Source organism: Octopus sinensis, linkage group LG6 (assembly GCF_006345805.1).
Source record: "Octopus sinensis linkage group LG6, ASM634580v1, whole genome shotgun sequence".
NCBI lineage: Eukaryota > Metazoa > Mollusca > Cephalopoda > Octopoda > Octopodidae > Octopus > Octopus sinensis.
Window position 1 is genome coordinate 21827428 of NC_043002.1, and position 67798 is coordinate 21895225.

General features: G+C 39.7%; 3 protein-coding genes and 1 long non-coding RNA gene across 9 annotated transcripts in view; 3 read left to right on the forward strand and 1 right to left on the reverse strand.

The window, feature by feature from the left end:
- The window catches only part of LOC115212791 (serine/threonine-protein kinase MRCK gamma), a 428828-nt gene extending 414650 nt beyond the window's left edge, over positions 1 to 14178 (forward strand). For 4 of the 6 annotated variants that reach the window (XM_029781487.2, XM_029781485.2, XM_036503704.1 and 1 more), the window contains one exon: positions 11022 to 11045. Coding sequence is in view for 1 of the 6 variants with exons in the window: in XM_036503706.1 (XP_036359599.1) it covers positions 11022 to 11037 (16 nt within the window). In the remaining 5 variants the exon portion in view is untranslated. Of the gene's footprint in view, positions 1 to 11021 lie in introns of all 6 variants that reach the window. The other 2 variants (XM_036503706.1, XM_036503705.1) reach the window with 2 other exon arrangements.
- On the forward strand, positions 12283 to 14197 carry LOC118763841 (integumentary mucin A.1-like). The gene is made up of 2 exons (XM_036503707.1): positions 12283 to 12931; positions 12970 to 14197. The coding sequence occupies exons 1-2, from the start codon at positions 12317 to 12319 to the stop codon at positions 13285 to 13287; spliced, it is 933 nt and encodes a 310-aa protein (XP_036359600.1). The 5' UTR covers positions 12283 to 12316; the 3' UTR covers positions 13288 to 14197.
- Positions 14198 to 22597: 8400 nt separating this feature from the next.
- LOC118763842 lies at positions 22598 to 45161 on the forward strand. The gene is made up of 3 exons (XR_004999589.1): positions 22598 to 22722; positions 30342 to 30347; positions 45133 to 45161. It is a non-coding gene; the product is annotated as an uncharacterized LOC118763842 (long non-coding RNA).
- LOC115213370 (zinc finger protein 525-like) lies at positions 39896 to 41232 on the reverse strand. Its single transcript, XM_029782314.2, has one exon. The coding sequence runs from the start codon at positions 40936 to 40938 to the stop codon at positions 40201 to 40203; it is 738 nt and encodes a 245-aa protein (XP_029638174.1). The 5' UTR covers positions 40939 to 41232; the 3' UTR covers positions 39896 to 40200.
- Positions 45162 to 67798: the final 22637 nt, after the last annotated feature.

A 67798-nucleotide genomic window follows, 5' to 3' on the forward strand; every position in this document is an offset into this window, starting at 1 on the left:
TCCCTTTATTTATATGTGTGACCATTTTTCTCTTTGTGCATTTGATGAGAGGCTAAGTGTTTGTCAACTGTGTTCTATTAATAAATTGCTATGTTGTTCCCTCTCTCTCTCTCTCTCTCTCTCTCTCTCTCACTTCTCTTGCTCTGTCTTTCTGTCTCTCTCACTTTTTCTCTCCCCTCTTGTTCTTTCACTCTGTCTCTCTCACTTTCCCTCTCCTCTCTTGCTTTCTCTGTCACTCACTTTCTCTCTTCTCCCTTGCTTTCTCTATCTCTCTCCTTCCTTGTTCTCTCTCTCTCTGTCTCTTTCACTTTCTCTCTCCTCCCTTGCTCTCTGTCTCACTTTCTTCTCCCTTGCTCTTTGTGTCTCTCACTTTCTCTCTCCCTCCCTCTCTCCCTCTATCTCCTTCTTCTCTCCCTCTCCCTCCCCTCTCCCCCTCCCTCTCCCTCGCCCTTCTATCTCCCCTTTCTCTTCTCTCCCTCTCCTTCCTTTTCTCCCCTCTTCCTTCTCTCTTCTCCCTTGCTTTCTCTATCTCTCTCATGTTCTCTCTCTTTCCTTGTTCTCTCTCTCTCTCTGTCTCTTTCACTTTCTCTCTCTCCTCCCTTGCTCTCTGTCTCACTTTCTTCTCCCTTGCTTTCTCTATCTCTCTCCTTCCTTGCTCTCTCTGTCTCACTTTCTTCTCCCTTGCTCTTTGTGTCTCTCACTTTCTCTCTCCCTCCTCTCTCCTCTCTGTCCCTTCTCTCCCTCTCTGCCTCTTCTCTCCCTCTCCTTCCTTTTCTCCCCCTCTTCCTTCTCTCTTCTCCCTTGCTTTCTCTATCTCTCTCCTTCCTTGTTCTCTCTCTCTCTCTCTGTCTCTTTCACTTTCTCTCTCCTTCCTTGTTCTCTCTCTCTCTCTCTCTCTCCTCTCTCTCTCTCTCTCACTTCTCTTGCTCTGTCTTTCTGTCTCTCTCACTTTTTCTCTCCCCTCTTGTTCTTTCACTCTGTCTCTCTCACTTTCCCTCTCCTCTCTTGCTTTCTCTGTCACTCACTTTCTCTCTCCTTCCTTGTTCTCTCTCTCTCTCTCTCTGTCTCTTTCACTTTCTCTCTCCCTCTGTCTCCTTCTTCTCTCCTCTCCCTCTCCTCTCCCTCGCCCTCCTATCTCCCCTTTCTCTTCTCTCCCTCTCCTTCCTTTTCTCCCCCTCTTCCTTCTCTCTTCTCTCTTCCTTTCCCTTTTATCTCCTTCTCCTTCCTTTTCTCTCCTTCTCTCTTCTCTTCCCTCTTCTCTCCCTCCTCTCTCCCTCCTCTTTTCCTTTCCCGCTTCTCTCCCTCCTCTCTCCCTCTCTGTCCCTTCTCTCCCTCTCTGTCCCTTCTCTCCCTCTCTGTCCCTTCTCTCCCTCTCTGCCTCTTCTCTCCCTCTGTTTATGTGTGTGAGCATATTTCTCTTTATGTACATGAGGAGAGGAAAAGTGCTTACATCACCTGTGTCCAATAAATAAATTGTAATCTCTCTCTCTTCATATGTGTAAGCATCTAGTTATGCTTGTATGTATAACATCCTTCTGTATGTATATATTCTGTACATATGCATATGCACGCATGTGTTTGCCTGCAGTCTCCAAAAGGTCTGTTACCAAACTAAGCTGTATGCCCAGACAGCCATTCTGAACCAAGAGCATCCAAAAAGCTGCGCCCAGTTGTCTCATTCTGCAGTAAAGCAAGACTAAAAAAAAAAAGAAAAAATTTGTCCCCTACACACCCACTAAAATAAATGTTCTCATGGTAAATATTGTTATTTTTATCATTTCTGTTTATTTTCGTCTGCATCAAATTCAGCTCATTTGCATCTTTTATATATGTGTGTGTGTGGTTAGGGTGGGTGGTCTTGTTTGGATATTTTGTTTTCCTTTTTGTCTCATTAGATGATGGTTGTTAGTTTTCTTTTGTTGGTGGTGTGGTGTTTTATTTGTAAACTTTTTCTAATTATATGTATGTATGCATGGATGTGTGTGTGTGTGTGTGTGTGTGTGTAATGAGCAGGTTGCCTGTGTGTTTCAATTAACTTTCAATGTAATCAAGACATTGTTGGAGGATGAGAGTAATAAAATATTTGTAACGGGATATCATGGTGTGTGTGTGTGTGTGTGGATGTGTAATTTCATTGTATATTTGCATTATTTATATCTGTAACTTTATATATTGATGTATGTCATATGCATAATTGATTACTTGAGATTTTTAATTTAAATACAAGCACTTCAGTATGGATGATCTCAGGTGTATTGTCATAAAAAGCACGTTTCAACTTTCCACATGTTTCATAAATAAATATATATATATATATACATGTATGTATGTATGTATGTATGTATATACGTATGTATGTATGTATGTATGTATATATGTATGTATATATGTATGTATGCATATATATATATGTATGTATATGTAAGTATATATGTATGTATGTATATGTAAGTATATATGTATGTATATATATGTATATATATGTATGTATATATGTGTGTGTGTGTGTTTTTGCTTCTTTGCGTTAGTGTGTGACTGTGTGTGCATGCTTGTGTGTATGTGATAATTTTTTTCCTCTCCCGTATTGTTACTTGTATTGTTTTGTCTGGCTCAGTTTCATTTTGTTCAGTTCAATTTATTGACATTGTATGAATTAAACTATAGCAGACTTGCTGTCTGCCAACCCACCTCATGTTTCAGCAATGTTAACAAATTACGCTGCAATAATTATGGCATAATATACCTTAGTAATTATAGTATAATTTATAGAAATAACTATTACATATGTTACAATATAAATGAGTTTTTTAAAGAAGACTTTCGAACAATGCAAGTGAGAAGTTAAGCAAAATTTGTGAGATGATGCCATTTAAGGCAAATGCATGATGTTGTATCACCTTGCATAGGTTGATTAATTATAGCAGATTATACAACTATAATTATAATATACAGCAATAACTGGAACATCTGCAGCAATAACAATCATAACATTATGCCAATAACTGTAACATATTGTACAAAACTATTTAGAATATATCCAACAATAATCATAATGTTATATATGATCATATGTTATAATTATTGTATATCATTATACTGTGTTATAATTATAACTATAACATTATATAGCAGTAATTACAATATAATACCGTAATGATTATAATATTGAAAAGTAATAAGATAACATCTAAAATATATTTTATGATAATAATTATAGTATATGCAATAATAATTAAAATATGTACAATAGTTAATAGCACAGCACAATTATCTTTAGAAATTTTGTTCATATAACACCAATTTATCAGCTAGTGCTGATATCTTATGCCAATATTCATGGTTGTATGCATACTTACACACAAGTTCATACATGTGTATACATAAATGCATAAATTCATAAATAGATATGTAATGATACAGTCTATTATAGATAATACAAAATTCAAATTCAAAGTTTTATGTTCAGATTATGCTAAACGATCATCAGATGAAAAGTAATACCTGTTCTTAAAATGTTCAATATACATAAGGTCTCTTATTAAGCAAAGTTTCCAGTGTTGCATTCTGGATTGAAAATTTATAGGGGATATAACTCATTACATTTAAGTATTGCTTGGGTAGTTAGAAAATGTGGGACTTGGATAATATATCTAAAGAAAAGTGGAAATTTAAAAGAGAATGAATGTGGGAAGTTGAAGAGTAAAAATTAAGAAGTATATTGTTATAAAGTATAGTAATATCAGAAGTGCCTATTGAACATGAGGAAAGGAAACAAAGAGAATGTGAATCTGCCTAGTAAATAGTTAAGTATTGATCCATTCAATTACATGGTTGTGTAATCTTCCAGTATTTCAGCAGGTAATTGTTGAAGTAATGACATTTGGTGAAAATTTCTGATCTCTCATTCAATACTCTGCAGATTTACTAAGGTTTTTGAGTATAACACTCTTGTTAGTTATACTTAAAATTTTTGCTTACTTAAAGTATCAGAGTCCTCATGTTCGTTTGAAGTTTGTGTATGATCATTTGGCAATGTAAAGATATGCGATACTGTTGATTTGTATCCTACTGCAATCAATAAGAAATTTGCTGCAATAGTTATATGACCATTCAGAGAATATGGATTGGCTGTATCCCAGCCTACCAAAGGAGATACATTTAGAAAGAAAAACCATATTACCAAATTCAATAATTTTGCCCTAAAAATAACTAAAAGAACTATTATCACAAACTTGTGTATCATAAACTTCTTAGATGATACGTTCAACAACATATAAATACAACCCTAATAGCAAACCTAATGAACTAATGTATTAAAGAATGAATCGGTATATTTATATGGATTTGTGCTTTGCATCCACTGAATCTTAAAACCTAATTAATAATATCAATAGAAGAATCTCTAACCTACCTTTAAAAGGGACTTTAGTAATGCAGTCCTCTACCACAAGAAAGCTTCAGAAGTGGTGGATTCAAAAATAAGATACCTAACCCCACCTCTAAATATCTGTGTTTGATCTCTTTACTGATAATGATCAAGCATTCCCAATTAATCATTGTCTGTGAATGGAAAGAGTTGGAAGAAATTCCACCAAGTATATTGTCTGGTGTGGCAATAACTTTGCCAGTTTATAGCTTAATAATAATAGTAACAATAACATTTGTTTCAAAATTTAGCACAAGGCCAGCAAGTTTGGTTGGGATGGGGTTAATCACCACTATTGACCCTAGTACTTGAGTGGCTCTTTATTTTAACAGCCTGAAAGGATCGACAGTAAAGTTGAACTCTGTAGGATTCTTTATTGCAATATATATATATATATATATATATACAGTGTTCAAAAAGTCTTTCTGCAGTGAATTTTTTTTATCCTGCACATCACCATGGCGCTATTTCAAGAGGTTCTCTGTCAACACATTATTTCAAAGGGACTTTGGCCACCAAGATCACCTGATTTAACATCCCCAGACTTTTTTTTCTGGGGAGCAAGTAAATGACCAGTGTACAAGAATTGCTCAGAAACCATTAAATACTTACTGTGGAGAGACTTTTTGAACACCCTTATATATATATATATATATATATATGTATATGACCTTTTCTACTATAGGTACAAGGTCTGAAATTTTAGGGAAACGGAGCTAGTCAGTCACATCAACCCCAGTGCCTGCAACAGAATTTGGACTCAGAACATAAAGATGAATGCAATACCATTAAATATTTTATCCTCCTTCATATACCTTCGGGTAAAATGCATCATCCAAATGTGGTCAATGCCAGTGCCCCCTGACTGGCTCCTATGCTGGTGGCACATAAAAAACACTATTTGAACATGGCCGATGCCAGGGCCGCCTGACTGGCTCCTGTGCTGGTGGCACATAAAAAGCATCATCCGAATGTGGCCGATGCCAGTGCCCCCTGACTGGCTCCCATGCTGGTGGCATGTAAAATGCACTATCCGAATGTGATCAATGCCAGGCCTACCTGGCGTAAAAAGCACCCATTACACTCTCGGAGTGGTTGGCATTAGGAAGGGCATCCAGCTGTAGAAACATTGTCAGATGATATTGGAGCCTGGTGCAGCTGCTGGCTTCCCAAACTTCAGTCAAACCGTCCAACCCATGCCAGCATGGAAAGCGTTTTTTAATTTATTGCATGGGCAGTTTCAAAGAATCTCACTCGACAAATACTTAATTTGAAGGACATTGTGTATCCTGGAGAGATAGAGCCAAAAATATTATATGAAAGCACAAAATATATCTTTAGGTTACAGAATGGAGACTTCAGGTTGGTCAGGAAACCTCAAAGCCTCTGGACCAAGTCTACTAAGAGCAAATTTCTGCTACTAGTTGCTGTCCTTGACCTTAATTCACATATTGAGTGCTGTGCTGGTTACTAAGATTTCTAAATGCAGAGTAACATTTAATCCTTTTTGGACATTTTTCTAATGTAATACACAGGCTATGACTTGTACCTCGGTGGTGGTGGGGGGGGGGGTGCCATCTTCCCAGAGCTGGAATGAGAGGGCATGTCACTGATGAATCATTAATGACAACAAAAGGACTTTGACACATCTAGCTGATTGATTGACTGAACAATTAATCAGTTAAGTTAGTTAATTGGCTAAATAGTTAACTATTAAACAAATAATAAAGAAGTGAAACAGAAGCAGTACATGTATTATTTGCATAATGACCCTCCCAAGGTACAATGGAGTATGTTTTAACACACAAGTTCAAATCAAAACTCTTGCACAAACCAAATAAACATCTTATGGCTTTCAAGTAATTCTTACACAATTATTAAGAATTTAAAGATATTTAGTAAAATAATTAATTTTGTCATTAAATTAGGTGTTTGGAAACATAACTTCACAAAAGGTTCTTACAGGAAATTACAATAGTTTCAGTTTAGCTTTGAGCAACTCAAATTGAATGATTTTGTGTAAATAGCACCCTGGTTGGTACATAAACATGAGGATTGTGATGTTAGCTGATTAGGAAGTAAGAGGAAATAGTCAGTTGGGATGCTGGGGTATAATTTTTTTTTTGTTCTGTTGCTTTTTTTTTTAATGGTTCCAGCTAGGAATGGGAAGTGGGTCACAGACTCAGGCAACGGGAGATTAGCATCTAAATAAATCCATAATTCTTTGTAGAATGTTACATAAAGAAATATATGAATTAATAAACATATAAATGCATAATACACAATGATAACAACATATATATATATATATATAATAGGCAAATGTATATAAATACAGAAAAAATACATAAGTGAATCAATGAACAAATAAAGAGAAAAATCGACCATTTAACAGGCTGGATGTGTGGCCAACTGTTGGCATGGCTCGTTGGAGCTCTGCCAGCTTCCTGTCATACCACTGGATGCTTTGGATGGTATCAGAACTGATGGTGGAGTTTGGGCCTTCAGTAAAATTAAAAACAAAAATCAAAAAAAAAATCAAAGAAAAATAGCAAAAGCTCTAGTAATGGAATGAATCAATGAGATCAGAGATATAACTGAGTTACCTCTACCACCCTTACTCTGTATGTACTTTGATCAATATCTGTGAGTATGTGTTGTTGTATCTGGGTATGTTTGTGTTTTTGTGTATTTAATCATAGATATGAACATGCTTCTACATCACTTGGTCTTTTGATGGGTTTTTTTCCAATCAATTGATCCCATAGTTGACAAGTGGTGCTAATATATCAACAGAAATAAGGTGTGTGTGTGTGTGTGTTGGCACATGGCTTAGTGGTTAGGATGTTGCATTCATGATTGTAAGATTGTGATTTCTATTCCTGAACGGGGCGATATGTTGTATTCTTGAGTAAAACACTTCAGTTCATGTTGCTCCAGTCCACTCAGCTGGCAAAAGTAAGTAACTCTGCGATGGATCGGCCTCTTGTCCAGCAGGGAGAATGAATATATATACCAGAGAAACCAGGAAACTAGCTCTATGCTCCTGTGTGTGTGAATGCATATGGATTAGTGGTTAGGGTATTTGGCTCACAATTATAAGGTCATGAGTTCAATACCTGGCAGTGCATCGTGTCCTTGAGCAAGACACTTTATTTTACATTGCTCCAGTCCACTCACTCAGCTGGCAAAAATTAATTGTACCTGTATTTGAAAGGGCCAGCTTTGGCCACATTCTGTGTTATGTTGAATCTCCCTGAGAAATATGTTAAAGGTACATTTGTCTGTGGAGTGCTCAGCCACTTGCACATTAATTTCACAATCAGGCTGTTCCATCGATCAGATCAAATGGAAGACTTGTCATTGTAACTGACAGAGTATGTGTGTGTGTGTGTGTGTGTGGTTCTGTTTCTAATCATTATCATTATGGTTGTGATATCTGTGAATGTTCTTAGTGTCGGTGTGTTGTTCCGCTTTTGGCATTTTTCTTTTCTTATGGGTCCTCTGTTGATTTCTATGGTGAATATTCAGTTATTCAATCAACTGGACATCTGTCTTGTTAAATTAACATGTACACATCTGAGTATTCTACAGACACTTGGAATACTCAGCCAAGTAGTTCCCAAGCCAAATCTGCATAGCACAGCACAATCTGTAAAGTATTAAATTAGTAGTACAGTCCATTTGACAGGCTTCCAAATGGTTTCCATCAACCCAGTTTCACTCACAAAGGGTTGACCCAAATTACGGTAAAAATACTTGCCCAAGATACCATACAGTGGTATTGAACCCTCAACGAGCTGGCAGAATCGTTAGCACGCCGGGTGAAATGCTTAGCGGTATCTCGTCTGCTGTTACGTTCTGAGTTCAAATTCCTCCGAGGTCGACTTTGCCTTTCAACCTTTCGGGGTCGATAAATTAAGTACCAGTTGCATACTGGAGTTGATATAATCGACTTAATACCTTTGTCTGTCCTTGTTTGTCCCCTCTATGTTTAGCCCCTTGTGGGTAATAAAGAAATAGGTATTGAACCCTTGACCACAATGGTTGTGGCACAAACTTCATAACCACTCAGCTGGCTTGCATCCTCTCTGTCTTCTTTGAGTGATGTCAAGTTCAAGAAGTGCTTTTAATAATTCCTGATAGTTTTGTCAAGTGTTTGCATGTCTGTCTTTGTGCATCCTTTCTAGTTCCTAAGTCAGAGGAAGATTGGGGGCAGGGAAGGAGCTGTATCCCATTAGGTCTGCAGCCCATCCCATGTTGATAGGATTATTACAACTGAAGGTCCAATATGAATATCTGTAGAGAATATTTGTATGAGCTGGCAGTATTTGGAGCCGAGGTGTCTGGTCTGAGTGCTTGCAGCAAAATGAACTGTGTTAATGCTTTCATAAATATATTCCAAATGAAATATTGTGGCCAAGTGTTTTAATTAATTTTAAAATAATCAAGAATTTTTATAGATTTTGTTAAAAATCATTAATATTTTCATTATTTAGTTTACTACGAGGTACCATGCTGGCAGAATTGTTGCCATGCCAGACAAAATGCTCGGCAACATTTTGTCTGGTTCTTTACATCCTGAGTTCAAATGTCACTGAGGTCGACTTTGCCTGTTGTCCTTTCTGGGTCCATTTCACTTGGTACCAGTTGAGTATTGGAGGTGATGTAATCGACTAACTTCTTTCCCCTAAAATTGCTGGCCTTGTACCAGAATTTGGAACCAACAGTAGAGTGCTGTAGTTTTAATCATGATACACAAGTAGAATAGCAAATAATGAAAACAGTGCTTCTTACAAGGGAAAATTTAGTAACCCTTATACTAGGTTGAGGCAAAAGTTTGTGTGCTGTTTTAAAATAATTGACTGAATGAACAAAAACACCCTAAAAATATATGGAAAGGCATTATTTTAATATAATAATAATAATAATGAAATTATTGTATACAGTGCTCAGGTGCACCACAACACAGCGCACAAGTTTTTTCCTCAACCTAATATATAGGTGCAGGAGTGGTTGTGTGGTAAGTAGCTTTGTGTGTTTGTGTTTGTCCCCCCAACATCGCTTGACAACCGATGCTGTTGTGTTTATGTCCCCGTAACTTAGCAGTTCAGCAAAAGAGACTGATAGAATAAGTACTAGGCTTACAAAGAATAAGTCCTGGGGTCGATTTGCTTGACTAAAAGGCAGTGCTCCAGTATGGCTGCAGTCAAGTGACTGAAACAAATAAAGGAAAAAGAAAAGAATATGTCAGGCACAGAGGCCATTCACTTCTGATGTTGGGCCCTTGTGCCTGAAATATATAAAGTACGCCAGCATGGAAGGCAGACATTAAATAATGATTAAATTAAACTTTCCCTTTTCACATTGTAAGCTCCTCTCCATCATTATTTAGTTATTTTACTAGGTTTTGACCTGGCAGAATTGTTAGCACACCAGGCAAAATACTTAGGAGCATTTCATCTATTTTTACATTCAGAGTTCGAATTCTGCTGAGATCAGTTTTGCCTTTCATCCTTTTGAGGTTGTTGAAATAAGTCCCAATTAAGACCGAGGTCAATGTAAATTGACTACCTCCGTCCCACCAAATTTCTGACTCTGTGATAGTAGAAAAGCTTCCTGTTATTATAAGGCAGCAAGCTGGCAGAATTGTAAATGCTTAGCAGCATTTTATTCATCATTACGTTCTGAGTTCAGACCATGCTAAGGTCAGCTTTGCCCTTCATCCTTTTGGAATCATTAAAATAAGTCCCAGTTGAACCCTGAGGTCAATGTAATCTTCCCCTAAAATTTCAGGCCTTGTACCTATAGGAGAAACGATATTTTGTTATTTTACTTGAAACAGTTATTTTATCAAATGAATATCAGCAAAAATACTTTCCAGTATATGTTCCAACTCTTTACATCTTAAGTTCAAATTGTGCTAGGATCAACTCTGCCTTCCATATTTTTCAAGGTTTGATAAAATAAAGCACAACTCAATTACTGGTAGGGGTTGATGTAATTGATCGGCCCCTCCCATCAAAACTGCCAGCCTTGTTCCTTAATTAGAAACAATTATTTAATTTGTATTTGGAATATAACTAATGATTCTTAATATGATGACCATCATCATTTAACGTCCGCCTTCTATGCTGGCATGGGTTGGACAGTTTGACAGGAGCCAGCTAGGTAGAAGACTACACCAGGCTACAGTGTCTGTTATGGCATGGTTTTTACAGATGAATGCCCTTCCAAATGCCAACCACTTCATAGTAACTTTAGCATAAATATAAACATTTTAAAATTAAAAGGTTTTGTTGTCATAGAAGCAAGGGCTGTCTCAGCGGGGGTTAGTATTATAATGATTAATGTTATTCAAGGATCAGGTACATGATGATCTTTGGGTGGTGTACTTGTGTGGGGTTTTATGTGTGTGTGTGTGTGTGTGTGTGTGTGTGTGTGTGTGTGTGTGTGTGTGTGTGTGTGTGTGTGTGTGTGTGTGCGTGTGTGTGTTTATGTGTGGGATGTTAATGTGATGTTGCTGTTGTTGTACAGTAAATTTATATGTGGTTATTTGTTTGTTTTTTTTTACTTTTATTTTTATTTTTTCTAGATTGAGTCATCTGTAGAAGGTTGATGAAAAAAAAGGAAGGAAAAAAAGAGCATGAGAAAAAGAAAGGAAGAAAAGAGAACAATCTGTTAAGGAACCAATAACAACAACAACAACAGCAACATCAATGAAAATTAAGGCAATGATGGAGGAGGAGATAGGGGGTTGGAGGAGGAGGCTCAGAAAGAAGGGAAAGATGGAAGGAAGGCAAGCTAGTGAAGAAGAAGGACAACAACAATAACACAACCAGCAATTATTTGAAAGGGGGACAAAAAGCACACAAAAACAAAAGAAGACCAATCACCGTAAACACTGCATAACTACCACTACCACCACTGCTGCTGCTACTACTACTACTACTGCTTCTTCTGCAACCTCTACCTGCACAATTGCTTCTACACCACCACCACTGCCTCTACCATTTCACTGCACCTTCTGCCACCACCACTGCTTCTATCCCCTACTATAACTACATGCACCACCACCACCACCACTACTACTACTTCTACTACTACCACCACCATCACCACTGACAGTGGCAGCAGATGTAAGGAGTAAAAAACACAGGCAAAAGTTCTTTTTAACCCCTCCTTCCTCTCTTCTATCTCTTACTGTCACTCATGTACACTTATCTACGGACCCTTTTTTTAGGAGGGCACTTTCCGTTTGCACTGCGACCCCACCACAGCTTTGTTCCTCACCTGCCCTCACAGCCACCACCATCACCAGCACCACCAACCATCACCACGTCAGATGCTCTGCCTTACCTAATTCTTCCCCTCCGTCCACTCCTCCTCTTCATCATCGCCATTCCTTCCTTCCTCTTCATCGTGTCCTCGGTCTTGTGTCCACCCTTCATCCCATTCGATCCGATCCACTCCGATCCATGCTCCCCCCTACCCCACCACTCCCCAGCCTACTTCACTGTCGTTCACTGATGTCATCCGGTTTTCTAGCAGATATCCTTCCACCACCATCATGCCACCCTGAACCCCTAGAGTAGAAGGCGGGTAGGTAGTGCATATGACCACCCCTTTCACTTCTGACCCAACCAGTACTACTACCACCACCACCGCAAGCACCACCCCTAGCCTCACCATTAGCACCATCACCACCACCATCACCACCATCATTAATGACCACTGTTGCCTGTGCTGCCTGCATATAAACAACAACAACGACAACACCCAGGATTGTCAGATCCTCCCTCCTATAGCACCATCCCTAAAGACATCTCATACCAGCATCAACAACACCAGCATCAACAACAATAACATGCAATGCTGCCTTGACCATCAATGCCACCAAAACAACAACAACATCAAACAATGCTAATGTCACTTGTAACTGCAAGAACACCACCAACATCACAGGCAGCATCAACAACACCATCACCACCTGCAATAATAATACCACCACTAAAAGTACTACTACCAACACCATCACCAACATCAACAATACCTAACACTACCACCGACGACAATGCCATACCACCACTAACAGTACTGCTACCAACACCACCACCAACATCAACAACACCTAACACTACCACCGAAGACAATGCCATACCACCACTACCAGTACTACTACCAACGCCATCACCAACATCAACAACACCTAACACTACCACCGACGACAATGCCATACCACCACTACCAGTACTACTACCAACATCAACAACACCTAACACTACCACCGACGAAAATGCCATACCACCACTACCAGTACTACTACCAACACCACCACCAACATCAACAATACCTGACACTACCACCGACAACAATGCCATACCACCACTACCAGTACTACTACCAACACCATCACCAACATCAACAATACCTAACACTACCACCGACGACAATGCCATACCACTACTACCAGTACTACTACCAACACCATCAACAACACCTAACACTACCACCGATGACAATGCCATACCATCACTACTAGTACTACTACCAACACCACCGATGACCTCAACAGCAACACCGACAGTACCACTGTTCTTTTCCAAAGGATGCTGTTCCTGGGTACCTTCAAGAAAACTGGGTGGAGAGGAGATGTAGCTGCCTTAACATCAGAATCCTTCCTCTTCCTTCTGCTCCTCCTCCTCCTCTTCCTCCTACCAATTATTTTTCCTTCTTTCTGGAAGACATGGAACAGACTAACGATACAAATTGACGATGAGGATGATGATAACAAAAATAATAATAACGATGTTAATAATAATAATAATAATAATGATAATGATAATGATAAAAAATATTAATAATAATTCTTTTTAACAACAACCGTGATAATGATGATGATGATGATGAAGAAGAAGAAGAAAGAAAAAGATCAATCAAAAAAAAAATACCGACTACCACCACTACCGCTACCACCACTGCAACACACACTATCACCACACATGGATTAACTAAATACATTATATACAAGATCCTCTCTACCTCCACCTTCTCCTCTTCCTCTTCCTACCACTACTACTACTACTACTACTACAATCCCACCGACCCACCCACTGACCTCAACAGCTGCCTCCACATCCAAAGCAATGCAAATTTGGCAGAATGATAAACAAATTAATGAATGAAGGAACAAATAATAATAATAATAATAATAATAATAATTGACAAGACGTAAAAATTCGGATCGGTGATGGTTGTAGTGGGGAATGGAGAGCAAAAGCTTATTCTTCTCTCTCTCTCTCTGTCTTTGTCTTTCTCTCTTCCTCTCTCACACATCTTTATCTCTTTTCCTTTCTTATGATTCCCTTCTCTCTCTCTTCTCTCTCTCTCTCTCTCTCTCTTACGTTTTCTTTGCCTTTCTTTCAATCTGACTGTCTCTGTCTCTCTCTTTTTCTCTCTCTCTCTCTCTCTCCTACCTTTTCTCTCATCCCCTTTCCTAATTATTCTCTCCATTCCCTGCTACCACCAGCACCACCCTCCTCCTCTGCCCACGTATGCCCCCTCCCCCCTCCTGCCAATCTGACCATCCAATCAATAAATTAAAAAGATCTCCCACCCCAACCACCACCACTACCAAAAAAGGCAAGTTCTCTGTTAAAACCTAAGACATCAAACAGAATCAAACACAACAATTACAAAAAAATAAACTTAATTAACAATTAACTAAGTAATAAAAACAACAACAAAAGCAACATATATGTGTAATCAAAAGAACTTTTTTTCTTTGCTTTGTCTTTTTTTATTTTCACATTTTTTGTCTAAAACTTTGTTGTTTATTCCTTGTTGTTGTTTGTTGTTGTTGCTGGCCCTGATCAAACAAATTCCATCCATGACCGTCCAGCCTTTTTGCTTTTATTTTCAGGAATATTGTACATCAGATTGTATTATGCAGTCACCAACATGGCTATGTGGTTAAGAAGTTTGCTTTGGAATCATATAGTCTGGGATTCGGTCCCTCTGGATGGACACTGTTGTCTGGTACCTTCTTCCATAGCAGCAGGTTGACCAGTAACTCTCTTCCTCCCCGTCTCTCATTTCTTTTTCTAGATCTCCAAGACTAGTTGAAGGAAGGGATAAAGTTACCCTCAAACCAGAGACCTAGCATAAATCACACTCAGATCACACTCTTCTGCTTTATTAAAGGACACATTGGATATTTTGGGTTTCATTGGAGAAACCTTTGATCATAGACTACCCACTGATGAAACTAATCAATGATGAAACATTCACTGATGAAGTCACACTCCTGTTTCATCTATCAGTGGTTTCATTACTGAGTGTCTTCATCAGTGAGTGATTTCATCAGTAAATGGATTCATCAGCTGGTGTTTTCATCAGTGTATGGTTTTGCCCATGGGTGGCTTCGTCAACAGGTGGTTTCAACAACAGGAGATTTTATTATTGTGGGTTCATCTATCAATGGTGTAAAATTTAAAGGCAGACGAAATTCCAACCTGATGCAGGGTAATTCTTTCCATTCCTAGCATAGGGGCTATCCTGCTTGCTGGCTCTTACACGAGTGTATTTTTATTTTTATCAAATATTCTGCACCAGACACCTACCCAACACCACACCATTGGTTGGTCCTTGATTACTCATTCACTTTACATTATGGAGACTTTAGTGGTGATGGGTTGTAATTCAGAAATGGTGTCAGCTTAGATTTCCATCTTTGGTTATGAGTCTGTCCTTATTTTGGTGGCATATTGTTATTCTAGGTTTTATAAGAAATTAAAACTTCTGGTCCTCATCATTTCAAGAAAAATGAAGAATTTACTGAGAGGAATTTAGTGAAGCATACTTTCCTGTGATTTAGAATTTAAAATATGATGTACATAGCTTTGTGGTTAAGGTGTTGAATTCATGAAAGTAAGACTGTGGTTTCGATTCCTGGACTGGGTGATATGTATTCTTGAGCAAAAAGCACTACATTTCACATTGCTCCAGTCCACTGAGCTGGTAAAAGCAATCCTGCAACAGACTGGTGACCTGTCCATGGAGAAATATATATGCCAGAGAAACCGGAAACTGGTCCTATGCTCTTTACAGAGTAATGTGGGCGTGCACATAAGAGGTGTGATATTGAAAATGGTTTCGTAGCTAGATGAAGCTGATTGAGTATCAATTTAAGAAGATCCCCTTAATGGGTTTGGTTGTTTCTAAATTGGCTTTTCAGGTTATAGTGATTAGCTTTAGAGAGTTCTCTTGAACAAGTAGACCTTTACCGAAGACCTGGATGATGTTAACCAATGAGGGGTAGTTGCTTCACCCCTAAGAAATAACAGTTACATCTCCCTCGGATTACACCTTACTATATTTTAAAATAAAATATATTGGATAATCTGGGGTGCATTATGTTTGAACAAAAAGATATGATGGGTTTGACTGGATTGCTTCAACTGAAAATGTTTTGGTGCTGTAACCTATTCACCCAACATGCCAGTTATTCTGTATGTTTAAGTCACCCTATCAGCATTTAACTGGTATTCCTTGTGGTTATCTGTCCATTTTTTTTGTTGTTCTTGAATTAGAAAATATTTTGTTTATACTTCCTTTTTCAGTTCATGGACCTCTTAATGTTAAAGAATTCATAGGTTTCATCCTAGACTATCATTTGACCTAGGTCATATCACAACAATAAGTAATAGTAATTTCAGGCCTTGTGCCTATAGCAGAAAGGATTCCACCGAGGTCGACTTTGCCTTTCATCTTTCAAGGGTCGATAAATTAAGTACCATTTGCACACTGAGGTTGATGTAATCAACTAGCACTCACCCCCAAAATTCCTGACCAGTTTCATGTCACAACAGTTTCATCTTTCAAGGGTTGATAAATTAAGTACCATTTGCACACTGAGGTTGATGTAATCAACTAGCACTCACCCCCAAAATTCCTGACCAGTTTCATGTCACAACAGCAACCTGTGTTATGTTACAGTAATAACTATTGTATCTGTATCATGTCACAGCACTTTTATCAGTACATGGATTCATTACTGGGTACTGTTATGTCATTATAGTGACACACTAGGGCCATGTTATAGTGTTAACAAACTTGCCTGTGCTGTGTCCATCTAGTAGATTTTACTCACGTGAAGGCATATGGCCTAGTGGTTAACCTCTTGCACTCGCAATTGCTAGATGGTGGATTTGATTCTCAGACTGAGTAGCATGTTGTGTTCTCGAGCAAGACCCTTCATTTCATTTTGTTTCAATCCCTCTCTCGATCATGGGCCTGCTCATCTAGGTGGTGTCTCTCGAAGGGTAAAAATGATGCAAGGTGCACTGTGACCAGCGCTATGTAACAGCATCTGATAGCCTGGCTGGCCACATGATTTTTCACTCACAAGGCTTTGGTCAACCTGAAGCTGAGGTAGAAACCACACGTCCAGTGTTGTGCTGCTGTGGGATCAAACATAGAACAACGTGATTGAAAAGTGATTTGCTTAACCTCACTGTCCAGCCAGTATCTAAATGTTTGACCAATGTTATATCATATTGACCCTCTCCCTTCTGAGGAGTGAGCATTACTAGGATTTGAACTTAGTGAGTAAAAGTATAACTATTTACAGCAAAGCATTTTAGTCTGTCTCTACTATGTGTCCTACACAATGTTCTTTAATAATAATAATAATAAAAATAATAATAATTATAATGATAATGATGGTTTCAAATTTTGGCACACGGCCAGGAATTTTGGGGGTGGGTGCTAGTTGATTGCATCAACCCCAGTGTGCAACTGGTACTTAATTTATCGACCCTTGAAAGATGAAAGGCAAAGTCGACCTCGGCGGAATTTGAACCCAGAATGTGCAGACAGACGAAATGCTGCTAAGCATTTTGCCTGGCATCCTCACGTTTCTGTCAGCTCGCTGCCTTTAATAATAATAATCCTTTCTGCTATAGGCACAAGGCCTGAAATTTTGGGGAAGGGGGACAGTCGATCACATCGACCCCAGTACACAACTAGTACTAATTTATCGACCGCGACAGGGTGAAAGGCAAAGTCGACCTCGGCGGAATTTGAACTCAGAACGTAGTGGCGGACGAAATACTGCTAAGCATTTCTTCCGGCGTGCTAATGATTCTTTTCTACTCTAGGCACAAGGCCCGAAATTTTGGGGGAGGGAACCAGTCGATTAGATCGACCTCAGTACGCAACTGGTATTTAATTTATTGACCCCGAAAGGGGAAGTTGACCTACGCGGAATTTGAACTCAGAACATAAAGACAGACAAAATACCTATTTCTTTATTACCCACAAGGGGCTAAACACAGAGAGGACAGACAAACAGATTAAGTCGATTATATCGAACCCAGTGCGTAACTGGTACTTATTTGAATGACCCCGAAAGGATGAAAGGCAAAGTTGTCCTGGCGGAATTTGAACTCAGAACGTAACGGCAGACGAAATACCTATTTCTTTACTGCCCACAAGGGGCTATACACAGAGGGGACAAACGGATTTAAGTCGATTATATCGACCCCAGCGCGTAACTGGTACTTATTTAATCAACCCCGAAAGGATGAAAGGCAAAGTTGACCTCGGCGGAATTTGAACTCAGAACGTAGCGACAGACGAAATACCGCAAAACATTTCGCCCGGCGTGCTAACGATTCTGCCAGCTCGTCGCCTTATATTTAATAATAATAATGATGATGATGATGATCAGAAGAAGAAAATCTTTTCCAACGCTGACACAAGTATGGAGACTGCAGTCAATTGCCAATTATATGAACTGCAGTACTTGTCTGATGCTTATTTTATCGATCTTTTAACCTTAGCTGAAATGTCATCTGGTTCAGCCCTCCACTTTCAACATGAACTCTCACATTGTCATTCACTTTCAAAATTTGATTTCAAAATATTTCCCCAGCAGCAATAAACTATAGTCTTAACTCTCAAAAGAGGTGAACAGTGGAAGGTCTTCAGTCACCAGAGTACTAATTGTATTTGCTTTTCTAGTAACGACAACATTATTGCAAGTAGTGGCTGTACTAAACTACAGGCTACACTTTGCAACAATGTACCAGGTTTTCATGTAAACAACTCCACACTTAGTAACCAGGGCATCGATATGCCATCTATAACCACAGATGGGGCTGACAGTTATTAAAATAACTATTGGTGCAACTGTAAAATTAGTTTGTTGTATCCTTTTGATGATAAATGTAGTGCTGATGGTAGTCTCAAACAAGCTACACTCTCTCCACCAAGATTTAAAGTATGCTTAAAATTCCATAGATATGTGTAAGGCTTCTTGGATTAATATCTAATGTACTTTTAAATATGTGTGTAGCAGGGATGCCACAACTTGAGCTGCCTATAACAAGTAAAAGTAAGGCGGCGAGCTGGCAGAACCATTAGCACGCCGGGCGAAATGCGTAGCCGTATTTTGTCTGCCGTTACGTTCTGAGTTCAAATTACGCCGAGGTCGACTTTGCCTTTCATCTTTTCGAAGTCGATAAAATCATGTACCAGTTACGCACTGGAGTCGATGTAATCGACTTAATTCGTTTGTCTGTCCTTGTTTGTCCTCTCTATGTTTAGCGCCTTGTGGGTAATAAAGAAACATATAACAAGTAAAAGCGTGAAACGTTAATTTAAAATTTTTTATGGTTTATCTTAGCCTACATCAATAAATATATTAAGTGAAAATCTACAATGTGAAGAAAATTCTATTTTCAAACAATCTAATCAGAAAACCCAAGTTAATCAGTAAATGTCGCTGCAAAAATATTTTTTATCACGTCAACCGTAAAAGAACGGGGAAACCAAATTAAGATCCCAGATGTAAATCGTTTCCCCACTGGAAGTTAAACAGCCAACAATATGGATGTAGTCAAACAGACGTTGACTTCACAACGCACCAATACTGTTTTATCTTGAAACTGTGCTAGAGTTCTGATCACCAGCCTTCTCTGGGGTTTGTTTCTGAGATGATGTTATGAGAACAAACCATAAAGTGACTCGAAAATATATACGCACACACATATACAGATACGTATACCTGCTGGACGAAGGCCTACTGTATGCACGCTCTTCCGTAGATAATTCAGATATGTAGCATGCAATGTATGTTATGTAGATCTGCCCAGTCATACAAGTCAATGAGTCTCATCAGTTAGCAGTCGTAGGGGATACGCAATACATCTGTAGAAAAGGGTATAACCACATGCAATCTGTTAAAACTTTCCGGACGTTCTGCACATAAAATCAGATGGTGTTCAAGCCAGTGGAAGCAACCCAATATTACCAATCTGTATATATATGTGAAAACGTATATATATATATATATATATATAGGTGTATATCTATTATGTGTGTTGATATATATATATAATTTTTACTTACTTTAGTAATTGGATTGTGGGCAAGGGCCATGCTGGAGCAACAGCTTGAAGCGTTTAGTTGAACAAACCGATCCCAGTTTTTAAGTCTGGTCTCTTTTGCAGAATCGCTAAATCACAGAGACATAAGCAAACCAACACCGGTTGTCAAGCGATGGTGGTGGATGAACACACACACATATACAAACGACGGACTTCTTTTAGTGTTCATCTACTAAATCCACACGCAAGTGTTTGGTTGGCTCAGAACTTGTTCAAGGTGCCATGCAGTGGGACTGAACCTGAAGCCATGTGGTTGGCAAGCAAACTTCTTACCACACAGCCACGCCTATATATCCGTTTCTATTCTAGGCACAAGGCCCAAAATTTTGGGGGAGGGGGGCAGTCGATTAGAACGACCATAGTACGCAACTGCTACTTAATTCATCTACCCTAAAAGGATGAAAGGCAAATCGACCTCGGCGGAATTTGAACTCAGAACGTAAAGACAGACGAAATACCTATTTCTTTACTACCCCCAAGGAGCTAAACAATTAAGTCGGTTATATCGACCCCAGTGTGTAACTGGTACTTAATTTATCAACTCAGAAAGGATGAAAGGCAAAGTCGACCTCGGCGGAATTTGAACTCAGAACGTAACGGCAGACGAAATACAGCTACGCATTTCGCCCGACGCGCTAACGTTTCTGCCAGCTTGCCGCCATAGCCACGCCTGGATATCGATTGATTGATTTCATGCTGATCGTTTACATCATCACTACTCAGAGTTTCACATTATGTGCGATCCCTCAGATGATAATATGTCGCGCTTATTCTACATAGCAATGAGTGAAACGCCGACCTTGGATCAAGAATAAATGTACTCTACTACATGTACTGAGTACACACAAGACGCGCGCTCACACTCATGTATACGTGTGGCTGTGTTTGCAAGTAAGCAGAAAATAGCTTTCCTTTCAAACCTCTATTAACGACTTCTAGTTTAGTCTTCTTTTATTAAGGACTTTTCATATTTTCTCATAAGCCGTTTACGTTTAGCTGAGAACAATAACATTCCTAAATCCGTTATTAGTCTATTAACGTTTCTAGACTGCTTTGAACTCATCAACAAGATGAAAAAATGATTATAATAGTATGATGCTTATCCATTTTGCAGTAGACTGCGAAGGATTATGGGAAACGTTGTTATAACTGCTAGAATCGTCAACACCAGATTAATAATTTGTACAACAGTTAAGTCCTGAAAGATTTCAAGGATTATTTCATATATTCTGTTTCCCTGCGTTGATTTTGTGTGTGTCTGTGTGTGTTTTCCTTTATAACTTTTATATGTACGTGTTTAATTTATGTATAAAATTCTGTGTAAAATTATTGTGCTGTCAACTATATTTTTCTAACTAATTTTGTTTCATGCATTAATATCAGGCCGAGTAAAAAGTAAGCAACGTTTTGAGACATGAAATTCATCACAATATATTTCAATAACGCGGGAATTTTATTCATCAAAGTAAGTACCATTACAGTCAACATATTTTTGCCAGCGAGTTAGAAATTTGTTTATTCCGGTAACGTAAAAATCTGGAGTACTAGAGCTGATGGACTCTTTGCATTTTCAGCATCGGTTTGATTCTTGGACTCCTCTCTAGGGGTTTGAAAAAGTGGTAGTCGGTAGGGGAAAGGTATGGGGAATAAGCTGGGTGGGAAAGAAATTGCCATAATGAACAAGAAACTGCTACTCCTCTGTTCCAGATTAGTCAACAGAAGAGGGCCAATCGTTCTTCACGACAATGCTCGACCATACGTTTCACTAACGACATTCTAGAAGTTAAGGGAACTTGACTACAAAGTTCTTTCCCACCCACCTAGATGGGGTTACTGCAGATCCCGCATCTACCATCTCCACACTCTTTTACAAAGAATTCGGTTTTAGTCTCTGATGAGAATTTCGCTCTTCTTAGTTGTTTCTTAAGGTTTTTGTCTTGGCGTTTACTGTCTTTTTATGCAATATTTGTTTAATATGTTTCCCATTTTTGGGCTTTGTAGGACTATTGGTAACTTTGAATGTATGATTTGAAACATGTTGGTAACTCCAGGGTTGTGTGTGTTTATGAAAGGGATGATGTTTTCTTTGTTTTTCGTTTTTGGAGTTCTGAGTTGTGTGATGTCTAGTTTCATTACTCTTGAGATTCCATTTTTTTATTAATTTCAGTGAGTATTTTTGTACTAGTAGGAAGTTTTTAAGTTCAGTTAGTCCTATTTGGCGTGTTTGTGAGTCGGTAACTATGCTGCATATGCGTCTTGCCATACTATATTCCGGTACCGTGCACCGCTTCACAACATAGCATGGTATATATATATATATATATATATATACATGTAAGGCGGCGAGCTGGCAGACACGTTAGTGCGCCGGGCGAAATGCTTAGCGGTATTTCGTCTGTCTTTACGTTCTGAGTTCAAATTCCGCCAAGGTCGACTTTGCTTTTCATCCTTTCGGAGTCGATAAATAAAGTACCAGTTTCGCACTGGGGTCGATGTAATCGACTTAATCCCTTTGTCCTTGTTTGTCCCCTCTATGTTTAGCCCCTTGTGGGCAATAAAGAAATACATACTATATGGAATGTTTCTTTTTATGTGGGATGGGTGGCAGGAGTAGAAATTTAAATATTGGTGTGTGTCGGCTTTCTTTTTTTTTTTGTAGTAGATGTCTGTTAATAGTCCTACAAAGCTCCAAAATGGGAAGCATATTAAACAAATATTGCACAAAAGACAGTAAACGCCAAGACAAAAACCTGAAGAAACAACTAACAAGAGCGAAATTCTCATCAGAGACTAAAACTGAATTCTCTGTAAAAGAGTGTGGAAATGGTAGATGTGGGATCTGCAGTAACCCCATCTACAAATATTTTTAAAGGCGGCGAGTTGACAGAATCGTTAGCGTGCTGGTCGAAATGTTTAGCGGTATTTCGTCTGCCGTTACGTTGTGAGTTCAAATTCCGCCGAGGTCACCTTTGCCTTTCACCCTTTCGGGGTCGATTAAATAAGTACCAGTTACGCACTGGTTCGATATAATCGACTTAATCCGTTTGTCTGTCCTTGTTTGTCCCCTCTGTGTTTAGCCCCTTGTGGGTAGTAAAGAAATAGGTATTTCATCTGTTGCTACGTTTTGTGTTCAAATTCTGCCGCGGACGACTTTGTCTTTCATCCTTTCAGGGTCGATGAATTAAGTACTAGTTACTCACTTGGGTCGATCTAACCGATTGGCACTCTCCCCACAAATATGTATATATATGCCTAGGGTAGAAAAGAATATATGGAAGCTTAACAGTGCTAGCTTAACTAGAGTGTTTGCCGCTCGAGGCGGCCCTTCCGTTTGCACCCCCACATAAAAAAAGCACATATTGTCTACAGCAGACCTTTTAAAACTGCCGCCTGGAGCACTCCTTTTTAAGCCTAGTAATCTTTTTAATCTAGTAATCATGCTATCGGTCTCTTTTGTCGAGCCTTTAGGTCACGGGGACATGAAGGAAACAAAACGGGTAGTCAAATAGAAAGTGTAAGAAAAACAAATACATGCACACACACACGCGCACGCACGCACACACATACACAATCAGCGCCCTTCCACACAGCTTCCGTTTCCGTCTACGAAATGCCCTCACAAGGCATTGTTCAGTTTGGGGCCAGAGTGATGGAGACTTGCTAAAGTGCCTCGCTGTAAAAACTGATCTGAAATTACATGGTTGCAAAGGGAGCTTCTTAACTACGCAGCCATAAAAAGACAAATTCCTTAGCTCTCCACATTCCACTCTCAGCTCTGTTGAAAGTTTCGTTCCTGAATCTTGGCATAAACTTTCACCTCAATCAAAAATATTACAGTAACATTAAAAGATCGCACTTAAATTACTCTGTCTCTCGAGAGTCTTAGTGATAAAACTGTCATAACAATTAACGTCAAACTGCAAAACTTTAAGAGTGTAAAAGTCAACAATACACCGATACAAACAAAACAAAACCTTATTTAACACAAACCAGAAACTACCTCTCCATGAACTGGCAATAATAAAGAGAAATGTAATTTGAAAATATATGTGGAACGTGTTTCATGTCGTAGACAAAGACAAATGTACTACAAAAATATTATTGTATTTTCCGACGTACAAGTCGTTCAAGTATATAGTGTAAATACCTAGTGTAAACATTCAAACCTCATTATCTTTTCACAAGGACGTTTTGTCCTCTAAAGTTGCCTTGGTGTATAAGTCAACATACCGCTTTGGCTGTAGATTTTGGTCTGAAAACTTCAACTTGTATTCCAGAAAATGTTTCAAATTAGCAAAGATATATAATATACAGTGTCTTACAGATAAATTCAAACAATTTTTACGAGGCGTAAAACTGGTTATAAAAACTAAAATAATGGTAGCAGACAGATATAATATTAATGTACCATTTATTACAACAAAATCATTTGTCACTCAAAATGATCACCCTTTTGGGAAATTATTGCCTCAACACGAGAATGATTTTCTTTTTCCGCAGCTGCCGCAACCTCCAATTTTTGATTTTATGTGTCTTCAAACTTTTGACACTTGTCCTTACTTGAAGTGCGCCCATAAAAAGTAATCGAGAAGGTTGAGATCTGGGCTATTACTGAGCCAGATGTTGGCCCTCACAAAAAATGGCACCTTCTGACCAAGGAAAGCCTGTGATGCTTTTGGCCCATGACATGGTGCAGAATCCTGGATAAGCACCACATTGTCTAGCCCAAATTTCTTATTTCTTTATTGCCCACAAGGGGGTAAACATAGAGGGGACAGACAAACGGATTAAGTCGATTACATCGACCCCAGTGCGTAACTGGTACTTAATTTAACAACCTCGAAAGGATGAAAGGCAAAGTCGACCTCGGCGGAATTTGAACTTAGAACGTAACGACAGACGAAATACATATTTCTTTACTACCCACAAGGGGCTAAACACAGAGGGGACAAACAAGGACAGACAAACGAATTAAGTCGATTACATCGACCCCAGTGCGTGACTGGTACTTTATCGACCTCGAAAGGATGAAAAGTAAAGTCGACCTCGGCGGAATTTGAACTTAGAACGTAACGACTGACGAAATACGGCTACGCATTTCGCCCGGTGTGCTAACGTTTCTGCCAGCTTACCGCCTTATTTCTGCACAAATTTCTGTTCCATTCAAAGTAACAGAGAGTTCCTCAGAATGTCTAGATACTCCTTTGTGCCGATCTTCAAGCCAGACTCAATGAAGTGTGAATTCATAACACTTCCATCACTCGTCACGGCACCAAATACCATTACAGAGCCAGGATTTTTTGTCTCAAACACAGGGGGGATGTCATAAGGGTTATATGTTATCACGCAAGAATTTCTTCGACTCACCTCAGTGTCCACAGGAACTTCTCGTCTACAAACACGATAGTTTTTCTTGCACCTTGATGTTTGATGAATGACAGAAGCTTCGGACATCTCACGGCTCTGATTGCTTTGGTCTTGGCTGTTAGGAGGTAAGGTGTCGTCGAACATAGCTAGTCATGCCAAGGTTCTTGTTCACAGCTCTGGACACCATGGAAAGGAACACGTTGCGTTTCTTTGCAAGAGTTGTCATGGATGTGGATGGGTTGGGTTCAATCGAGCGTTTGAAGCCAGCGAGAAACAATGGATTGCGTTTGGAATCACTTCAAGTCTTGTGTTCTTTTCTATCAATCTTTTCCTCTTCTTTAAATTGTTTAAAAACACGATAAACTGTTGCTTTTAAAAGTTTCCTCAACTTGACAGTTTTATTGGCAATGTGTCCGACGTGCGCCAAAACAACAATGGCGGAACGATTCTGTTGTTCAATGACTTTCTGTTGTCGAATCAGTTCGCTATTTACCTGAATAATAAAGAGGAAGATTACATTTTCAAGCAAACAAGGTTTTACAGTTCTGTATTTAAAAGATGAGGAATTACGTACATTATTTACATTTGACGGATATTTGTCCTCGTTTTGTTTGATGAGCCTGATGAAGGATGGAAGGCATATCAGCCGAAACGTTGTTAACAACAAACAAGCTGAGAACAAATATCCGTCAAATGTAAATAATAAACAAGCTTTTATCAAAAAATGAAATGCTAAACCTACTAAGTCTACCGCTTAAAATTGGTCTCACTTTATCTGCAAGACCCTGTACTTGGTGTACTGCAAGAACTCAGAGCCAGCTCAACACATGAGACGAATTATACGATCACCAAGGGAGCTAGAATTTGGAGGCAGCAGAAATTTCTGAACAGCTTAAAGTTTCGTGATTCAACTAAAAATAAAAATCTCAGATATAATTTTTTCTACTATAGATGCAAGGCCTGAGACTGTTTTGTGGGAAGTGGTGTAGTCGATTACCTATCCAGTATTTCATTGGTACTGATTTCATGGGCTTTAGAAGGGTGAAAGGCAAAGTGGAAGTCGGGCGGCATTTGAACTCATATAGTAAAGACAGACGAAATGCTGCGAAGCGTTTTATTCAGTGTGCAGACGATTCTGTTAGCTCGTTGCCTTAAAAAAATCTCAGAAATAATAATATCAGATAAGGTTCCTCCCGGAACAGACTTGGTGCGAAATATTTAAAATTTTACGAGATAACATATTTACTCGGTGATTATATGATAAAAAAATACTGTAAATTTCTTGTACGCAAGTTAACTATAATTTTTAACTGTATTCCTCAGTTGGTGTAAAAGAGGATGGTGGTTGGAGGTATTTGAAGAAAAAAACTTACTAAAGGAGGTGCTACAGTATAGAACGGGTGGAAAAAAAGCACACGTACGTTGTACATCTAGGAGAAGGTGGTACATGGTAAGTGATGGAAAACGGGTGCACATTTTAGGGCTGGCGAAAGAGACGCACATTGTAAGCCAGAGAAAGATGGTGCACAATGTAGGGCTGGAAAAAGTTGGTGCACATTGCCGCCAGCCTGGAAAAAAGAGGAACCTACTGTAGGGGTGGGAGAATGGAGTACATATTGCAAACCAGGGAAAAGGAGCGCCTATTGTTGGACTAGAAAGGGGCGCACACTGTAGGACTGAGAAAGGGAGTGCCGATTGTCCGGCTAGAAGAAGGGAGCACGCATTACTGGGCTAAGAGAATGGAGTTCTCATTGTAAGCCAGAGAAAAGGGTACATATTGTAGGACTGAGAGACAGGAGCGTACATTATACGACTGGCCTAGGGCACTAGATATCCTGCTACTGGCTCTGCAAGACCCATATACAATCTGGTTACAGAAAGAATACATACATCATTTAAAACTCTTAACTATCACACCTAAGCATATTCATAGAAAACATTACAAAAACACTAGAATCTAAGACCTTCACATCTACATTGGTATATGAGTAGGTAATTTTAAAGAAAGATACGCGAAACACTAGTCTTCTTTTCGATACGTAGATAAGAATAAAGCCACAAAGTTAACTAACCATATCTAGGACCTGAAGAGAAACTGTACCCCACATACCATCAAGTAATTGATCGTGGAGTGATCTACGTCATACATTAATGAATCAATAAGATACAGGCTTTGTGTAACCGAATAGTGTTATATTCTTTTTATATCTAAGAACTCCATGGACCCTCTAAATTCCAGATCTGAAATTTTTATTAAATGTAAATATGTGAATAAATTTTTTTTGAACTGGAGGCTACAAACCTCTCCAAATTAGGCATGCAGTCTTACAGACTTTGACCTTCCTGCCATAGAGTTAATTTACACCAACCATATTAATTCTGATTCGGATGCGCAAACGGATTAACTTGCGATTTTCGTTTTTCCTGTTTCTTGTTTTCTCATTCTACTTTTGCTTTCATCTTCTTTTCATGCTTACTTGTTTTTTCTCAAAGATCACCGTTCGTTCTCGTTGTATATTTGAGACTGAAAATTGCTTGGAAACAAATAGCATGCTGCACAAACTTATCACTTCATTTCGTATAAAATGAAGCTAATAACAGCTCGAATTTAAATACTGTTTACATTAAACGATATTCATCTCTCACTGGACGGAATATGTTTTTTGTTGATCCCACCAATAACGGATCAGTAAATGATATAAATAATTAAATAAAAGTAAGACGCATGCAAAACCTTCTCTATCAACCTTTTTGAATCAACAGTGATGCTCGATCCTCCACTGTCACAAACGCCGGAAGAAGTGCTTCCTATTCTGGTCAGTGAATCTGAAAATGCTCTCAAACTGACGAAAACAGACAAAGCTCCAGGAAAATATGGCATAACTACAGTGATGTTAAGGAGCGGAGGCAAAAACGGTGGAAATACTTTCTGCGCTTCAATTACTATCTGATAGCTGTGGAAAGAGTTGAATAACATCTCGATTCAAAGTAAGGGTGATAAAGATCTAAGAAACTACCGACCCATATGCCTCTTGCCTCACCCCTATATTACAAGGACTGTGGTCACCAGGCTATCGAAACATTTCGATGAGCAGCAGCCGAAAGAACAAGCAGGTTTCTATAAAAACTACGGGATGATGTATCGCATATATACTCTAACACAGCTTGTAGAATGAGCGAAAGAATACAAGATGCTCCAGTGCATTGCTTTTGTTGACTGCGAAAAGGATTTTAATAGCGTCGAGATGAGGACATTGCTGAAATCTCTGGAAATGCAAGGTGTCAAGGAACAATACATCAAACTGCTCAGGGATACGAATTCCGGATGCACCTCTGATATAGCTCTGTTGTCATCAGATGTAAGAGAAAGGCGTCAAAAAGGTGTTACCGCCTCTCAGTTTTTCAGCGCATGTCTGAAAACGGTCATCAGAGATGTTGGATGGACAAGCAGGTGGATATCCACCGTCAGTTACTACCACTTGTACTTACATTCACAAATGAGATTGTGGCTTTCTTCGAAGAGGGAAGAACATCGATTGGCTGCAATGCAAAGTGCTGTGTATAGATCCATGCTTAAAGCATATTTGAAATGGAGTAATTCAAAAACAGAGCGAAATATCGGAAGTAGAAGTTCCGTTGGGTTTGCAAGGTTCACCCGTGTAGTTGCCGAGTGGTACCGAAGGGATCGGAAAAAGCCACTCAGAAGGCCTCCACAACGATGGGAAGACGGTTTAGATCAACAATTTTGGCCAAGATCGAAAAGAATCGCACAATCAAGAAGGAATTGGAAGCGCATTGTGACCAGCGTTATATAACATCCGATAGTCCAGTCTTGTCCACACAGAGATACAATGATATACATACATTATGTGTGTGTGAGAGAGAGTAAGAGAGAAGTGTGTGAGTATAAATGATCTGATGCTAGAGGGTCATTAGATATCGGCTGATGTATATAGGGGAGACAACTAAGCAAATGTTATGAAAAAGGTATGTTAACTGAAGATATGTATAGTCAGTCGAAAGTATAAGGAGTGACGTTAGCACTCAGAAGATGCTGGAGACTGAACCCCTTCAAATGAGATGCTAACAGATTGTGATGAGTTGTTAATAACACCTGATTTAGGAAAACGTGGAAGCATCGCTTATTTGAAATGTTGATAATGATTGATTTGCACTCTCAAGTAACATCTGGTCGAGCTGTCTTATGATGATAATAATAATAATGATGATGTTGATAATGATGACGACGGCGAGCTGGCAGAAATGTTAGCACGCCGGGCGAAATGCTTTGCGGTATTTCATCTGCCGCTACGTTCTGAGTTCAAATTCCGCCGAGGTCGACTTTGCCTTTCATCCTTTCGGGGTCGATTAAATAAGTACCAGTTACGCACTGGAGTCAATATAATCGGCTTAATCCGTTTGTTTGTCCTCTCTGTGTTTAGTCCCTTGTGGGTAGTAAAGAAATAGGTATTTCGTCCGCTGCTACGTTCTAAGTTCAAATTCCGCCGAGGTCGACTTTGCCTTTCATCCTTTCGAAGTCGATCAATTAAGAACCAGTTGCGTACTGGGGTCGATCTAATCGACAGGTCCCCTCCCACCAACTTTCGGGCCTGTGCCTAGAGTAGAAACGAATAATGATTATGATGATAAATGCGAAGAACCTTCTTTATAGATCCTAAACTACATGTACAGCTTCAGAGAACTTTTAACGTATTTTTTGGTCTAAGGGAAACAACTCTTTGAAGGCTATACGTAAACGTTACCGCTGTCCAAATAAACAATTCTGCAGTTTTTAGATTTAAAAACATTGGTAAGTATAATTGTGTGACATATGTGGTATATTGCTTACTTCTTCTTGCTGAATCATTAGCACGCACGACAAAATGCTTTTGTGGCATTTCGTCTCTCTCACGTTCTGAGTTCAAATTCCGCCGAGATCTATTTTGTCTTTCATCCATTAAGAGTCGATGAACTCTGGGGTCGATGTAATTGACTTATCCCCTACTCCAAAATTTCAAGCCTTTGCGCCTTTTGTAGAACGAAAAGGAAAAATTCAATTGAGCTATATCTTTCCTTAAACGATCATAGATGCCCAGTCATCGGTCGAAGATTTGATAATAAAGTTTGTAGAGCCTTTAGCATAGTTCACTTATTATTATTAGAGTGGGAAGGCGGCGAGATGGCAAGAACGTTAGTACGCTGGGTGTAATGCTTAGGAGTATTTTGTCTGTCTTTACGTTCTGAGTTCAAAATCCGCCGAGGCCAACTTTGCCTTTCATCCTTTCAAGGTCGATAAATTAAGTACCAGTTACGCACTGGGTCGACGTAATCAACTTAATCCCTTTGTCTGTCCTTGTTTGTCCTCTCTATGTTTATCCCCTTGTGAGCAATAAAGAAACAAGGAACGTTAGTATGCCGGGCGTAATGTTTAGGAGTATTTCGTCTGTCTTTACATTCTGAGTTCAAATTCCACCGAAATCAAAAATTTTTGTTTATGTTGCTCAAGTTTACTCAACTGCAATGAGCAACGGCCAGGTGCTGATGTAGCCTTCTTTGTCTCCATCTCTTTCATCCTGGCTTGTTGAACTCTTTTGTCCTGGTTGTAGAATATAGAAGGGAGTGAGATAGTGTCTAGAGTGTCCATGTTGGGACTACATATGCACACACACAAAAAGAAAAAGAAAAATAGCGGAAATATGATATGTATACGAATTTTTATTGCAAGATTCCTGATATAGCAAGCCTATTTTGCTTTGAGTAGAAGGGATGGTAGATGGGGTTAACATCATAAAATTAATTGAAATCCACAATTAATAGGAATTCAATATAATTGTTTTATTTCAGTGTCATAATTAAACCTTCATTCTGTTTCCAAGAACATCAAGTTAGTCAATACAGACCATTTGGAAAATGTTCAGTCCATCCTTCACACATTGTTTCATTGTCTGTGATATGTGTTTTTCCACCTGTTGTGAGATTGGGGAAAACAATTGGGCTGTAAATCTGTTTACAAAAAATTCTTAATGTGTTTGTGACTTCAGAGACCTTTCTTCAAGTCAGTTGTTTTTCATGAGCTTTATTTTTTATCAGATCTCTGAGCATCAGACTTTTTGACTGTGATTTAAAGTCTCAGCTGATCACCTTAACTTATTTTCCTCTTGCACACACACACAACTAATGTGTGTAGAGTTAGATGTGCAACTTCTGTTGTATGAGTCAGAACTCCACATAGATTAACATCATTTGGTCAGCTTCCAGTATAATGGTTAGTCTACTAATGTGCTTAGTGGTGTTACTAGTTATGATATAAAGAGCATCTGTAGGTGGAAGATTAAAATAAAGTCAAGTGTACAAAGTGCCGAGCTCTAATTGTGGAGGGTACCTGTGGAAGGGGTAGACCCAAGGAGATGTGGGACAAAATGGTGAGAAAGCATCTTGAGCTGCTGGGCTTCACTGAGGAAATGACAAGGGACTGGAAGATGTGGGGATTTGCTGTACTTAGCGTTCATAATAATTTTTCTATCGCCTTGGCTTAACAGCCCTAACCGTTTGTTTTTACTGTTTTGTTCTCACTGTCTTGTTCTTGTTACCACTTTCACCCTCCGCAAAAAATCCCAAATTTTATTTAATTTGCTTTGCAGGAAGGACTGTTCCAACCAAGTCGTGTCTTGTCCTTGCTTTTGAAATTCAGAGTAGATGAAACAGGGACAACTGAAGAAGGGGAATATTCTCTATGTTGCATGTCTTGTTTCTCTGTTTGTTTTTTCCATTGTTCGAAAAAACGTTTGTTTCTATGTTTTTGTTTCTCATTGTGTTCAATGTTTTTTTTATGCCCTGTACCCATATATGCATGTATATATACATATATATGTATTTAAAGCAGCAGAAAATTCTACAAAACCTGTTACTCTGAGTTTCACGTTGCCGTTCATCAGACAGTTTTTGCTAGAATAGAACCGATATGTCAACAGGTTTTATAGAATTTTCTGCTGCTTTAAAAAAAGCATATTACTGGTATTTGAGTACTCTTTTTTTCCACCTTGTTTCACATTTATGTGTTTACTCCGGTACATATATATGTAGGTATGTACATATATGTATGTATATATGCATATATTTATATGTTATTTATATTATTAAGTAAAACTGCTGTCTTCCACACATACAGGCTTGTCCTTCAGGTGCTGGTGCCACTTAATAAAGCACCTGTGCTGGTGGCACATAAAAAGCACCCTTCACACTCTGCTAAGTGGTTGGTGTAAGGAAGGGCATCCAGCCATAGAAACCATGCCACAACAAACAATTGGGGTGTGAACAGCTCCCAGCTGGCCAGCTCTGTGTCAAACTGTTCAACCCATGCCAGCATGGAAAGAGGATGCTACACGATGATGATGCTGACGGTGATGATAAGTATAAATTATTAATTCCTACATACATTTCACCATTATAGCAGTTATTTGGAACTCAAAATTGGATGTGCCAAATCATTCAGATGCCTAACTGTAAGGGATCATTAGGGGAAGAGATCAAATACCTGATGTTAGGCACATAACAAGGCACTTTAAAAGTCCATATATGATGAGTTTCATAGTGATATGTTTAACAGTGAAGGGATCCCTTAGTATTCTATAGTTAAGGATAAGACAATCTCTCATATGCTGGTGCCATGAAAAAATGCAGCCAGTAGACTCTGTAAAGGGGTTGGTGCTAAAAAGGCACCCATGCTATAGAAATCAACCATCATCATCATCATCATCATCATCATCGTTTAGTGTCCGTTTTCCATGCTAGCATGGGTTGGACGGTTCTACTGGGGTCTGTGAAGCCAGAAGGCTTCATCAGGCCCAGTCAAATCTGGCAGTGTTTCTACGGCTGGATGCCCTTCCTAACGCCAACCACTCCGTGAGTGTAGTGGGTGCTTTTTACGTGCCACCCGCACAGGTGCCAGACAGAGCTGGCAAACGGCCACGAACGGATGGTGCTTTTTATGTGCCACCGGCACGAGGGCCAGGCGAGGCTGGCAACGGACATGAAACGGTGCGGTGCTGGCAACGGTCGCGAAACGGGAGGTTCTCTTACATGCCACCGGCACTGGTAACACATCTGCAATTTCCATTGATCGATTTCGATTCTGATCCTCACTTGCCTCAACGGGTCTTCACAAGTAGAGTTTCGACATGCCACCGGCACTGGTAACACATCTGCAATTTCCATTGATCGATTTCGATTCTGATCCTCACTTGCCTCAACAGGTCTTCACAAGTAGAGTTTTGTGTCCCAAGAAGGGAAGGTATGCATACGTAGGCTGGTTCCATCCCATGTAGAAGGCCACGGGTTATGGACTCACTTGTCCTGCCGGGTCTTCTCGCGCACAGCACACTTCCAGAGGTCTCGGTCTCTAGTCATTTCCTCAGTGAGACCTAAAGTTCGAAGGTCGTGCTTCACCACCTCGTCCCAGGTTTTCCTGGGTCTGCCTCTTCCACAGGTTCCCTCAACTGCTAGGGTGTGGCACTTTTTCACACAACTATCTTCATCCATTCTCGCCACATGACCATACCAGCGCAAACATCTCTCTTGCACACCACAACTGATGCTTCTTAGGTCCAGCTTTTCTCTCAAGGTACTTACACTCTGCCGAGTATGAGTACTGACATTACACATCCATCGGAGCATACTGGCTTCATTTCTTGCGAGCTTACGCATATCCTAAGCAGTCACGGCCCATGTTTCACTGCCATGTAGCATGGCTGTTCGTACACACGCATCATACAGTCTGCCTTTCACTCTGTGCGAGAGGCCTTTTGTCACCAGCAGAGGTAAGAGCTCTCTGAACTTTGCCCAAGCTATTCTTACTCTAGCAGTTACACTTTCAGCACACCCGCCCCCGCTGCTGACTTGGTCACCTAGGTAACGGAAACTATCAACTATTTCTAGTTTTTCTCCCTGGAAAGTGACGGAAGTTGGTCTCAGAGCATTTTCAGTGTTTATTGTTCCTGAGCATCTGCCACATACAAAAACCATCTTCCTAGTTAGCCTTCCTTTGACATTGCTGCACCTCTTATGTGTCCATAGCTTATACTTGGTGCATCTTATAGAGTTTCTACCTACACCTTTTCTACAGATCGAGCAGGGCCATCTACCTGAAGGCGTTTGTGATTTGTCTACCTTCTTACTGATTACAACTTTGGTTTTAGCTAGATTGACTCTGAGGCCCTTCGATTCTAATCCTTGTTTCCACACCTGAAACTTCTCCTCCAGTTCTGATAGCGACTCAGCAATTAGAGCAAGGTCATCAGCATAGAGGAGCTCCCAAGGGCATCCTGTCTTGAATTCCTCCGTTATTGCCTGGAGGACTATGATAAATAGGAGGGGGCTGAGTACTGAGCCTTGGTGGACCCGTACCTCTACCCAGAATTCTTCACTGTACTCGTTTCCAACCCTCACCCTACTAGCAGCGTCCCTATACATGGCCCGCACAGCTCTCACTAACCATTCATCTATCCCTAGTTTCCTCATTGCCCACCAGATAAGGGATCGGGGGGACCCTGTCGAAGGCGTTCTCCATGTCAACAAAAGCCAGGTACAGGGGCTTATCTTTGGCTAGGTATTTCTCCTGCAGCTGCCTTACCAGGAATATAGCATCAGTAGTACTTTTCCCTGGCACAAACCCAAACTGCATCTCATCTAAACTAACTCTCTCTCTAATTAGTTGGGCTATGACCCTCTCCGTAACCTTCATCACCTGATCCAACAGCTTGATACCTCTGTAGTTATTTGTATCTAGGGCGTCACCTTTACCTTTGTAGCAGTTGACTATTATGCTGCTACACCAGTCATTGGGTATGACTCCTTTGTGTATCACCTGATTAACTATACGGGTGACTAGGCTATAGCCGACACTACCAGACATTTTGAGCATCTCTGCAGTGATTCCTGATGGGCCTGGGGCTTTCCCTGTCTTCATGCTTCTAATTGCCTTAGCTACCACGGAACTATCAACTCGGATAGCTGGTCCCTCTGTTGGGTCAACATTCGGCAGACTCTCTTTATCCCATTCATTTTCTTTATTCAGCAACCTTTCATAGTGGCATCTCCAAACCTCTCTCTTTGCATCCTCATTTAGCGCAAGTGAACCATCTTCCATGCGAACACACTTCTCTCCCACCACATCACAATTCTCTCTCACACACTGTCTTGCAGCACGAAACACCTCCAGTCTTTGGTCCTCACGGTGCAGAACATTGGCAAATTTTTTCTTATCTGCTTCCCCTCTGGCTAAATAAACCTGTCTCCTAGCTTCTCTTTTGGCAGTCTGATACAATTCCCTGCTACCCCCATTTTTCCAGACCTTCCAAGCCTGTCTCTTTTCTCTAATAGCCCTGTCTACAATATTGTTCCACCACCACGTTATTCTAGGTCGAGAGGGGACTTTGCACCAGCCACAGATCTGGTCAGTGGCTCTCAGCAGGTTGGCCTTAGAAACGTCCAGCTGTCTTCTACCCCCGTGATACTCTATCCCCTTCTACTTCGTCAGAGGCTTCAAGTAATATGTCCCTAAATCTCTGTCCATTTGCAGGATCTTTAAGCTTCCAGATCCTTCTTCTCCATATTGGTCGTCTTCTGGTTGTCCTCCTAGTCCTGATCCTAAAGTCACTAACTACCAGTCTATGTTGTGGGGTACATTCTTCACCTGGGAAGGTTTTGGCATTTATAAGCAGCAATCTCTCCCTTTGCCTTGCAAGGATGTAGTCAATTTGGCTGGTATGTTGGCCCGATCGGTAAGTGACTAGGTGGCTGGTAGGTTTCCTGAAGTTAGTGTTGCAAATCATAAGATTATTTGCATCGCAGAACTCCAGCAGCCTGGTTCCCTCCTCGTTGCGGGAGCCATAGCCATAGCCTCCATGTACGCCATGGAAGCCCCCAGCATGTCGTCCAACGTGACCATTAAAGTCACCAGCCACAAAGATAAGGTCTCTGTCGTTCGTCAACGAGGTAGTCTGCAGTAGAGTGTCATAGAATCGGTCTTTCTGTCCATCAGGTAGCCCCGACTGAGGAGCATAGGCTGATATAATGGTTGCTAAACTATGATGAAGCACTAATCTAATCTTAAGTATTCTGTCACATACTCTGATTACCTCAATTACTTTATCTACCCATTTCTCAGTGATAAGTATACCCACGCCACCAACCCCGTCAGTGTTCCCTGCCCAGAAAATCTTGTACCTGCGTTCCTTGCCTGTGAGGAACCTAGCTGATCCTCCTCTCCACCTTATTTCTTGCATGCAACATATATCCACACATCTCCGTTCAAGCGGAAATTAAACAAACAAGGAAGGCCCTGCTTGATCTGTAAAAAAGGCGTAGGTAGAAACTCCATAAGATGTACCTGGTGTAAGCTATGGAAACATAAAAGGTGCAGCAATGTCAAAGGAAGGTTAACTGGAAAGGTAATTTTTGTGTGTGGCAGATGCACAGGGACAATAAACACTGAAGATGTACAGGAAATGGATTCCATAACATGCCAGGGGAAAAAACTAGAAATAGTTGTTAGCTTCCGCTACCTAGGTGGCCAAGTCTGTAGTGAGGGTGGATGCTCTGAGAGTGTAGCTGCTAGAATAAGAATAGCCTAGGCAAAGTTCAGAGAGCTCCTGCCTCTGCTGGCAACTAATGGCCTTTCGCTCAGAGTGAAAGGTAGACTGTATGATGCATGTGTGCAAACTGCCATGCTACATAGGCCAGGACTGCTGAGGACATGCATAGGCTTGAAAGAAATGAAACTAGTATGACCTGCTGGATGTGTAATGTCAGTGTGCAGTGTACATAACAGAATGTAAATGTTCTGAGAGAAAAGTTGGACATAAGAAGAAATGTGGGGTACAAGGGAGACTGCGCTGATATGGCCATGTGTTATGTATGGATGAGGGCAGCTGTGTGATAAAGAGCCACACCGTAACAGTAGAAAGAACCTGTAGAAGAGGTAGATCCAGGAAATCATGGGATGAGGTGGTGAAGGATGACCTTTGAATGTTGGGCTTCACAGGGGCAATGACAAAAGACCAAAACCTTTGGAGATATGCAAGTAAAGTGAGATCATAGCCATGGCCGATGCTAGTGTTGCATGATCGGTCCATTTAAGTGGTGAGTGATATGATATGCTTGAGAAGATCTGTTGAATCAAGTAAAATTGAAATTGTAGCCATGGCTAGTGCTGCCTGACTGGCCTCCATGCCGATGGCATGTAAAATGCACCATCCGAATGTGGTCAATACCAGTGCTGACTGGCTCCTGTGCCGGTGACATTTAAAATGCACCATCCAAACGTAGTCAATGCCAGTGCCCCCTGACTGGCTCCTGTGCTGGTGGCACATAAAAAGCACCCACTACACTCTTGGAGTGGTTGGCATTAGGAAGGGCATCCAGCTGTAGAAACATTGCCAGATCAGATTGGAACCTAGTGCAGTCCACTGGCTTGCCAGACCTCAGTCAAACCATCCAACCCATGCCAGCACAGAAAGAGGACCTTAAACAATGATGATTGATATGATGATGATGTGGAGGAGGAGGAGGGGGATGCCAATGATAATGATGAAGATGATCATGATGTGTGTTTTTGATATAACCTTTCAATATCTCCAGTTGTATTCCCTGGCTAGACCAGGAACTGAACCAAAAATCTTTATTTTACCAACTATAACTGACATTTTAATCATTAGCCTATTATTCTGGAAAAATTATCATTTTAAGCAACAGGCAACAATAATCAAAACACCTAAGGTGTTCTGAATCAGGCCTAAGGTGGCAAAATAAAGAATTAATGTTCAATGCCAGGCCAATCAAAAGAATATCACCTGTAGACATCTAATTTAAGGAAAGCTTCCGAAAAAAAAAAAACATCAGCATTTAAATATGTTGACTGGTTGCTTAAGTTCAAAATGTCATTTGCAGTGTAGATGTAATTTTAAATAAATTGAGAATATATGTTTTATGGTGTGTGATATACATGTATTTGTCTATGTTATTCAAATACATCCCACCGGCCAGTCTAAATTATTTCTCTTAGTTCAGTTTTGCTTGAATATGCTTGAGCCAAATAAAAAGCATCCAGTTCACACTGTGAAGTGGTTGGCATTTGGAAGAGCACCCAGCTGTAAAATCCTTGCCAAAACTGATCACCTCACCTGTGCTGGTTCCACGTAAAAAGCACTCAGCCCACTCTGGTGGGGGTTGGTGTTAGGAAGGGCATCTTGCTGTAAACAACCATGCCAAAAATAGACAAAGTAGCCTGGGGTAGTCTTCTACCTGGCCAGCTCCTGTGTCAAACCACCCAACCTATGCATGATTGGTTTCCATAATGGCATGTCAGCTTTAGAGAATTATTGATTCTTGACATTATCTCCCTGTCTTACATAGAGGTGTTCTGAAGTGCCACCATTAGGTAATTGTGATACATCCTCAGGAGATGGAGATAATTTCAATAAACCAAAAAGTATGATGTAGAGTATTTGATGCACTCGGATCCGTCCGTCCATCCATCCATCTATTTAAATAGAGAGATAGGTGCAGGTGTGGCTGTGCAGTAAGAAGTTTGCTTTCAAACCACATAGTTCTGGGTTCAATCCCACAATGTGGTACCTAGACCAAGTGCCTTCTCCTATAGCCCCAGGCTGACTAAAGCCTTGGAAGTGGATTTGGTAGATGAAAACTGAAAAAAGCCTGTTGTGTATATACATGAATGTTTGAGTGTGTATGTGTTTGTGTCTCTTTGTTTTGACACTGTGTGATAGTTGTAAACGATTGTCCCTGCCATACAAGCAGTGTCATTCACTTCAAACATTCTGTGAGAAAATGTTTGTCCATGGGAAAATATTACCATACTTGGAAACAGATGAGGGTTGGTGACAAGAAGGGCATCAGACTGCCTCGTTAGATTCTGTTTGATCCATGCAAGCATGAAAAAGTGGATATTAAGAGATGATGACGACAATACATATGCAAGAGGAAAAATTAACAATATGAACATTTTTTAATTAACAATGAGTTTTATAATGTTCTATACATTCAGATATGCTTCATGCATAAATGGTTCATACATATAGATATGTTTTATAGATATAAATTGGTCAGGGGAGATATCACATTTGAGAGGAATTTTGTTCAAAGATTTTTTTCTTTCTCTTTCTTTGTTTGACATAAAATTTAAAATTTCTTTAACTGAAATATTTCTCAAAAACTAAAACTAGTGTGCAGTGGAGAAATCAGAAATTACAATTTGAATTATAATTGAAATCCAAAAGAAAAATTCTATAACTTGGTTTTGGTTTTTAATATTCAATTTATAATCCTCCTTACTTATAGAATTTTTTCTTTGAATTTCAATTTTGATTTCAGACAATGGGGAGGGGGGGGGGGCTTAGTTCCAGTGATTCCCTCTATCTCGGATTTTGTTTTTATAAATTTGAAAATTTAGAGAGAAAAACAAAGAAAATATCTGTAAAAAATATTGAATCAAAATTCCACTTTTTCTTAGAATTGGAAGTTTGGTTAACCCTTTCGTTACTGCATTTATTTTGAGATGCTCTGTGTTTCTTTCAATTACTTTAAATATAAGAAAAAAATTAGTAAAATAACTTAGTTATCATTCAGATAGTGTTAGGAACATAAATTGTGACTAAGGTTTGGTGGAAGATTTTAGTTCAGAACTTATGAAAATAAGAGATTTGAACTCAGAGCCAGAGCCAGAGCCAGTTTTGGCCGGGTTGGTAACGAAAGGGTTAAATAATATACGTATGTTAAATGTCAGAGTAACAGATCAACAACTTAGTTAGATATACTTATTCTCCCTTCTGGCTGTTGTGTACAAGCAGTCAGCCCCAAGAAAGAGCAGGTAGGGTTTGTTTTAATCTTTTTTTTTCTACATTTGTTGATTGGTCCTTAAATATTTAATATCACCAAATACTACAGTTTATCTTCATCGTGTATTCGTTCATGGAATGCTAAAACATTTTTGTGTGAGAATGTCTTATCACAGATTTGGCATTGGTAAGGTTTATTGTTGATATGAATCCATCTGTGCTCAATTAAGCTACTCTTACGGGAGAAAACTTTGCTGCAGTCTTTACAACTGAAAGACTTCACCCCTGCATGCATCTTTCTATGCCGTGTTAGGTGACCATTCTGTGAGAAAGTTTTATCACAAATTTCACAGAAGTATGGCTTTTCCCCAGTGTGTATGCGTCTGTGACGGGACAAAGAGTTGTCAACTGAGAAGGATTTGCCACAGATTTCACATTGGTATGGTTTCTCGTGAGTGTGGATTCTCTTGTGTCGGACCAAGTGGATGTTTTGTGAGAATGTCTTACCACAGATGTCACAGAAATATGGTTTCTCTCCGGTGTGAATGCGGCGGTGACGAAACAACGAACTGTTTACAGAGAAATTCTTGCCACAAATCTCGCAGGGGTATGGTTTCTCACCTGTGTGAACCCGAACATGTTTAAACAGGTCGTTGTTTCGAGAAAAGGTCTTGCCACAGATTTCACAATGGAACCACTTCTTCTTAGAAAGAATTGACTTTTCTTTTGATGCCAAACCATCTGAAGAGAATATTTCATGGTGTAATTTATTCTTGCCATTGTCTTCTTGTTTGGAATGCATTTTTTTGTATTTAAATTCAATTTTCTGACCATACAACATGGCTCTGTACAACACAATGTCTTTCTATGAATTTTTTTTAACAAATAGGAAAAAATAAGTAACAGAGTATTGTTATTTCTTCCTTATTTTTTTTAGATGAAGTGCAACAGTGAGCAAATTACAGGTGAATTTGGTGAAAACCTTTGATGTTATTTAAGGAAGGAAGAATCAAAAGCAAGAATAAATAGGGGTGTGAGTGTGTGTCTGCTTTAAACAGTAAATGATTGTGGCCTTATGGTTAGGGTGTTGCACTAATGATTGCAAGATTGTGGTCTTGATTCCTGGACTGGGTAGTGTGTTGCTCCAGTGTCTGCTCAGTGTCTACTGGCATCCCATTCGGAATGTTGTCATCTTGGTCATTAAAATATCATGGGAATTGGGTAAACTGGCCTTATGAGTTCCAGGACTCAAGACAATGCTCACTTTACTGCTTTAAATAGTTCATAAACTCTATCACTGAATTACAATTATATCAACACACAGACAAAGAGTGCACGTGTGAGTGTATATGTGTGTGCATTGTATTGGCTAACTCAGATTTGTTGTATAGCTTTCAAATAGACAAAACCCTTTCTCTCTTAATCCAACTCCTCACAGTTGTAGAATCTCTGGCTGAAATACCAGTATTTTAAAATATTAATGTCAGACAAAACCTGACCTTAAAAAGAAACTAGACAGACAAGACAGCAGAAGCATAAAGACAATAGATTATGTATCAAATATTGCTCACTAATTTGATTGGCTTTTGAGATGAAGAGCAGAAATCACAGATTAAGAGATATTTCATGTGAGATTTGAATTCATCATTTAAGCTGAATGAGCAGGAATGGCTGGGTGGTAAGTAGCTTGCTTACCAACCACATGGTACTGGGTTCAGTCCCACTGCGTGGCACCTTGGGCAAGTGTCTTCTGCTACAACCTCGGGCTGACCAAAGCCTTGTGAGTGGATTTGGTAGACGGAAACTGAAAGAAGCCCGTCGTATATATGTATATATATGTGTATGTGTGTGTATATGTTTGTGTGTCTGTGTTTGTCCCCCCAGCATTGCTTGACAACCAATGCTGGTGTGTTTATGTTCCCGTAACTTAGCAGTTCGGCAAAAGAGATCGAGAGAATGAGTACTAAGCTTACAAAGAATAAGTCCTGGGTTGATTTGCTCGACTAAAGGCAGTGCTCCAGCATGGCTGCAGTCAAATGACTGAAACAAATAAAAGAGTAACTGGAGATCAACAGGAAAGGGAATGAAATATCTGAGTGCAAAGAATAAGAAACCACTGTTGTGATGTCTAAAGTTTGAAAATGAAGTGGTCAGGAGGAAAAGTGGGTAAGAACTGTAATGTGATGGAGGTTAGGGTCACAATTAGTTTAACAAACCCCAACTAAAATTGAAGCATTTAAATTAAGTGAGCCATCTGCTTTTCAGTTGCATGATGCAACACAATGATAGGTTGAAGGGAAGCTTCACAACAATAAAAAGTGTCACAATCAGCTGAGGTGAGAAGGTGTCAAATTAGTGAGTGAAGAGTTGAGAGTTGGTATCCCATTGCCAGAAAAGCTGTGTCCATGTTATGGAAAATAGCATGGAGAACGGACGTTAAACGATGATGATGTATAAACATGTATCATTGATAAGAACATTGCAGTAAGTAGTAGGAGCACAGTATCATTAACAAGTGTTTTCTTAGCTTGCAGAGCTGAGGTGTACAATTGGCGCATGGATATGAACAAATCATTGCAGTAGGTGCTGGCAGTGTAACATCATTAACAAGTGTTTTGTTAGCCCACAGAGCTGTACAGAATATGATTTAGCTGAAGCATGAGTAGGAACAAGTCACTGCAGTAGGGAGCAGGAGCATAGAGTCATTAACAGGTGTTTTGTTAGCTCAGAAAGCTGTGAATTTGAGCCATGACTGAAACCCTCATTACCTTCTAACACCCAAAATATCATCACTGTTCAATCAGAGAAGATATGAAATAAATGATAGGAGATTCTAGAAAGTGTAATCTTTCCAGTTTCTATTCATTTTTTGTTTATGTCTTCTGTTGTAGGTACACTGGTCAGGAAATATTCTTCAGTATTCATAACTTAGGCAACAACATATCTTCATCATTATCCTTATGTTCATGTTCATTTTCATCATCTTCATGATTATCAACTTTTCCATATTTTCATTTCTACAGGAGTTAAGTACTATTTCGTATTTTCTTTATAGTCTTTTATATTATTATTAGCTGAAAATACAGAACAAAAAAAAAAGAGATGAAATCAATTCTGAACAGAAAACAATATGAAGAAAAACAAACAAAAATCATTCATATTTAAGAACAGCAGCACTTGTTTTTTAACCCTAGGTCAGCCTGATTAAAAAGCTCTATGATTAATGATCATCCCAGCTGTAATCATCCTGTCTCTTTATCAAGACTATATCACACAAAATGGGCCCCATTTTTCTTTAAAACAAAGTCTAATTTGAGGGAGATTCGACAGCTTTTTCTTGTAGTGAGTTTGACGTGGTGCAACACCACTGCATTTATATCTCTTTATAGTTCTTTTCTAAAACTGTCATTGAGCTAATAGGTCTATTGACCACATACTGGATCCACGACACACTAGTCACAGATCCAGTAATTGGTCAATAGATATCTATAAGACATAGCAGTTAAATTACCCTCACATAAAATCATTGTTTGTTCCTTCTTGAGCCATGCCTGGCCCATAGGGCCGGTTTCCTGGTTTCCTCGGCGTATAGGTTCCCCACCTGGATGGGATGCCGGTCCATTGCAGGTGAGCTGCAAGATGCAGGAAGAAAGAGTGAGAGAAAGTTGTGGTGAAAGAGTCAGCAGAAATTTGCCATTACCTTCTGCTGGAGCCACATGGAGCTTAGGTGTTTCGCTCAAAAACACACACTTCGCCCGATCTGAGATTCGAACCTGCGATCCCTCGACCGCGAGTCTGCTGCTCTAACCACTAGGCCATGTGCCTCCACACATAAAATCATACCATCTTATTAAAAGAAGGAAACAATATAATGTAGCTTGTGCATAGCTTGCAGATACACTAAGTATGAAAAATAAAAGTGTGATGGTCATAGCTGGAATACATTTGATCATGTCTACTTGACTGGGCGTGGTTTGTGGTTAAACAACAATTATATTTACTTCCAACTTTGGTACAAGGCTACAAATTAGTAACAAAAAATGACTGGTACTTAATGTATCAATCACCACTAGTCACCACTAATAAGAGAGCCTTTGTGTGTTGTCACTTGACAGCTAGAAATAGAAACCAAATTTCTATAGAAATAGAAATCAAAGGCAGCGAGCAGGCAGAAATGTTAGCATGCCAGGTGAAATGCTTAGCGGTATTTCGCCTGCTGCTATGTTCTGAGTTCAAATTCCGCCGAGATTGACTTTGCCTTTCATTCTTTTGGGGTCGATAAATTAAGTACCAGTTACGCACTGGGTTCGATGTAATTGACTTAATCCCTTTGTCTGTCCTTGTTTGTCCCCTCTATGTTTAGCCCCTTGTGGGCAATAAAGAAATAAGAAATAGAAGCCAAATTTCCCTCAAAATATTCTTTGCTGTATTATTAAAAACATGGAAGGAAACATTGAATAATGTAGTCCTAGATTCATTATTTCTGGATGGTTATGGCTGGAAAGCCTTTTGATTATAAGCCTGCTGAACTTGGGCTAACTTTGAGCAAAACAAGGAGTTATAATCAGTACACCTCTAAGAGAGCTTACCAGCATCTATGCTAGAGCCTTCACCAATACCACCACCACAGTTACAATTACTACAACAACCACCACAGACACAACAACCACAGTCACCACCAGACTTTACACCCGTTATGAGCACACTGCAACCTGCAGAACTTTCTGCGAAAAATTATCTCGAATTGTTTGTTCGGAGTGGCCTGCCAGTTGAGCTATGTTTCATGGAACCTGCTTCTTGTAAAGGATTGCTTGTGCTTGCTCTAACACCAAGTTTTAATGTGTTAAAAATAGCAGTCAAATCTCCCTCCTATCTTCCACTATATTGGGAAAGAAAAGGACACCCAGAATACTGCTGTTCTATATTCACCTGTAAAAAGGTGAGAAGGTAGTTGTAGGAACGTTGGATTTGATTTATGGTTCTGCTCAGTTAGGGCTGACCTGGGGCCTAACACCACCACCACCACCACCAACAGCAACAACAACAACAACAATAACAACAACATGACATCACCACAAGGTCCACGTCATACCACGACCATCATCAGTGTCACTACTGCTACCATCACCACCACCAACCACCACCACCAACAACAACAACAACAACGTGACTGTATCATCATCACCACCACAGCAACAATGCATTAAAAAAAAGGAGAAAAAATAGAGATAAATCTTAGAAAATGAACCAATTCCATTAAAGTGTCTCAATATTCCTTTACAAACCAGTGTCTCACCTGTTATTCCTTCTCTGCATTCTGTTTGTTGCTGGTATTAAACCTGCAGACACGGATATCACAGGATAATCGTAATCATCCAAATGTTAACTGTTTCTTTGGTCTAGGTCAGCCTTGATCGAAATAACCGACGATGAAAAGCATTCCAGCTGTGCCCATCCCATCATTCTCTATATCAACTACAAGTGTCTCTTCTGTCGTTCCTTTACATGATGGCAGGCTGTAATTTAAGGGAGACTTGGCTGCTGTTTCTAACATGTCATTTTCTATATCTGTCATTGCCTGCATTATCCATCGTGTCCTTCCATCAGAAGACATAGAGTGTGGTTTGAGGGAGATTTGGCTGCTGTTTCTAGCAAGTCCTGTGACCACAGAAGCTTCCTCTATTCGCCATCGCTATTGTGGTTTAAGCCACGTGAACCCTAACCTTACGATCAAAGGTGTTCCAACCGTGACCATCCAGTCTTTTACTCAGACATTGTTTATCTAGGACTACATTATTCAAGTGTTCTCAATTTTTCTTTTAGACGATGGCATGTGATTCGAGGGCGATTTGGCTGTTGTTTCTAGCAGCTCAAGTAAGCACATAGAGACTCCTTGTTTAGTTCGTCTTTATGTTGTTATTGAAATCGCTGCTGTTGGTCCCTGGTTAAGCCTGTGATCAGTCACTCCAGCCGTGGCAGTCCCGCCTTTTAATCAGAGTAATACATTATCTAGTGTATTTTCTCTTTAAGATGCTAGCATGTAATTTGAGGGACATTTAGCTGCTATTTCTAACAAATCGATGACCCTTGTTTGCTCCATTCCTACTAATGTTAACGTTGTTGCTGTCTTAGACAACATCAGTTTCTCTCCTCACAACAACAATAACAAACCGAAAAAGAAACTACAATTTAGACTAAACTAAGCGATACATCACTGACATAACCAAGAAAGAAAGTTTGAAATCCTTACGCGGTTTCGTAAAAAAAAAAGAAGATAAATTTGAAGAAATATTTTGGAAGAAAAGAGCTTGATATAATTGGAAGAACTCCCACTACTTCGTAAAACATAAAATTATAATTACTTCACCTACGGTGTTAATTGCTTTATTAGTCGATGTAGACTTACATTGGCACAAACATGTCCGTATAGGACAACATGCTGTATTTAGTTACGGCCCTTCATTCACAGTGATTTAATCATTTTAAGGTTGATATAACAAAATATTAATGAAGTGCTATATAACATCAAAGAGTGAATGGAATTTAGCTGAAGACTAAGAACACTAATGTTATTGAATTTAATTTTTTCATCTTTTGCATAGTTTCGTATTAAGTTTCCTAAGTTATTCCACGTTCCTCTACTTACTACCGCATCATCAGTTATTTCTCGTTACTTTCATTTTTAGATCTCTTCCTTTTTTTTTTCCTTATTACTTTCTGTCTTGGGATCTTTTCGGTTTGAACGGCAGTTTTTTAATATAATTTCCACGTAACTAAACACTTAAACTTCGTATACTGGTAGAATGTGTTTAAAATCATCTTTTTCTCTTGGTTTTATTGAGAAAATTCTATAGTTTGTAAGATATTTGTTGTTTTTTTTTCTTCAATTTCTGCAATTTCAACCAATCAATGACGTCTATTGAGGTGAAAACATTCTGTGCCGTATGAATATGTCCCTCAGATTGGGTTTATTTACATTTCTGAAGAAAAAAAGATATCTTTCCCTCCACCCTAACCCTAAAACAGATCGAAATGCAATAGATCGATACTAGGGTCATAATTATGGGTGACAATTTCATATGACACCGCTAGAAAAAACTGCCGTTCAAACCGAAAAGATCCCTGTTTTTGTTCAATACATGCCTTACGATTTTTTTGTCTTCTGACCAAACGTAGATTTGTTTCAGTGAACCCACACCTCGAGCCTATACCCCAACTTGCAGAAAAGCTAGATGAGATGGTTAGGGCATTTTAGTTACATGCCAGGCCTCCGCATCCCCAAACATATGACCAATGTTGATCTCTGTTAAGTGAAGCATTCTGTTCAAGACATGCCTAAAAGTATCTCTAAAAGACCGTAACATTGGGGTTGACTCCTGAGTGTAACCAGGGCTGGATTAGAGGTCTTAAGCACTTAAAAGATTTTGGTGCCCTCATAAATATGCAATTCAAAATATTATTTTATTTTTTATGCGCCCTTTTCAAGCCTAGCCAGGCTCATGGGCCCGGTTTCCCGGTTTCTGTGGCGTATGTGTTCCCCCCAGCTGGACGGGATGCCAGTCCATCGCATTGTTACTCAAGAAACAGGAAAAAAGAATGAGAGAAAGTTGAGGCGAAAGAGTGCAACAGGGGTCGCCACCCCTCCCTGCCGGGACCTCGTGGAGCTTTAGGTGTTTTCGCTCAATAGACACACACAACGCCCGGTCTGGGAATCGAAACCGCGATCCTCCGACCACAAATCCGATGCCCTAACCACTGGGCCACTGCGCCTCCACAATTCAAAATATAAACAATAATAAACCGTGAAATGAATTTTCAGTTTTCAAAATGGAGCAAAACTAACAGTAAGATGGAAAATAATACTTATTTTTATGTACTTCTACTTACTCTTTACTCTTTTACTTGTTTCAGTCATTTGACTGCGGCCATGCTGGAGCACCGCCTTTAGCCGAGCAAATCGACACCGGGACTTATTCTTTGTAAGCCCAGTACTTATTCTATCGGTCTCTTTTGCCGAACCGCTAGGTGACGGGGACGTAAACACACCAGCATTGGTTGTCAAGCAATGCTAGGGGGACAAACACAGACATACAAACACACACATACATATACATATATATACATATATACGACAGGCTTCTTTCAGTTTCCGTCTACCAAATCCACTCACAAGGCATTGGTCGGCCCGGGGCTATAGCAGAAGACACTTGCCCAAGATGCCACGCAGTGGGACTGAACCCAGAACCATGTGGTTGGTTAGCATGCTACTTACCACACAGCCACTCTTGCGCCTATTTACATTTACATTTGAAAAAAATTTTCCCTTGTTTTTTTTTTTTAATAGCAAAATCTTTGACTTGATCCTCAAAATTAATCTTACGTAAAACGTCTGCTTCTTTACTTTGTAGAAATAAGACATCCCAAATATGATTTTAGCAAGTTTAAAGTAATTTCTTTTTGTGCCGCTAGTCATTTATCATTTCAGTGGTGCCCTCCTTCTCTTGATGCCCTAAGCAAGTGCTTATTTTCCTTAATGGTTAATCAAGCGGTAGGTGTAACTTGTTCCCAAATTTATCCTTCCAACTTATTCTTAAATGAATGGTCTTGCTTCAAACGTTAGAACACTTCTGTTTGTTTCGAATATAAATTGTTATAAAGGGAAGTAACTCTAGTCGTAAAGTTATCTCCCTTGCAATAAAATATGATTGTGTTCCCCCCCCCGTTTTGATTTAGGAACTTTTCAAGAGTTAATCCTTTATTAAATGTTTCTGCTGAAGCAGACACCTCTAAATGTCATAGAGCCAAGTCAGGTCTAAAACCACCGCATGAGTCACTACATGGTCTCTTGTCTGTAGTAATGACAGCCAAATTATCCTCAGACCACGTCATACCATTTTAAAAACAGATGTTTAACGTAATGTAATATGGGAACGATCATCGATTGGACTGCGTTCTGCATATATCTGCTCGCTAGGGACAGATTTGGAGCTATACACCACCGTAACCACTACCACCACCACCACCACCACCGCCGCCGCCGCCGCCGCCGCCACCACAACCACCATATATAGAATATCAAATTTTAAAGATTACTAGCAAATTGCGAAATCCGTAATATAACAATTTATAACAGGCACGGGCAATGTTTTTCGAGAAGGGCGTCTCATAAGACATAGTTCATTGTCAGGCGGGCCACACTTCTAAAAAAAAATAAATAAATAAATTAAAGGTAACTTTTTAGTAGGTGTGCCTTTCAAGAAGTCCCCTTGGGCCGCAGGTTGTCCATGGCTGCTAGCTGCCCATGAATGTTATAAATGTTATAACATTAATTAATGATTTGCAATGAACAAAAGTTTAATATCATCTTAATAAAGGCATTGGATAAACCTGGTCTTAAAAGAAATGCAAATGATTTCTTCTTGATATCAGTTTACAAATGGAATTGGCGGCGTGTTGGCAGAATCGTTAGCACTCTGAGGAAAATGCTTAGCGCTGTTTCGTCCGATTCTACGTTCTGAATTCAAATTCCACCGAGGTCGACTTTGCCTTTCATCCTTTCGAAATCGATAAAATAAGTAGTAGTTGAGCACTGGCGTCAATCTCCGTGTTTGCTGGTCTTGTGTGAAAATTTGAAGCCAATTTGCTAATGAAACTATGTCAGTGAGCTTGCAGAATTGGTAGAGTGCCTGAAAAATGTAATATTTCTAGAGAGTAGAAGATAGAGAGAAAACCCAAAACAAAAACATACCTACCTACCTACATACATACTTGTCAAATGTAAACATAATAGGCCGGATATTGTTGTTTAGGACAGAGGGGCAAAGGTGTGTACCATCATAGAGGTCAACTACCCTGCAGATATAAATATCTGAGTTCAAATTTTGCCGTGGTCTACTTTGTCTTTCATCCCTTTGGAGTTGAGAAAGTACCAGTCAAAACTTGGGCCGGTGTAATCGATTAACCCCTTTCTTTAAAATTGTTGGCCTAGTGCCAAAATTAGAACGAGGGGATGCCTTGAGATATTTGTTCAGGTTCTTTGCGTTGTGAGTTCCGATTCCACTGTGGACCGTTTGCGTAATAGACTTAATCCGTCGCCCGATTTCGCACCACCACCTAGTGCCTAGGGTACCTTTAGCAGAGTTTACACTGTGGCAAGCGTTCGGCACCCCCCGTTTCAGGATATCTCCCTCGTTTCCTTTCCATCTTTTTCTCTCTTTTTCTGTCTCCCCCCCCCATCCACCAGTCTCGATAGCTCTGTAATGAGTCAAAGAACGGGGGAGTCGGGATATTGTCTACGTCTGTTCGCGTCTAAACAGGCAGCCAAGACAACCCGCGAAAGCGTAGTACAGATCATCATGCCATACTCGTTCGTGGGTAACGGCTGGCTATTTATAAATGGGGTCTCTAGAAAAAGAAACTGAATCTTTTAAAATGCAAATGTATTTACCTTACAATTTAATCAGACTAGTTTCCTTCAAAATAGTTCCCTATAGGCGCAGGAGTGGCTGTGTGGTAAGTAGCTTGTTTACCAGCCACATGGTTCCATGTTCAGTCCCACTGCGTGGCACCTTGGGTAAGTGTCTTCTACTATAGCCTCGGGCCAACCAAAGCCTTGTGAGTGGATTTGGTAGACGGAAACTGAAAGAAGCCCGTCGTATATATGTATATATATGTATGCGTGTTTGTGTTTGTGTGTCTGTGTTTGTCCCCCTAGCATTGCTTGACAACCGATGCTGGTGTGTTTACGTCCCCGTCACTTAGCGGTTCGGCAAAAGAGACCGATAGAATAAGTACTGGGCTTACAAAGAATAAGTCCCGGGGTCGATTTGCTCGACTAAAGGCGGTGCCCCAGCATGGGCGCAGTCAAATGACTGAAACAAGTAAAAGAGTAAAAAGAGTAAAGAGAGTATACAGATGGTTATAGTCGAGTCAGGGAAATCATCACAAGCTGATGAGACCGGCTACTTTACTTATGTAAATCAGTGGTCGGCGACTAAACCAGCTTACCATTTGAGTAGCTCACTACTCTTGTGAGTGTCTGGACACGCAGCAGGACTAAAACAAGACACGTCGAAGGACGGAGGTGCTCTTTGTGGGCCAACAGCCATCCTTTTAGGAAACCATATCAGTATCCTTTTTGGTAAACTATACCAGTATATCTGTCAAGAAAACACTATGAAATAAGCAGAACAAAGTAATGCTATAGCTTCATCCGATGGGAGAGCTCTCACTTAATCGAGAAGACTCGCTGTAGTGTCATCAACGCGCAGCAAAAAAAAAAAAAAAAGGGACAATGATACTGATGATACCCCACTCCCAACATTTTTAGCAATTTTCGAAAGTGTCTTGGAACACGTTTTTAAGAGTAGTGCAGTTGTGCACAGTTATTGTTGCTATTTTTTCGATCCCTTGTAGTGTCACAATTGGTGACCCTTCTGGGCGTATTTCAAATTTGAGAATAAAAATAATCCGTAGAAGTGGTAAACAGGAAAGTAGGGGTGGTTGGGAGAGGCAAGTCGTCTCGTGATTTACTAAAAGGTCACGGACAAAATATCACGTGTGAGTAGGTATAGAAACTAGGTTTTGTTTGCCCATGATTCAAATCTCTTCCTTCTACACAGATCCTCAAAAATGCTTTAGCGCATCGAAATAAAACTCTTTATTCCTTGTCTGACCATGTTGAATAAACTCATGGTAAACAATGTCTTTCCAATAAACGAAGGCGATTTACAATATCTTCACACTAAACTGACTTTGACCTACTTTTCTTGGTCACTGTGGCGACTTTTTGTTTCGCCATTTTAATCGTTCGATACTAACGTTCTGTCACCTCTCAAGAGACGAGGTCGACTTTGCCTTTCATCCTTTCGGGGTCGATAAATAAAGTACCAGTTACGCACTGGGGTCGATGTAATCGACTTAATACCTATGTCTGTCCTTGTTTGTCCCCTCTATATTTAACCTCTTCTGGGCAGTAAAGAAATATATATTTCTTTACTACCCACAAGGGGCTAAACATAGAGGGGACAAACAAGAACAGACAAAGGTATTAAGTCGATTACATCGACCCCCTTGCGAAACTGGTACTTTATTTATCGACCCTGAATGGATGAAAGGCAAAGTCAACCTCGGCGGAATTTGAACTCAGAACGTAACGACAGACGAAATACCTATTTCTTTACTACCCACAAGGGGCTAAACACAGAGGGGACAAACAAGGACAGACAAAAGGATTTAGTCGATTACATCGATCCCAGTGCGAAACTGGTACTTTATTTATCGACCCCGAAAGGATGAAAGGCAAAGTCAACCTCGGTGGAATTTGAACTCAGAACGTAACGACAGACGAAATACCTATTTCTTTACTACCCACAAGGGGCTAAACACAGAGGGGACAAACAAGGACAGACACACGGATTAAGTCGATTACATCGATCCCAGTGCGTAACTGGTACTTATTTAATCGACCCCGAAAGGATGAAAGGCAAAGTCGACCTCGGCGGAATTTGAACTCAGAACGTAACGGCAGACGAAATACCGCTAAGCACTTCGCCCGGCGCGCTAACGTTTCTGCCAGCTCGCCGCCTTCTCAAGAGACTTACCACAGGGAAAAAATGCAGTCGCAGAAAAGCTTTTTGGTGGCAGCATTAATCGCACTCAATCTGTTACACTGTGATACTAAATAGTCGTTGGCACCACACCGGGTGATTGTCAAGTCCTTTTGACAGTTATTGATTTTTCTCCTGCTGAGTTCCGTGCAGTCTGGTGAGGGTTTATTCGCAGACGACCGATACATGCAACATGTTGCCAATAGCACCCAGAATAAACCTGATATCCATACACGCGCGCAGACACACATATACGCATTTAAATTAGCATAATCAATGTATTTATGAACGAAGCCATCGTCGCTAAAAATTTCATGATATAGTTAAAAGCTGAAGTCTCCGAGATATAAGCGACCTTCAGCGAAGCACATCATATACATTGACACACAAACACACATTACACTTGTACGTATACATATAGGGTGTTCGGGCTTTATTCGATAGTTCACATAAAAGGAAAAGAAAACAGTCTTCCATTCAAAAATTCAAGTATTTATAGAAAAAAAATCAAGACTCATCAATTAGATTATGTCTAGAAGATAACAGTTTACTCAGAGTAACCACCCTCATCTTCTGCCACGGCTTAAAGATGGTTCCTGTCTGTGCCTCTGGGAAGATCTTCGAATGCTTCCTTGATCTTGACCGCCAGCTGAGACTTTATGTTGCAGGCATATTGCTTGATGTCTTTCTCAACTATGCCCCACACATAGTAACCCATTGGATTACAATCGGGAGAATTAGGCGGCCAGAAATTGGGGTAGGTGAAATCGTAGAAATTGTCCGACAACCACTTATGACTCTTTTCCAGAGGTATGGCAAGGAACCGAATCCTGCTGCCACACATATGGTCTTCCAGCAGTAACCCTCTCCAGTCAGAGATTGACTACAGTTTCGAGTAGGTTTACATTGCCATCTGAACTGAGCTTAAAGCATTGCTCAAATACGTAGCGATGAATTCAGGAATGCCGATGCAGTCAGAATGCTTGCTATGTTCCTTTCTGCTGGTTACGGCTTCGTAATCTCTATTCTATTTGTCCATGTCACATCTTGCAGCCCTTACAGTGCCCATACAGCATTGAGCAGCCTTCATAATCTTTTCTAATCTAGGCACAAAGCCCGAAATTTTGGGGGGAGGAAGCCATTCGACCCCAGTACGAAACTGGTACTTAATTTATCGACCCCAAAAGGATGAAAGGCATGGTCGACTTCGGCGGAATTTGAACTCAGAACGTAAAGACAGACTTCATGATGTTGGCATTTTGACACCTGGCACGAATCATCTTCATACAGGTAGCTCTTTTCCGATATTCATATGGCTTCCAATTTCCGGTGTCAACTTTAATCATTATGCTCTCCAACGTTGTTGACTGTTCACCAACACATCAAGCTGTTCATGAAAAAGGGAGACACAAAAAAATCGTCAAATTTAGCCCGAGCACCCTGTATAAAATACGTGGGCTGATCGATAAATATCCGGACTAGTGCTACAGTAACGAAGCCGTTGGGCACAAGCTTTAACGTTCTAGCTCACTTCTGCTGTTTACAGCACTGCTTGGAAGGAAGGTGTGTAGCGTGTGATCGTCACATTGACCATGACAGTGAAAGCTGAGCAGAGAATCTGCATCAAATTTTGCCAAAAGCTTGGTGATAACTGCTCACAGAGTTTTCAAAAAGTTTTCATCGTTCTCGACACAATCAAGGAAATTTTGTGCAATTGAAATCAGAGTGGTTTCTTGGTCAGCTGAAAGCAGTTTTGGCACAATCTTGACATACGCGTCTCACACTCAAATCTTCATTGATTATGGATTGAACTGAACCGTAGCTAATCTGCATATCCTCTGATAAATCGCGGATGGTGATTCAACGGTTTCCCCTCAGCCGCACCCACATCTGCGACATTTTTCTCAGTTCTGCTGGTTACGGGTCTCCCAGAACATTAGCCAATATCGACATTTTTTCGGCCATCTTGGAAATATCTGAACCACTCATACACTTGTCTGCAGCTCATACACTCCTCTCCATACACTTTCTGCAACTTTGTGTAGGCCTCTGAGCAGGTATCGCCATGACGACTTTCTCTGTCATGGTCAATGCGACGATCACATGCTACACACCTTCCTTCCAAGCACTACTGTAAACAGCAGAAGTGAGCTAGAATATTAAGACTTTGTGAGCATGCACAGCAGAGTCCACGGTCAATCTTTACTAAGCGGCTTTACTCTGTATGCTTTAGTTTCGTAACTATAGCAACAGTCCTAGTACTTATTGATCAGACCTCGTACACTGTAAATATAATTACATGATTATTTTACTCCATGAATATTATTTAATATGCATGTATGCATCTATGTATGCATAAACACATGTTAACATATTTACTTATATATGCATACGTGCATATGTATAATGCATTAATATATACACATATATATGCAAATACTCATACATATACACATGAACACATACGTCCACAGACACAAGTGCGCGCACACATACATCCACATATATCATTGAGGTAATTAGCCAGCTCAGCACTGTAAGGCACTGAATTGATTTTTATGCTTCTAACTTTTTAGGATGATTACTTGAATACTATTGCTGAGTATTATTATATTGGTTTTTGGTTTCATATATTTGACTGTGTTTGTTCTAGTATTATGCCGCCTTATTGAAGATGACTTCATCGACGGACAATGCAAATATACTCTTGTTCATGCTGATCTGTATATGTTCAATGACGCTTTTTTTCCCTTTTAGTTGGTATTATGTGTGTATGTAAAATGACGCGTTATCGGAGTTCTTCAAGGGCTCAAAACGATTTTGAATTCAGTTTAATCCTGATAGCATTACACAACCTAAACTGTGGTTTCGTTCGTTTGGTCCTTCCAGTTAGAAAGAAATAGAATGGTTTTAGATGGACTTATTTGTACTCGTGGGCTGACGTCTACTATACATTAAAGCGGGAGATCCTCTTTGAAACTCTCAAGGAAGACTTTAAGTGTTTGTCAAAGTGACCTCCGTTACAGGCTTTGCTTTGACTGTCACTCTTTGGCTGAATTTCTTGGGTGTTATATTTTTCGCTGTCAATTGTATGCCCAACTGCACTATTAGAAAACAAAAGCCCATCATCCCTGTACAGGCCAACGCTATTGACATTGGAAAAACTTCCCTTTTCATTAAACAAAAACAACCTCCTATCTTACATAATTTAACCGAATCAAAGCTCCCTATCACCGTTTAAAATCACCGTCCGATCCTTGAATCACGTTAAAAAGGAGAAATCATCTGGCATGTAGAATAACCTACAGGCTACTTTAAGAAATATTGTGTAAATTCTCGGGAAATCGCTGGCTTTTCTAAAGATTCCCCATTGATGAAAGGATAATTAGTAATGATATCGAAATAAATTTAGCTTTATTTCATTTTCGATCTGACGACTGATGCAGTTTTGTTTCATTGAGTCTAACTTTTAAACCGCATTGGGTTAGCATTTATTCTGGATTAATGAATATACGTTTGGATGACATTTTGAAGTTTTGTTTGTATATCCTTAACTATGGTAAAGGTTGTTTTCGTTTTGTGAGGCATTTAAGTTTATTTTGAATCTTATGCTTTGCTGCCAGCTGATGAAATTTTATGCGTATTTCATTGTATTTGTTGCCGCTTGTTATTTAGTGGAAGCTTACAAGGTTATTGTGTAAAAGGTCGTTACGAGTATCTCTGCTTGCTTTGTATATGTTTTTGTATCTACAAACACGAATAGGGTTACTGGAGGACTTTGTTTTGGTGGATTTTAACAGAGATTAATTTGATTAAGAAATATTTCGTCTTGTTAATTTCCACACTCGTCATTAAGAATATAATTTCTCGAATGAATCTAGTTCCTTGTTTTGAGGTGACAATTTCGGGTTGTGTGAAACTGGAGCTGTTTTCATCTTGCGTGAGTTTATTCTTTTTGTTCAGGAAGAAATAAACCTTCCACTTCATTCGTTGAATTACAGTTTCCGTTTTTCAGTAATACTTTAAAATTTTTCTTGGTGTTAGAATGTTTTTTGTGGTGTGGCTCTTGTATATTGTTTTCATTGTTTGTATTCTGTAATGTATATGTATATGCACAGTGTTTAACTGACAAACACTTAAAGTCTTCCTTGAGAGTTTCAAAGAGGATCTCCCACTTTAATGTATAGCAGACGTTAACCCACGACTACAAACAAGTTAATCTAAAACTTATTTCTTTACTACCCACAAGGGGCTAAACACAGAGATGACAAACAAGGACAGACAAACGGATTAAGTCGATTATGTCGACCCCAGTGCGTAACTGGTACTTAATTTATCGACCCCGAAAGGATAAAAGACAAAGTCAACCTCGGCGGAATTTGAACTCAGAACGTAAGGCAGACGAAATACCTATTTCTTTATTACCCACAAGGGGCTAGACACAGAGAGGACAAACAAGGACAGACAAAGGGATTAAGTCGATTACATCGACCCAAGTGCGTAACTGGTACTTAATTTATCGACCCCGAAAGGATGAAAGACAAAGTCAACCTCGGTAGAATTTGAACTCAGAACGTAACAGCGGACGAAATACCTATTTCTTTACTATCCACAAGGGGCTAAACACAGAGAGGACAAACAAGGACAGACAAACGGATTAAGTCGATTATATTGACCCTAGTGTGTAACTGGTACTTATTTAATCGACTCCGAAAGGATGAAAGGCAAAGTCGACTTCGGCGGAATTTGAACTCAGAACGTAGCGGCAGACGAAATACTGCTAAGCATCTCGCCCAGCGTGCTAACGTTTCTGCCAGCTAGACGCCTTTATTCCTTCCTTCTGTCGCAAGGAAGTTTGTTCAGCTGCGAGTGAATGTCATAACAACACCTCGTGAACAATTAATACTAACTTTTATTTTACTGCACAAATAAATTTTCATTCTGGTCATGAATTAAAAATTGCAACAATAAAGTTTATGCACTGGAAAGGAAAAATTCTGTAGCTCTTACAAGTAGTTTATTAAAAAGGCTCTGTAATTAAGCTGCCAAGACAGGAGAAAATAAACCACGCTGAGCGCATGACTACAAAACATTAGCTGCTGTCCATTATGTTGTGCAAGATTCTTTAGGACGACTATTTAAATCAGCAAGCGAATGAATCAGTTGGTCTCTGCGCAAATAAGCCTGGAGACGATATTTCGCCTGGACGTCTTTTCAGCGAAGTTGGTGCTAAAAACATGTCTATTTATAACCCATGTAAGGAATTGTTTTAGGGCCTTCTAGAATGATCTAACACGGGATGTGCGGCTGCTGACTGGCTCATAAGTCGGCCGCTCACGTGAACAAACTGTTGCTATGCCGTTATTTTAACTTGGAAATTTGATGACCCAGTTTTGAGTCATGCTGCATTTCGTTCGCACGCTCGTTCGTTCGTTCGTTCCTTCTTTCCTTCGTTCCTTCTTTCCTTCCTTCCTTCCTTCCTTCCTTCCTTCCTTCCTTCCTTCCTTCCTTCTTCTTTCCTTCCTACCTCCCTTCCATCAATCTCAGAAGACCTCAGGCACTGCCTTATTTTCTGATTAAGCGATGCATAGACATGCTACATACACGCATATTCTTATGGGTGTGTGTGTGTGTGTGTGTGCGTGAGCGAGCGTGTGAAAGTAAGTCCGTATCGATAAGCATGTATGGAAAAAGGGAGGGTGGGATGTTGAGGGTTGGCAGAATTGTTAGAGTGTGGAACAAATTGCCTTGCAGTATTTAGATACATCTCTTTACATTCTGAGTTCAAATCCCACCGAAGTCAACTTTGCCTTTCATTCCTCCTGGGTCAATAAAATAAAGCGCCTGTCTCATATTGAGGGCCTTTTCCTTCAAAATTGCTAAATTCGTGTCTAAATTAGATACATTTATATTATTTTTTTATATTTCGCTTGCTTCACTTGCTCCACGAAGGGTCTTAGACCGAATGTCACCTGATCACGTGACCGACCAGACTGTCGCTGATCACAATGCGCTTTGCATCGTTTTAGCCTTCGGTTGACACTACCCCGATGACTAGACGAGCAGGCTAACACCCCCCACCCTATTCTGATGGAAAAGGGGACTGGAGCAGCGTGAAATAAAGTGTTTTGCTCAAGGACAGAACGCACCGCCCGGTCTGGGAATCGAACCTGGCCACTAGGCCATGTGTCTTCATTAGTTCGAATATACGCATGGAAAAAAAATAAGTTAGAGCGTGCTAAACGGAATATTTGATAGAAGATTGGTAAATACAGAAAATTAAAAAGAAAAAAAAACGTAAAAGTAAAACATCAAATAAGAAACAACGAATGAAAGAAAGAAAGAAAGAAAGAAAGAAAGAGGAAGGAATGGAAAAAAAAAGGAAGAGAGGAAAGAGGAAAAAGAAGACAACAAATAAATAATCCTTCAAGAAGGCACGAAATCGCGATCGAGGTGGTAAAAATAAATTTCTGTTAAGTAGAGATGTGGTCGTGTTAAACATCAAGCACTGACATCAGTCGGTTGCCTAGCAACCTTGTATAATCTGGGAAAATTAATCTTTTCTAGTCTAGGCAAGAGGCCTGAAATTTTTGGTGAGGTGGTGCCAGTCGATTAGATCGACCCCAGTACGCAAATGGTACTTAATGGATGAAAGGCAAAGTTGAAATTCCGCCGAGGTCGACTTTGCCTTTCATCCTTTCGGGGTCGATTAAATAAGTACCATTTACGCACTGGGGTCAATGTAATCGACTTAATCCGTTTGTCTGTCCTTGTTTGTCTCCTCCGTGTGTAGCCCCTTGTGGGCAGTTAAGAAATAGGTACTTAATTTATCGATCCCGAAAGGATGAAAGGCAAAGTCGACCTCGGCGGACTGGGAAAATAAATAATAACGTAACTAATAGATTCTTAATACATTATATACAGATAACAAGCAGTGCTCCAGCATGGGCTTGGTCGTGACAATGAAAGAGAAAGAGAATGCGTCGGAATACATAACATGAAATAACACAGTATTCGGTGATTAAATTACTAATAATTTAGACATTGGTGCAGGCATGGTTGCGTGGTAAGGTCTCTGTTTCCTACCAACTTAGGAGTTCAGTTCCACTTGTACCTTGGGTAGATGTGTCTTCTACTATTGCCTTGGGCCTACCAGAACCCTGTGAATGGATTTGTGAGACTGAACTGAAGGAAGCTCGTTGTACATACGTACATGTATGCATACATACTAACATACATTCATACATACATAAGCACATATGCACATGCATACACACATACATGCATACATACACACATACATACACACATACATAAACACATACATACACCCATGCATACATACACAGATGCATACATACGCACATACATACATACACACATACATACACACATACACACATGCATACATACGTACACACACACATACATACATACACACATGCATGCATACATACTTACACACATGCATACACACATACAAATGCATATATACATGCATACATACATATATACATATATACATTGCGTATGTGTTTGCGTGTTGGTGTGTTTGTGTGTGTGTGTGTATGTATGTGTATGATTGTTTATGTTTCTGTGTTTGTGTCTGTACCTCTACCACTTGAAAGCGATGTTAGTTTGTTTACGTCCCTCGTAACTTAACAGTTGGACAAAAGCCATCTATAGAATAAATACCAGATTTAAAAAAACAAAAACAAAAACAGGCGCAGCACCAACATGCTAGAGATAGACGTTAAATGACTCTAAACCACATCGTTTACACACTCCATTAGTACAGTTGAAAGCGAGAAACTGAATAAAGATATTTAGAAAAATATTTTAGAGGCTAATTCTAGATCTAAGATTTCTGGTTTAGTAATATAAAAATTGTTTTATCTTCGTCGCCTCGTATTTACGTGTGAATATATGTACGCATTCGTATATATATATGCATGTATTTGTACAAGTTACGCCCTGGGGTCGATGTGATAGACTTAATCCGTTTGTCTGCCCTTGTTTGTCCCCTCTGTGTTTAGCCCCTTGTGGGTAGTAAAGAAATAGGTATAAGATACCAAAAGAATATATTAGACTTTACAAGACATTAAAAAACTTTATAAGAAGTGTTGAAAGTGTCGTCCTTCATTTTCAATACATAAGTTGACTCTTCTACACATGTTTTGAAATACATCTTGGAGAATCTGACGCGATATGGACCGTGTGAAGGTTACGATTGCGTCATTTAGCCCATGAATGGTTTTCAGGCGATTCTTGTACACTGATCCTGTACTTGTTCCCCAGAAAAAAATGTCTGGCACTGTTAAATCAGGTGATCTTGGTGGTCAATGTCCCTTCGAAATAATCCGTTCACCGAAAAATTCACCTCGAAGATACTTTTTGAACACCCTGTAATAAATAACTCCATGGCGCCACGTGAACAACACATGTAGGGAACAATAGAAGGTGGTGTGTAGCATGAATGAAGTGAATGATAATATTCTGAGAGGGCGAGGAAGAGGAGAGGAAGAGGGGGAGGGACGTATGTAGGAGGGAGCTTCGGTGCAATGATATGAGATACTGAAGAAGCCGAAACTAGAATGAAACGATTGAACGTGGTTGTTTGGTATGACTGACTGACATTGAACTTGTTTTGGCGAAAGTAGGCCTTTGTAATATAGAAGCAAACATGCACGTGCGGGGGCAGAAATATATGCATACACATAAAGAGAATGGAAGAGTGAGAAGGAGTGAGAGTGAAGAGAGAAAGAGAAATAGAGAGAGAGAGAGAGAGAGAGAGAGAGAGAGGAGAGAGAGAGAGAGAGAGAAGGAGGGAGAGAGACATTACACATAGCCGCAGGCTTGGATGTGTAGTAAGAGGTGAAAGTGAATCCGGAACCATGTGACTGGGTAGCAAACTTCTTACCACATAGCCACGCATGCACCCACCTTATCTATCTATCTATCTATCTATCTATCTATCTATCTATCTATCTATCTATCTATCTATCTATCTATCTATCTATCTATCTACCTATCTAATTATCTATCTAGCTATCTATACGTACATACACACATACATGCATACGTAATACGTAAGTACATACATACATACATACATACATACATACAAACATACATACCCTGTTATTGATGAAATTCCAATGAAGGAGGCTTGGATCTAGGTTAGAAACCGCCTCTCTCTCTATTGGCAAGAAATCTTGAAATAAAACTGAACAATGACATACATACATACATGGTATGGTGGCTGTCCCCTCGTTATCGAGTATGGCTACTGCACGAAGCTTAAACAATGTTGTTATCGTGCAATGCTTGTGCAAGAAGATTTTTTTTAAAGTGGGGAAAGGCTGTGCACTGAGTCAATCCCACTCACTAAGCAACAGCAGCCATAATCCGAAAAGAAGAACAAGTCAACATCATCGGTAACCACCGAGCCGCAGGTTTTATGTCGGAGTTATCCCAGTTATCTGAGTTACATTCTCCTAGAAGGATGCCCTAACAAAGGCTAGGAGTCCTTCACTCCCAATGGTTTAACCGCGCGATCGGGCATTCAATCCGATTATTTCTATGTCCCCGCGCATGATCCAGCCTTAAGACATTTATTGGATGGCCATTGACTCTCAAGAGTTCCTCCGCCCTTTGACGGGTTTTGTTTTTCATCCCGCAGGGTGTCCAATAAACACCCTCCTCACCAAGCAAGCTTGGTGGGGTTGCCGGTTTAGTCGCCGACGACCCGACCATGCAACAGGTTGTACTGGGTTACATGTTACTAGTAGCACTCAAAAGTGACCTGACACCACATACATACATACATACATACATACATACATACATACATACATACATACATACATATAAACCTACGCAGTAGACATCAACAAAAGCATAGCAAATTTAACTATTTCTCCATAGATTGTTAAAATGACGAACAAACCAAATCAGAGGTATCTACATCACTTGACCAACGCTAGAGAAACAATAAGCATGGCTGTGTAGTTAAGAAGCTTACTTCGCAAGTATGTGATCTTGGTTTCAGTCTCACTGCGCGTCACCTTGGGCAAGTGAATTCTACTATAGGTTCGGGTCAATCAAATCCTCGTGAGTGGATTTGGTATATAGAAACTGAAGGAAGTTTGTCATATAGGCGCAGGAGTGGCTGTGTGGTGAGTAGCTTGCTAACCAACCACATGGTTCCGGGTTCAGTCCCACTGCGTAGCATCTTGGGCAAGTGTCTTCTGCTATAGCCCCGGGCTGACCAATGCCTTGTGAGTGGATTTGGTAGACGGAAACTGAAAGAAACCCGTCGTATATATGTATGTGTGTGTTTGTGTGTCTGTGTTTGTCCCTCTAGCATTGCTTGACAACCGATGTTGGTGTGTTTACGTCCCCGTCACTTAGCGGTTCGGCAAAATAGACTGATAGAGTAAGTACTGGGCTTACAAAGAATAAGTCCCGGGGTAGATTTGCTCGGCTAAAGGCGGTGCTCCAGCATGGCCGCAGTCAAATGACTGAAACAAGTAAAAGAGTATGTTTGTGTGTGTTTATGAAATATGTATCTATATGTGTCCGGGTTCGGACCCACTGCGTGGCACCCTGGGCAAGTGTCTTTTACTATAGCCTCGGGCTGACCAAAACATTGAGTGGATTTAGAAGACGGAAACTGAAAGAAGCCCATCGTATACGTGTATATGTGTATGTCTGCGTACGTGTGTGTGTGTGTGTGTGTGCGTGTATGCGCACGTATTTGTGTGCGTGTGTGTCTCTTTCTGTTTGTGTTTGATCCTACTACCGTTTGACAACCGGTCCTGGTGTATATATGTCCCCGTAACCTAACGGTTCGGCAAAAAACACTGGCTGTATAAGAAGCAAGTAAAAAAAATAGGTGCTGGAATCGATATGTTTGACCAAAAATTCTTCAAAGGGGTGCTCCAGCATGACCGCAGTCTAATGAAAAAGAAAAGAAAAAGAATCTCTGTTATACAACGTATAATTAACTGGGACTGTTTTCTCATTTATGACGTATAATTAATTAAGACTGTTATCTATCTTCTTTAGGAAAACTGATTATAATCGTATCCATGATATTTTGCTTCTATTTGTTTATGGTTAAAAAGCAGTTTTTTTCTGCTCTAAATAATTTATTCAAATGAATTAATTCCTCTCACATATCTATACATTGTACTTTAATAAGTAGAAACATTCTTCTTTTGAATAAACTTTCTAAATCATGGCGGTAGGTAGTACTCTATTGATACGTTGGCTAGTGTCTGTCTCTATGTATGTATGTATGTATGTATGTATGTGCAGGCGCATGACTTCGTAGTTACGGTATTCGGCTCACGGCTGTAAGCTCGTGAGTTCAATTCCTGATGAGGTGTTTTGCCTTTAAATAAGACACTATTTCCCGTTGCTCTAGTTTACCCAGTTGTCAAAATTGAGCTGTACCTGTATTTCAAAGGGCCAGCCATATCACATTCTAATTCATGTTCCATCTCCAAGAGAACTACGTTTAGGATATGCGTGATTGTAGTGTGCTCAGCCACTTGCACGTTAAATTCACGAGCAGGCTATTCGTTTGGGAACACTCCTCGTGGTAACCGACGGAGTGCAAGTATGTATGCATATATGTGAGTATATATGTGTGTATGTATGCATGTATGTGTGTGTGGGGGGGTATGTATAAAAATGTATGTATATATATATTCATATATATATATATATATATTCACATATATATATATATATGAATATATATATATTCACATATATATATATATATATATATATATATGAATATATATATTATATATATTCACATATATATATATGAATATATATATATATTCACACACACACACACACACACACACACACACACACACACACACACACACACACACATATATATTATATATATATATATATATATATTCATATATATATTCACAAATATTTTATATATCTATATAATATATATATATTATATATACACACACACACACAACACACACACACACACACACACACACACATATATATATATATATATATATATATATTATATATATTCACAAATATTTTATATATCTATATAATATATATATATTATATATACACACACAACACACAACACACACACACACACACATAATATATATATATATATATAGGTAAACAGTAAAATTAATTACAGACATGGACAAGAACATGAAACACCACAGAGACGACACAAGAACCACAGGACGGGACATTCGAAGCCCTCAGTCATCAGTCAAGAACCAGATCATCTTAGCAATTTCGGCTGATTAATCTTGAGATTGCTCCGATATGGCCAGCCCGCCAAGGGAAATCTAAGCCAAGCGCATTAGATCCCCTGGAAGAAAGCTTCGAATGTATACAACGAAAGGACGGAAAACGATCGAAGTACACAAACAAAAATACAGAATACGTGACACAATAAGAATACAAAAACGTAAAAACAATAACGGTAAAAATAAAAAATAAACAACAAAACAAACCAGGACGTAGGACAAGGGTCTTTCGACAGGACGATTTGAGTAGGGGCTGGCTTGTGAAGTTGTGCCTAAAGGCCACGGGGAGACGAACAAATACGTGTTGCTTCTGAGGCTGCTGAAAACGAAAAGAGCACTCAACAGCGGCTAGCTGTCACGTGAGAACAAAAGACAGGAGAAAGGGACAGATGAAAAGGGAGAGGTGGACGAGGGAGGAGAAGAAAGAGACAGATCGAGGGGGCTGGAGGTGAGAGAGATAGAGAAACGTAGAAAGGGGGGGGACGGATGGAGAGGGAAAGAAAGGAAGTGGAATAAGGGAGGAGAGAGAGAGAGAGAAAAAGAGACAGATTAAGAGTCGTATCAAAGCTTGAGAAAAAAATATACTTATCGTATAAGGACAATTGTGGATACGTAGCCGCCGATTATATAGGTAAACAGTAAAATTAATTACAGACATGGACAAGAACATGAAACACCACAGAGACGACACAAGAACCACAGGACGGGACATTCGAAGCCCTCAGTCATCAGTCAAGAACCAGATCATCTTAGCAATTTCGGCTGATTAATCTTGAGATTGCTCCGATATGGCCAGCCCGCCAAGGGAAATCTAAGCCAAGCGCATTAGATCCCCTGGAAGAAAGCTTCGAATGTATACAACGAAAGGACGGAAAACGATCGAAGTACACAAACAAAAATACAGAATACGTGACACCAATAAGAATACAAAAACGTAAAAACAATAACGGTAAAAATAAAAAATAAACAACAATATATATATATATATATACATATATATACTCAAACTAAGCAACAAGAATATCTTCGGTAATTTGGTACGATCGTTTCATGCTACATTAGTTTATTAAACATTGTAAGTATTACATCAGTTTTAAAATGTTGAGCAATCTTCAGCCATTCATAGAGGTTTTCCATCAATACATATACTTGTTTCCATGTCAATTGCCAACATTATAAAGAGGGTAGATATACAGACAGAGAGGCTGATTTGTTTGTTAAGAACATTATAGTGTTAGAATTTATCTTCTGACTGTAGATTTTTCTTGTAGCTTTTTCGATCTGCTAGTGAGGAGGGATTAGAAATGCGTTCGCTTTATAGAAGGGATGAACCGGAAGTCCCTGACTTTCACATCATCCGGAAGTTAAATGAAAGCTTCTAGAACATCCGAGAATTTTCGAGAAGGTCGAGTGAGTTTACTCTCGTTAGATCCCTTTTTCGTTTTGCTTTCCTGCTAGACCGCCAGGGGTCACTACAGGTATATGTCAATTATTGTTTTGATGTGTTGAGCAAAGGACTGGTACGGTCTGGGCTACCTGGTTTCATCCGCAGCTGGGGTATATCCCGTCAGATCTACTTCAGGAATTCCGCAGTATTAGTTGATATAATAATTAATTAAGTGACCAGGAGATGGATTTGGTATTAGTTTTTATTTTGTCCGATGATCGTTTCGACCCATCCTGTTACTACTCATTATGAGCAGGATTCCGTCCATCATGTTGTGTTGCATTCAATTTGCAGTCTGGGTCGCATGAGGTACATCTATTCATAAAGTGGTGTCTCGCTAAAGAACTTGAGTTTGGGCGGTCAAGTTGTTATTTCCCTGTCGAGTAAAGTAGCTCTAAAAGAGATAAAAGTAGGGACTATATTGAGAAGAAATGTTTATCGCCACATCAGCACGGCTACTCGACGTTACTGTCGTTTTTGACTTTCATCTCTTATAGAAATTTTCAGACTAGCTACTTTGCTTGTTGCAAAATCAGTGATTGATTGCCGCTTGTTTTTCTATGCGTTGGAAGCTGGAGCGGATTATTGCTATCTTTAGCGGATGTGTGTCCACTGCTTAAGATGAACACAAATAGCTCGAAGCCGTACGGTCTGGTGATCCCTGTGGTCTACTAGAAGATGATAGGGGTTCGCTTCCCTCCTTGTAATATATACCAGGTGCAGAATGCATCGATAACCAGCTGGAGGTGGCTTTTGCTGGGGTTCATAGCGATAGAAACATCGGACAGTCATATTCATGTGGCAATAAACATTACACACACACACACACACACACACACACACACACACACACACACACACACACACACACACACACACACACACACACTCACACACACAAGCATTTAAAAAAACAAGAAAATACACAGGTGGATCAATGTAAGCAAACCTTTACACGTACACACACATATATAAATATAAATACACACACACATACACGCACGTATTCAAACCGACACACAACCGCTTATACATAAATACACAAACTCCCGCACACGTACAGATATACGTTCTGAATTCAAATTCCGCCGAGGTCGACTTTGCCTTTCGTCCTTTCGGGGTTGATAAATTAAGTACCAGTTGCGTACTGGGATCGACCTAATCGACTGGTCCCATCCATCAAAATTTCAGGCCTTGTGCCTAGACTAGAAACAAAATATAAATATTATAAAGGCGGCGAGCTGGCAGAATCGTTAGCACGCCGGGCGAAATGCCTAGCGATATTTCGTCTGCCGCTATGTTCAATTCCGCCGAGGTCGA

Bases quoted from the DNA above. Each gene is read 5' to 3' on its own strand.
- LOC118763841 (XM_036503707.1), top strand. From the start codon at position 12,317: ATGCCACCAAAACAACAACAACATCAAACAATGCTAATGTCACTTGTA. The intron at 12,932-12,969 runs ACTACCACCGAT...ATCACTACTAGT, and splicing joins CACCATCAACAACACCTAAC to ACTACTACCAACACCACCGA.
- LOC115213370 (XM_029782314.2), bottom strand. From the start codon at position 40,938: ATGTTGTATGGTCAGAAAATTGAATTTAAATACAAAAAAATGCATTCC.